Genomic DNA, 72,089 nt, shown 5'->3' on the forward strand with positions numbered 1-72,089 from the left:
AATTTACTTTCATAAATTCATTCAGGAATTAACTGATTATTTAAAGGAATCTGGAGATAGTTTTTGCAAATACTTAACAACGTAACCTTAGTCCAAAATTAAGTGAACCAAAAAAAGATGCTGTGGAAGTCATAGTAAAATCTCCAGAGTTGGATTGGATTTATATATATACAATTCATATATTGAACGGTAGTCATCCTATTTTTCTAGAGGCCCTATAAATGATGGTGGGACTAATGTTTTAGATACCTCTTGCTTGGTCAGCTATGTCCATTATTTTGTTGATAATTAAACCAATTGAATCTTTCAGGAGCATCTCTCTGCATGCCTGGAATGCCCCTTTTCTTCCTAACCCAGATCAAAGCCCAGAATCCTGGCCTGGGTTGGACAGTGTGAGGCTCCACCTAAGAGGAAAAAGGTCTCTGTCTTGTGGATGGAGAAGAGGCCCTAATTCTGCACTCCATTCTTTAGGAAGATACAGAGATAATAAGATAACTATTCCATAGAATAAAATAACTTTCAGAGCTAGGTGCATAGAGAGTCACTCTGGATAGGTTGGATGAAGACATTGCTTTAGTACTAAATCTTGTGGATAAGACTATAATGACTCAGTGGTCAGCTCAGTGAGGAAGAATGTAGGCCTTGTTAACAAACTAGGAAATGTCCCTAGTGCGGATATAAGAATTTTTATCAGTCTAGATAAATAGCAGGATGGAACCCTGCCTCAATATTAATGGACCTCAATCCCCAGAATAGGGTATTATGCAGGAATCCAGGTGGCATAAACCCAGAGGGATGGCTGCCTGTCCTTGGAAGGGCAACACTGCTACTTGGCAGGTATTAGAAAGTGTTAAATGCACACAATGAAAGGCCTCCTTTCCAAGGTAAGCAGGGTTACATGGAGCTTATTTCATAATCCCTTCCTGATCCTTAACACCTCAAAACTGAGAAGGGCTCTGAAAAAGATGCTTCATGACCCAGAGATTGCACAAGGGGAATTCAGCCCTGAAGTGATCAATGTCAGTGATACATATTGAGCATTACTGATATTATTGTTTATGACATAGACATATAAGCCATAGAAAGGAATGAAGAAAAAAAAGGAGTGAAGGAAAGAAGAAAGGAAGGAAAAAGATATTTAATTATATCCTTGTTATATTTTGACAGTGTAATAAGCACTGCAGATAACAATAGGCACTTAGGAACTGACCTTTCATCTTCTCCATTCTCTTTTCACCCACTACTTAGTTTATTCATCCCTGAGACCTGTCAATTTTTTTCTGTAATATTTTATAGTTAATTGAAAGGTATTTTGGAGGCCAACTTCCTCATTTTACAGATGTGGTACTAAGGCCTTGACAAGTGACTTGTCAAGGGTCAAACAACTGCTAAGTGTCTGAGGCTGAATTTGAACCCAGCTCTTCTTGATTCCAAGTCCAGCATTCACTTCCCTTCACTATGATTTTACCTTTCCTTGTTTTTTGTTCTCATGCTCACATCCACAACCACAGGAATAGCCTCTATCCTGGGCTCTAAACTCCTTGTATCCACATGATAATACAATACTTTTTACTGGCCTCTGTGTCTATCCTGCAAAGAATAGTTAGATCTTCCTTAATTACTGGTAAGGGTGATTATGGGTAAGTCACTTAGCTCTCTAAGGCTTGCTTTCTTCATCTAGGAAAAAAACATGCAATGTGAGTATGTGTGTATATGCATGTGTGTATGCAGTGCATACTTTATAAATATGTGCAATGTGTATATGTATATGTGTATGCACACATACATAGATACAACATATACACACAAACACATACATATATGTTATACACACACATTCACAAACAATGGAGATAAATCGTATTTTCTCTACCTACCTCAGGAACTTACCCAGAGCAAACTACTTTGTCAGTCTCAGAGGGGTAGAGAAGATTTCTTGCTATTCCATCTCAATCTTCTTCAGAAACCTAGAGTGGCTGCCAATTTCCTCTCACAGTCCAATTGAATTGCATCAGGGGATTCAGCTGACCACAACTCTGTCTCCATTGACACACATTAGACTGTTCTCATTGGATTCACTTCAGATGATTATCCTTGAGAAATTTTTTCAGTCATGGCCTGACTTTTTTCTTTTTTGCTTTACCCTTCCTCTCAAAACTCAGCTGGAAACACATTTTTCTTTTCCCTGTACAATGTGACATACTTGAAGGCACAAGTTTGTGTCTTTGTAGCCCTAGAACAATGGACTTGCAGATAAAGACTCAGGCTCTTTGTCAGGAAGACCTGGGTTCAAGTCTATTTTTTAAAATTTTTATTATTATTTTTTTTGATTTATCAATAATCACTTCCATATGCTTTTGAGTTTGAATTTTTTCTCCCCCTTCCTCCCCACCACCCTGCCCAAGAAGGTGAACAATCTGATATAGGCTATACATTTACATTCATATTAAACATATTTTCACATTAGTAATGTTGTAGGTAGAAATTAAAATAAATAGGAGGAACCATCAGAAAGAAGAAACAAAACTCAACAGAAGAGAAAAAAAAATAACAATTTGGCTTCCATAGTTCTTTCTTTGGGTGTGGATAGCATTTTCCATCACTAGGCCTCTGGAGATGTCTTAGATCCTTGTATTGCCAGGAAAGGTTAAGTTTATCAATATTAGTCATCACACAACGTGGCTGTTATTGTGTACAATGTTCTCTTGGTTCTTCTCACTTTACTCAGCATCAGACCATACAAGTCTTTCCAGGTTTTTCTGAAGTCAGCCTGTTCATCATTTCTTATAGCACAACAGTATTCCATCACATTCATATACCACAACTTGCTCAGCCATTCCCCAATCGATGGGCATGCTCTCAGTTTCCAATTCTTTGCCACCACAAAAAGAGCTCCTATGAATATTTTTGTATATGTAGGTCATTTTCCCATTTGTGTGATCTCTTTGGGATATAGCCCTAGAAGTGCTGTTGCTGGGTCAAAGAGTATGCACATTTTGATAGCCCTTTGGGCATAGTTCCAAATTGCTCTCCAAAATGGTTGGATCATTTCACAACTCCAACAACAATGCATTAGTGTTCCAATTTTCCCACATCTTCTCCAACAATTATCATTTTCCTGTTTTGTCATGTTGGCCATTCTGATAGGTGTGATGTGGTACCTCAGAGTTGTTTTGATTTGCATTTCTCTAATCAACAGTGATTTAGAGCATTTTTTCATATGCCTATAGATGGCTTTAATTTCTTCATCTGAGAACTGTCTGTTCATATCCTTTGACCACTTATCAATTGGGGAATGGCTTGTATTCTTATAAATTTGACTTAATTCTCTATATATTTTAGAAATGAGGCCCTTATCACAGAGACTGGTTGTAAAAATTCTTTTCCAATTTTCTACCTTCCTTCTAATCTTAGTTGCATTGGCTTTGTTTGTGCAAAAACTTTTCAATTTAATGTAATCAAAATTATCTATTTTGCTTTTTGTAATGTTCTCTATCTCCTGTTTGGTCATGAATTCTTCTATTCTCCATAGATCTGACAGGTAAACTATTCCTTGCTCTCTCAGTTTGCTTATAGTATCAGCCTTTATATCTAAATCATGTACCCATTTTGACTTAATTTGGTATGTGGTGTGAGATTTTGGTCTATGCCTAGTTTCTGCCATACTCTTTTCCAGTTTTCCCAGCAGTGTTTTTCAAAGAGTGGGTTCTTATCCCAGAAGCTGGGGTCTTTGGGTTTATCGAATAATAGATTACTATAGTCATTGATTACTGTGTCTTGCATACTTAACCTATTCCACTGATCCACCACTCTATTTCTTAGCCAGTACCAAGCAGTTTTGGTGATTGCTGCTTTATAATACAATTTAAGATGTGGATTGGTTAGGCCACCTTCCCCTGCATTTCTCTTCATTAGTTCTCTTGATATTCTGGACCTTTTGTTCTTCCAAATGAATCTTGTTATTATTTTTTCTAACTCTATAAAATAATTTTTGGTAGTTTGATTGGTATGGCACTGAATAAGTAAAATAGCTTAGGTAGAATTGTCATTTTTATTATATTGGCTCAGCCTACCCATGAGCAAATGATGTTTTTCTAATTATTTAGATCTGATTTTATTTGTGTGAAAAGTGTTTTGTAATTGTGTTCATAGAGTTCCTGGGTTTGTTTCGGGAGGTAGACTCCTAAATATTTTATAATGTCTGCAGTAAGTTTAAATGGAATTTCTCTTTCTATCTCTTGCTGTTGGGCTTTGTTGGTAATATATAGAAATGTCAATGATTTATGTGGGTTTATTTTATAGCCTGCAACTTTGCAAAAGTTGTTTATTATTTGAAGTAGTTTTTTACTTGATTCTCTGGGATTCTCTAAGGATAACATCATATCATCTGTGAAGAGTGATAGCTTTGTTTCTTCTTTGCCTATTCTAATGCCTTCAATATCTTTTTCTTCTCTTATTGCTAAAGCTAATGTTTCCAGTACAATGTTGAATAACAGTGGTGATAATGGACAGCCTTGTTTCACCCCCGATCTTATTGGAAATGCTTCTAGTTTGTCCTTATTACATATTATGCTTGCTGAAGGTTTTAGATAGATGCTATTCATTATTTTAAGGAAGACTCCATTTATACCTATGCTCTCTAGTGTTTTTAATAGGAATGGGTGTTGTATTTTGTCAAAAGCTTTTTCTGCATCTATTGAGATGATCATGTGGTTTCTGTTAGTTTTGGTGTTGATATGATGGATTATGCTGATAGTTTTCCTTATATTGAACCAGCCCTGCATTCCTGGTATAAATCCTACCTGGTCATAGTGTATTATTCATGTGATAAGTTGCTGTAATCTATTTGCCAATATTTTGTTTAAAATTTTTGCATCTATATTCATTAGCGAAATTGGTCTATAATTTTCTTTCTCTGTTTTGACTCTTCCTGGTTTAGGTATCAGCACCATATTTGTATCATAAAAAGAATTTGGTAAGATTCCTTCTTTACCTATTTTACTAAATAGTTTATATAGTATTGGAATTAATTGTTCTTTAAATGTTTGATAGAATTCACATGTAAATCCATCTGGCCCTGGAGATTTTTTCCTAGGGAGCTCATCAATGACTTGTTCAATTTCTTTTTCTGAGGTGGGGTTATTTAAGTATTTTACTTCCTCTGCTGTTAATCTGGGCAATTTATATTTTTGTAAATATATATCCATTTCACTAAGATTGTCAAATTTGTTGGCATATAGTTGGGCAAAATAATTCCTAATGGTTGTTTAAATTTCCTCTTCCTTGTTGGTAGTTTCACCCTTTTCATTCTTGATACTAGTGATTTGGTTTTCTTCTTTCTTTTTTAAAATTAGATTAACCAAAGATTTATCTATTTTATTGTTTTTTTCATAAAACCAGCTCTTAGTTTCATTTATTAGTTCAATAGTTTTCATAATTTCAATTTTATTAATTTTTCCTTTGGTTGTCAATATTTCTAATTTGGTGTTTAATTGAGGACTTTTAATTTGTTATTTTTCTAGTTTTTTTAGTTGTATGTTCAATTCATTGATCTCCTCTTTTTCTATTTTATTTATGTAAGCATTTAGAGATATAAAACTTCCCCTGAGAACTGCTTTTGCTGCATCCCATAAGTTTTGGTATGTTGTCTCATTATTGTCATTCTCTTGAATGAAATTATTGATTGTTTTTATGATATGTTGTTTGACCTAATCATTTTTTAGGATTAGATTATTTAGTTTCCAATTATTTTTTAGTCTATCTTTCCATGGCCCTTTATCATGTATAATTTTTATTGCATCACGATCTGAAAAGGATGCATTAACTATTTCTGCCTTTCTGCATTGGATTGTGAGGTTTTTATTCCCTAGTACATGGCCAATTTTTGTGTATGTGCCATGTACCACCCAGAAAAAAAGTATATTCCTTTCTATCCCCATTCAGTTTTCTCCACAGGTCTATCATACCTAACTTTTCTAATGTTCTATTCACCTCCTTAACTTCTTTCTTATTTATTTTGTGGTTAGATTTATCTAGTTCAGAGAGGGGGAGGTTGAGGTCCCCTACTAGTATAGTTTTGCTGTCTATTTCTTCCTGTAACTCCCTGAACTTTTCCTCCAAGAATCTGGATGTTATACCATTTGGTGCATATATGTTTAGTAATGATATTACTTCACTGTCTATGGTGCCTTTTAGCAGAATGTAGTTTCCTTCCTTATCTCTTTTGATAAGATCTATTTTTGCTTTTGCTTTGTCTGAGATCAGGATTGCTACCTTTGCTTTTTTTACTTCACCTGAAGCATGATATATTTTGCTCCAGCCTTTTACCTTTACCCTGTACGTGTCATTCTTTTTCAAATGTGTTTCCTGTAAACAACATATTGTAGGATTATGGTTTTTAATCCAATCCACTGTATGCTTCAGTTTTATTGGAGAGTTCATTCCATTCACATTTACAGTTATGATTACTATCTGTGTCTTTTTCTCCATCCTTTTTTCTCCCCATTTATGCTTTTCTTTCTCCTTTCTCCTCCTCCCCACTAGTGTTTTGTTTTTGACCAGCACCTTCCTTCTGTTATCCCTTTCCCTTTTTCTTCTCCTTTACCCTTATTGCTTCTTCCCTCCCTTCTATCCCCCCTCCCTTTTCTTTCCCCTTTTGCCTCCTACTGCCTATAGTGCAAGGTAGATTTCTATACCTAACTGATTATGTTATTCACTTCTTGAGCCAAATCTGATGAGAGTAATGTTCAAACAATGCTCATTCCCCTCCCTTTTTTACCTCTGCTTTAATAGGTTTTTGTGTCTTTTCCTGTAATGTAATTTACCCTTGTCTGCCTCCTCTTTTCTCAATACATTTTCTTAGCTCAAACTAATCCACTTACTTGGATCCATGTAACCCACTTGATTAAATTTTTTTTTATCATTACATCAAAGTCAACTAATATCCACCCCCTTTATGTATAGTCCTTTCACATGGTATAATAACAATACAGTTCTCAAGAGTTGCAAGTGTCATCTTCCCTTCTAGGGATGTAAACATTTTGCCCTTATTAACAACATATTGTATCTTTCTGTACCATTTACCTTTTTATGTCTCTCTTGAATCTTGTACTTGAAGATCAACTTTTTGTTGAGCTGTGGTCTTTTTATCGGGAACATTTGGAAATACCCTATTTCATTGAATATCCATCTCCTTCCCTGAAAAATCACACTCATTTTTGCTGGGTAGCTAATCCTTGGCTGTATTCCAAGCTCCTTTGCCTTATGGAATATCATCTTCCATGCCCTATGGTCTTTTAATGTAGATGCTGCAAGGTCCTGTGTAATCCTGACTGTGGTTCCCTGATATTTAAATTGTTTCTTTCTGGCTGCTTGCAGTAATTTCTTTTTTATCTGGTAATTTTGGAATTTAGCTATTATATTTCTTGGCATTTTCAATTTGGGATCTCTTTCAGGAGGGGAGCGATGGATTCTTTCTACAGTTATTTTACCTTCAGGTTCTAGGACTTTAGGATAGTTTTCCTTTATGATTTCCTGAAGGATATTGTCCAGGCTCTTTTTTTCATCATGACTTTTAGGTAGGCCTATTATTTTTAAATTGTCTCTCCTGGATCAATTTTCCAGGTCAGCTGTTTTACCCATGAGATATTTTACGTTTTCATCTATTTTTTCATTTTTTTGTTTCTGTTTGACTGATTCTTGCTCTCTCATAGAGTCATTAGTTTCCATTTATTCAATTCTAATTTTTAACATATTGTTTTTTTCTGTTAGATTTTGTACTTTCTTCTCCAATTGGTCAATTGTATTTTTAAGGGATTTATTTTCTTCATTGTACTTTTTTTCCAATTGGCCAATTGTGTGTTTTAGGGACTTGTTTTCTTCAGTGTACTTTTTTTCCAATTGGCCAATTGTACTTTTAAAGGACTCCTCTACCTCTCTTATTTGACTTTTAAAATCCTTCTTGATTTTTTCTAAGAAGGTTTTTTGGGTTTCAGAACAGTTCATATTTCCTTTTGATATGGCAGATGTGGGTTTGATGACAGTGTTGTCCTCTTCAGAATTTCTGTCTTGATCTTCACTCTTCTCATAATAGGAGTCTATCATACATCTCTTTTTACTCATGGTGTTTCTTTATTTCTGGGCTTTTAAAGAGATTGAGCTCTCCTGCTGGGGAGCAGAGGGCACTGACCCAAGCTTCTTGTGTTTGGAGCCTAGGTCTTGGTCACTGGCTTTGGGAGCTGGGGCCTTTCATGTTGGCAATTGGAGGCTTGTAGGTTTCTGGCAGCTTACCTGGTGTTGGGCTGGAATCAACAAGGCTGGAACTTTTTGGCACCTCTAGGTTGCTTTCTTCAGCTCCTTTCAGACGAATGCTGCCAGGTGCTTATCCACCTGGGGCCCTTTGTGGTGCTGCTTCCCTTATTTTTGCTGAGGCACTGGGAGATCTGTTTGCTGTAGAATGCCAAGGCACAAGAATCTCCTCCTGGTGTGCTAAAGTGGGTCTTTCCACTATTTGCTGGGCAACGCCCATTCCGTACTGCTCCCTTCCCCCAGGGTAAGAGGTGCCTTTCCCATTAATCCCTCTAGCTACCTGGGCTACTGCACTGCTGCACCCTGTCTTTCTTCTGGTTCAGCTGTTCCAGGGTTTTTTCTGGGGTGATATTTTCTGGGTTTTCAGAGGTTGATAGGGGAGGGTGAGAGCAATTACCTTTTTACTCCGCCATCTTGGCTCCCAGAAGTGGAAGTCAAGATTCTTTAATAGTCTCCTGGGTTCAAGTCTTATCCAAGACATGTGATGGCTGGGTGACTCAAAGAATTGACTTAAGCTCTCAGGACCTAAGACTGTTCTTTAAAAGCATAGGTTGCTCATTGTGCCATGACCAACTTTGATAGACTTAGCTCTTCTCAGCGATGCAATGATGTAAGATAATTCCAAGGGACTCAGAATGGAAAATGCTTTTCATATCCAGAGAAAAAATTATACAGTCTCAATGAAGATCAAAAAATGCTATTTTCTCTTTCTTTTGTTTTTGTTTTTTCTTTCTCATGGTTTTTCCCTTTTGTTTTGATTCTTCTTTCACAACATGACCAGTGTGCAAATATGTTTAATATGATTGTACATCTGTAACCCATATCAGATTGCATGCCATCTTGGGAAAGGGGGAGGGAAGGGTGGGGGAAAAAATTTGGAACTCAAAATCTTATACAAGTGAATGTCAAAAACTATCTTTGCATGTAGTTGGAAAAATGAAACAATATTAAGTGGGGAAAAAAAGAAATAGTAAAAAAAGAGATTATAGGTTGCTGATCAGGTACTGATTTTCACTAAGATTTCCCTATATTAATGAAATCATAGATCTATTCTACTTACTCCACCCCTCCCCACCAATAAAAAAAAACAAAACTCTATCACCTAAAACAATGTCTTCAATCACCAAACATTTATTAGGCCTCTATTATGTGCCAAGAATTGGTAGCATTTATAGAGCACCTTAAAGTTTGCAAAGTGCTTTACAAAGATCATCTTATTGTATCTTCACAATAACCCTGGGAGTTAGGTTATATTATTATCATCCCTATTTTACAAAGGAAGAAACAGAGGTAGGCAGAGGTGAAATGACTTGTTCAGGGTCACATACATAATAGATATGTGAGGCTGGATTTGAACTCAGTTCTTCTGATTTCAAGACTAAAACTTTATCCACTGAACCACTGAGCTGTTGGAGAGACAGGAAGAAATGAATCAATCCTTGTTCTCATGATACATTCAATTGGGGGGGGGGCTGACATATAGTAGGTGCTTAATAAATGCTTGCTGAATTAATGACTTAATAAATAAGACTTGTTAAATTTAAGCATAATAACATTGTTCTAGACTTTCTGACCACTTACCCCAATCACTCTGACAATGTCCTACCCTGGTTCTATTCTTCTTTACTGTCCTCTCTGACAGGAAAATTCTTCAGGGAAGAGGATGGCGGAAGGACCTCATCCATTGCTGTGGCATGACAGAGCAAACAAGTCTTGAGAATATGAAGAGAGAGAAAAGAAGCATGGGACCCTGCTAACAGAGATGGCATCTTCTTTCTAAAGCTGTCTGGGCAGGACTTTGATGCCCAGTTCATGGTAGGAAATTCCTCTTCTTATTTATTTGGTTTGAGAGGATCAGAGAGATAAATAAATTTAGTTCAATGGAACCAATAACTGGGACATGGAACAGTGGCTCTCTGGAGCTGAGACCTGAGGTGGATATAATTTGTTTGTGCACAATCCCTCCCTCTTACCCCATTTATTGAAAGAGGAGAAGGTTTCAGTGGCCTGAACACTGAACTACATAAGAGGTGTTACTGTGAGTGAAAACATAAGACAAATGTCTTTCTTAGCTCCTGATGGAGAGTGGCTCAATTGAACTGAACTTCTGACACTGAATATGATGAAGATAAAGAGACCAGTGATGATAAGAAAGAATGAAATGTATTTGAAGGGAAAGATGCTTATGCAAAGTTATTTTCCATATACACACAACAGTTAGATGTATACATAGGTTTATACACACATATATGCACATATTTATACATATCTTGCAAAGTGATCCCATTTTAGGGATGGTGTCTATATTCTAGGTAATTCTCATTATTTGTAATGAAGTAGTCATGATGCACTCAAGAAGGCTAGTCTAAATTTGTATGGGGCTAACTATAGGCAGGGGACCGAAAGAGGAGCTGTGTTTTCTTTTTTTTTTCTTGTTTGATTTTTTTTTTTTTGCATTGCACATCATAGAAATTTTGTCTTCCCATTGGATTGCAAGCAACTATTAAATAGAGGCTATCTTTTGTCTGTACTGCATCTTGTGCATGTAGCAAATACTTTGTTGAGATTGCTGATGATAGTGATGATTGTCACCCTTAACATAAAGACCCCCAGTATATTTTGGATATTTTTCAAACTCTCCTAGCTCAGAGTTCCTATCCAGGATAGCTGCAGAAATGTACACATTATAACCCCAATTACCTAGATACTAAATATTTACTTGCAAGCATCCAATTCATGGTATTACATTGTTATTATTATTATTATTTTTAGTAAGGAGGAAAACAATAGAAATCTTAGAATGAATCACGTTTCAAAGACAACTCCCTTTCTCTCTCTTTCTTCCTCTGTGTACCTCCCTCCCTCCCTCTCTTTCTCTCTCCTTCCTGCTACTCTTATACTATATCTATACCTCTATATCTAAACCTATTTCTGTACCAATACCAATATCAGTATCTACACCTATACCTGTACCCATATCTGTATCTATATTTATATACATACCCATCTCATCTCCATCTCCACGTCAACGTTTATCTCTCTATATACCTACAAGCAAAAGGTATGCACATTATTCCTCCTTACTCATTTTTCCCATGGTTCTATAGCATAGATCATTGTCCTCATTGTTGGGCAAGGTTAAAATATGTTCCCATAGAATTCTCTGGTCTTTCTATGCCATTTCCTTAGTAGAAGAAGAGGGCAAAAAGAAAAATCTTCTTGAGTCCTTTTCTTCTCTCCCCGAAGGTTTCCTTTTCCTTTCCAAGTTATCAAATTCCCTAATCACCATGGATACCACTAGGGCAGGCATACTTTATTTCCTCCAGTTACTCAAAAGCAAAAAGGAGGAGAAAGATATGCACAAGGAGTCCAGCAATTGCTACATAACAATATACATTGTGAATTACCCATAGTCTACACTATAACTCTTATGCCTACCAGGCACACTACAAAACTTGATAATGAGTTCTTGTTTTCTTAGTATCTTCTTTACAATCTGTGAGTCTGAAAGCTTCAAAAACTTAATAGCTTCTAGTGCCATAGCAAGATGTTCCCTTGAAACCACAACCTTCTGTGGGCAAAAAACAGTCATAGGGAAGGGGTAGGAGGTTGTGCAGAGGACAGTTTAGTCATGAAAGTAATTGTTAAAGTTGGGGTGGGGGAAGCCTGTTTTCCAAGAGTTTGGCATAGCCTAGCAGAAGTTGGAAGGGAAAGGGGGCATGGGGAAAGGTGAGCCATGGTAATAGGACAATGGTAGTGGTGGCCTGGGTATGGCCCCATCATCATGGAACAGCAGAGGACTTCAAGGTGATTTGTGGAATGGGGAGGGGGAAGAGGAAGAATTCTGTTCTCAGGAGGTAGAATGCCTCACTGGATGTTGGCATACTGGGATTAAACCCTCTTCATTCCATGCCAGTTAACCTCTGATGGCTTTCCATTTCCTATAGGATAAAATCTGAACTTCTTAGCTTAGCATTCAAGGCCCTACACAATTTGGTATCTCCCAAGCTCTTTAACCTTACCTCTCTCTCCACAAATTGTTTCCTACAATAGTGATCAAAATGTCCGAGTCTTTCTTCCTTGAACATGGTGGCCTGCTTCCAGTTGTTCCCTCTGCTTGCCATGCCCTTCTCTCTTCTTTCAACTTGTCTAAGTCCTACATTTCCTTCGAAGACAAACTTTAAGTCCCATCTTCTCTATGGAAAACTTTCCTAACTTCCCTAGTTTCCAGGGATTGCTCCCTCCTGGGAACTCCTGTAGGACTTATTGCCTATACCATTTACTTGCCATTTATAATGTTCTATCTTGTATTATTAATTGTTTTTGTAACTATATGTTCATGTCTCAGATGAGATTGTAGGCTCCTTGAGGGAAGAGGACATAAAGGAAGCCTCTTTTGAGTCCTTTGGACCTGGTGTAATGCCCTCTCAAAAGTGGATACTTAGAAAAATACTTGATGATAGTGATTGACAAGAAGAATCTATGTTGAATCTATTTTTGTATCCTCAGTAACTATCATTCAACTTTGCCCAAATTAAATGCCTAATGAATGCTTGTTGAATAATGCTGAATGGTGATAATGATGGATGATAGCAACCATATTAGAGTTCAGAATATGAGGAACATCAGAGCTGTGACTAAATCTAGAGTAGAATTGGGGGAAAGAGGAACAGCCACATCCCTTTCAACCCAGGCAAAAATGGAGGTCAAGAGGCTGACTATTATCTTATCCTTTTAAGTCTCCTTACCACTATACTAATTATACTATAAACTGTTGCCCAGAGGCCCCTGATGCTAGGTCAAACAGAATGAGACTCATCTTGAACTCCAAAGTTATTATTTCATTAGCTAATATTTCCACATTGGATTTGCTACCAGAAATTTCCAAGTATAGTTTGTGTATAGCTTATGTCTAGGTTTCTCTAAATGTGGATAAAACTAGCTCTTGTGTAAGTACTCAAGGTAACGTGGTTTTGAGAACAAGACTGCCTACATTTTATCCTACTAAAAATGCAGAAGCTCCAGGAGACTGGAAGAAATTCAAATGTAGAAATCACAAAGGTATTCTCATGACTCATCAACAATAAACACAATTCTCTTCATTCTCCAGGAGGTTCCACTTTTCCACAGGGTGCTGTAGACTGAGTCAACATTACCCTGTGGTTTGGATTTCCCTACAAGGTAAAGTGAACTTGGGGTTGCCATCAGGGCAACACCATGACATTCTAGTGACTCCTCTCTCTGAGAGTCCTATACAGACTTCTGCAAAGTTGTATTACTATGCCTTGATTTTCATTTCCCTGGAAGTAAAACATGGTACAGACAGATAATCCCTTTCTTACTACACCTACTTAGATTGTACAAGTCATGCCAACATTTGTTGTTCACCCCATGTCTTGGCTTTAGCCTCTTATGGCTCCTCCATCTGGGAGCAGGGGACACATGGATAATACTGTTCTCTCTTCAAGAGGCACACTGCTCAGGAAGTTTCTCTTCTCAGGATATGTCATAGTCCTCAGAAGCAACCTTCAAGGCTGGCACTGCTCAAGAAATCTCCATTTTCACCCAATAGGTTAAACTCTGGAATTATACTACCCAGGAAATACCCCTTTTCTAATGAGGAGGCAGGCATTGAGAGGTTTTGGTGTCCATCAACTCTGCTCTCAGGCCATGTGAACAACCACATAGTAGTAGATTCATAGTATTTTTTATGTTCTGTTGCTCCACATTCTGGAGATCCACTTCTCATAGCTCCATTAAGGATTACGCAAATGCTAGCTAGGTGAATAAGGATTGGAGAAGGCAGCTATAGGATCTCTGTCTAAGAGGAATTTGCATCTCCAAATGAAGGGATAGTTAAATGACTCACCTCTTTACATCTACTCTTCTTTACTTAGATATGCATATAATGAACACAGTTTTCCTTATGTACATATATGGAGACATCTGAAAAGGGAGTAATCTTATTAACTATTCTGTTGTGGGGTCACATGGAAAATAATGATGCTATGTATTCTCTTCATCATCTTTGCACTATCTATGGAGTTAGTAAGTTATTTTTCATCATGATATTATCATGGAACCAAGATACTAGTTTCTTCCCTCATTTTTTCATTTAATCAACCCACATTAATTATGTACCTTCTTCGTGCAAAATATTGTTCTAGGCACTGGTACTTTGATGTCTTAGCAATATATTTTTTATTGTCTCTAGCCTACACTCCTGACTCTCCAGGACTTTACTAAAATACCGCAGAAACACCTTCATCCTAGAATCCACACATTGGAGACACCTTCTGCCATTGTGGACTCTACCTCTGATTAGTGTTCCCTCCAATACCTCTATTTTAAGGAGGAGGCCCAAGCCAGTCATATCTTCATTCCTTTCCAGAATGCACCTCTGACTCTCTTGGAGTTTGTCTAGAATCCCACCCCACCTTCAGATCCCTTTTATATATCTTCCCCTATTAGAATATAAGTAAGAGCAGGGGTGGGGAACCTGTGGCCTTGAGGCCACATGTGGTCTTATAGATCCTTAAGTGTGGCCTTTTGACTGAATCCAAATTTTATAGAACAAATCCTGAAGGCCATAGGATTTGTTCTGTGAAATTTAGATTCAAGGATCTAGAAGGCCACATGTGGCCTCAAGGCCACAGGTTCCCCACCCCTGAGCTAGAGTATGAACTCCTTGAGAGGACAGTTGGTCTTTCTTTCTGCTTCTATTTGTATTCTCAATGCTGAGCATAGTGCTTGAGATTTTGTAAGCATTCAATAAAAGTTTGTTGATTTGACTTAATATGGATTGTCCCTCCACCAATGTATACTTAAATCTCTCAAGCTTTCTTGTGCTCTTCAAATTTTACCCCTGTTTTCCCATACATAGTCCTTAGAATATGCACCAGATCACACACAGATAGCACATGGCAGGGTCAGAATTTGAACCCAGGTCCATTAGCATTTCAATTGCACCATATTGCTTCCTGTTTGATTTATAAAAGAGTTCTTCCCCACCCTGTGATAATGGAGTGCAACTCCAGAGGGCTGGCCATGTTATTTGCATGGCAAATGTAAGTTTGCTTAAAAGACTACTTTAGAGAGAACTCACACAAGGCAAGTACTCAAATGGTGGTCAGGAGAAGCAATGCAAGGGCACTCTCAAGGTCTCACTGAAGAACTTTTGAATTGACTGTGTGATATGAGAGATGTGGATAAAATACCGCTCCTCATTGTATGCCTGCATCAAAGAATGTGTTGTGCTCTGTGAGCAAAACAGAATTGCAGTAGCTCAAAAGAAACACGAGATGCACAAATTTAGAGAAATCTCAACTCCCAATGTTCCTGTGGGCTATTTGTGCCAGACATATAGTAGAACTTTCCGGAGCTCATGTTTGTGGTCTTATAGGCCACAATCAGACACACTGTATTTTGATTCCAACATAGTGTTATCATTTTGTTCCTTTTCAAGAACAAAGGAGAAAACCAACCAACAAATAATGGAGGATGGTTGTTGATATACACAAATTTGTAGAGGACCCTCTCCTCTTCTTGGCTTCTTTCTGGGTTCTTCTTTGGTGATTCAGAACTGTAGTATAACTGGATAGGAAGATACATGATTGCAAGCCAAGGACAACTCATCTTGAAAGAAATTGATGCAAATCTCCCACAGGCTCAATTACAGTTGTTCCCTTTGCATCACTTTGATTTACATTGCATTTGACTAATTTTTAAGTTAGAACACTGAATGTCAGAAAGTTAGAATGAGTTGAAATGCTCTTCTGAATCTATCCACCCCTCCACTTCTGTAGATGTCCTGCTTTTTTCTTATTTCTCTCATTTAAGTCTCCTTTACATTGTTCTCCATATGCCTCATATTTCTATTGTTCAGTTATTTAAAAACCTTCCTTACTTTCAATTATGGCCCTAGAATTGATTTCCATGAATTCTTTCTGGGGTTAACTGACTTCTTAAAGGAATCGGGAGATAGCTATTTCAAACACTTAACCACCCAACCTTATTTCCTCAGTAAAGTAGACCTGAAAGGATGCTTTGGAAGTCATAGTAAAATCTCAGGAGTTTGATTGGATTTACAGCTGAATGGTAGTCATTCATTTTTCTAGAGGCCTTGTAAGTGGTGGTGGGACTAATGTTTCTAGATGCCTCTTTCTTGGACAACTATGTCCATTATTTTGCTGATCATTAAACCAACTGAATCTTTCAGGAGCATCTGTCTGCCTACCTGGAAGACCTTGCTTCTTCCTTTCTACTTATTCTTACCTAGATCAAGGTCCAGAATCCCGGCCTGGGCTGAAGAGTATGAGGTCCCCAAAGAGGACAGAGGCCTCTGTCTTGTGGTGAGAGAACTGGCCCTAATTCTGTACTCCATTCTTTAGTTAGACACAGAGATAATAAGATAAGTATTCCATAAAACAAAGTAACTTTCAGAGCTAGGTGAATGGAGAGTCACTCTGGATAGATTGAATCAAGACATTGCTTTAGGACTAAATCTTGTGGGTGAGAATATAGTGACTCAGTGGTGAGTACAGTGAGGAAGAATGTAGGCCTTGTTAACAAACTAGGAAATGTCCCTAGTATGGATATAAGATTTTCGGTCACTCTAGATAAACAACAGGATGGAACCCCACCTCGAAATCAATGGACTTCAATCCTTAGAATGGGGGACTATGCAAGAATCTAGGTGACATAAACTCAAAGGAATGGCTACCTGTCCTTGGAAGGGCAACACTGCTACTTGGCCAGTATTAGAAAGTGTTAACAGCACACAATGAAAGGCCTCCTTTCCAGGTTAGGCAGGCTTACATGAAGCTTCTTTCACAATCCCTGCTTCTTTTTAGTACAATTAAACTTTCAGCCTGCTTTCTACCTGCCACTCCACTTCTTCCTATTGTCAATGAGTGTGTATTTTGGGAATGCAATTTCATTCTAATAAGAACCATTTCTCTCCTTTTACCAGCATTTAGCTATTATGTTTCTTGTTTCTGTCAGCACTTTTCAATTAATTCTTGAAATTTAGAGAGATCCTCCCTTTCTTTCTCCAACTGCCTTTCTATATTCTATGAAAGGGAGAGGCAATGGAAAGAACACTAGTTCTGGAGTCAGATGACCTGGGTTCAAATCCTTCCCCTGATGTCTATTGTCTATGTGGCCTTGGATGAATTACTTAACTTTTCCAGGCCTCATTTTTTCTTTAATGTGAATGGGTTTGACTAGATCAGGGGTTCTTAACTTGAAGTCTATAAACTTAAAAAAATATGTATATATTTTTATAAGTATTTCAATATATCATTTCCTTTGTAATTCTATGTATTTTGTATTATTCATTTAAAACATTATTCTAAGGAGAAGTCCATAAATTTCACAAGACCTCAAAGGCAACCAGGACCCAAAGAAGGCTAAAAAAGATCATTTCTGAACTCCTTTCTAGTTATATACTCCTGTGACCCCTCTGTGGTAGCCAGCCTGGAACATGAAAATTACCTGAGGTCATTTCTTACAATCCTCCATCAAGAAGCAGTTACATTTAACTGCTAAATCAGATTCTTAAACTTTTTTTAGATCACAGACCCCATTGACTGTCCAAGTAAGTCTATATTCTGTGTTGCAGAATAGAGTTTTTAAATGCACAAAATGCTATACACCCAAATACAAAGGAAGCCTCTTATGTTGAAATACAATTATTTTTTTTAAAAAAAAACACACCATATACTTTTAAGAGACCTCAAGTTAAGAACTCACATGACAGGAAAGGAAAGACCCAACTTCACACACTGGGGCCTGTGCCAAGGGAGAAAGACCTGAACTGAGGGTAAGTGTGCTTTTAAACAATTTCTGCTACCCTTCTTTCTTAGTCTAAGTCTGCTTCTCCCAGTGAGATCCAGATGTCTGTAGTTGATGACTTTTTGGGGCTTCCTTTGGGGCCATGATTGAAACAACCTTTTTTTTTTCACACAGGGCCAATTCTAAAGGTCTGGAACCATTGAGGCCTCTAATGTAAGCAAGAAGAATGTCTCTATCATCCTTTCAGGACAGCTTGATTCAAAGAAAAAGATGTGATAAGTATCCAGATTTTGAAGCTCACAAGGTCAATTACCTTAAGATCGGGAAAGAAGAAATATAAAGAGACAAAAAAGAAAAAAAAAGACAACAAAAAACAAAAAATAGAGGCATGATGATAGCCACATGGTGACCAGGTAGAGATATAAGACAGCTAGGGACAATATTCAGGGCTATCTCTCTTCCCATCACCTGGCAGCCATGAATTTCTTCTTCCTCATGTAAAAATTGAGAGAGAAGAGAAAGAGATTTTGTCAATTCAAACTTTTTGTATGCATATGCAGTTTTGGCTTGCTAGCCAATCAAAAGGCCTTTTTGTCAGCACCAAACAAGTCCATGAAGGCCCTGAAGTGTTTATGGGTAAGGAAAGGGAACCTATTTCCAGAAGCAACCTCACCAAAGCTTTCACATGGATTGCCAAGAGGCAGAATATATTGCATGTTCTCTAAGGACACAGGGAATCAACCAGTCCTCTCATTATATTAGTAATATGGAAGTGTTACAAATTACTTAGGTCTTTATAATTTAGTGTTAGTTTTCCATATAAAATTAGAGAAAGATAGGCTTCCATATTGCTTAGCTGTCTTCTCTACTTCCCTCTCCTTCTCCCAGTACTCTCTCTATATATATACCCTTTGTCCAAGTTTTATTTCTGGAGTCAGTTGGGCCAACCTCTTTGGTTTCTAGATAAGTTTCATATATGAGTAGTGGGTGAGTTTCATTTTTCTTTCTGGTTACCTTATGGAAAATTGAGCATCCTCCGCCTGCTTCTGACTATGTATGACTCATGACTGGTTTGAGTTCCCTACCTGGTTGAGGAGCTAGAACTTTGGGGATATACTAAAGGGATGATCTTGCCCCCCAGTGTTATTCTTTCTTTTCAAGTTTGAAGGGAAGACTTTTTGGAGCCTTATTCCCCTCTTGGCCCTACATATTCATTCACACATGTGCTAGATAACAAATTTGTACTTGGGGTAAGGTTGCCTTGATTGTCTTGTTCTTCCTTTTCCCGACTAGGTGACTAAGTAGTAACCTTGAGATGAATAAGTCTAGGCAACCTAGCGAGTTTCAGAAGGTCCTGATGTCTTGAGAGACCAATGAGTTCAGTATCCACTGTAGTGGATGATTGTGGTCATTGCTTGTGGTACTAATAACAGTAGCTGGAGTGATCTGGTGCCAAGGGAAGAACCAGCATCAGAGAGAGAGAGAGAGAGAAAGAGAGAGAGAGAGAGAGATGTCACCAGAAGAGAGGAACATTCTTGGATCACACTTGGCATTTGATTTAGCTGTGCTCAGTAGAAGTAAAATGTGAAAATCTAATTAGCAGATTTGTCAGACTGCATTTTGCCTTGATGAAGCTTGCTACCAGGCTCCGAGCATATTGTAATGTCTTTAAAATTGAATTTCAGGATCCTTTTTAAAACATTCTGTCAATGAACACTGTGAGACTCTTTATCCTTGCTTTATGTATGGGAATAAAATGCCCTGTCATATTGTGTTCACATGATGCATTGAGTATCACTTTTAACTCCCCCCCCCCACTCTTTTTGGGAAATCCTAGACTAGAGCCAAAAACAGATTTGTAGGTGTGATGAACCAAATGAAGAAGAGAAATGGGGAGCCTACTTCTGTCATTGAGAAGTCAGAGTTTCTCCAGAACTAAACCCAGGGCAAAACATGACATTAGGTAAAGGAGAGGAAAGGAGGAAATAAGCATATAACACCTACTACAGCCAGGTACTATGCTAAGCACTTTTACAAATATAATCTCATTTCATCCTCACCACAACTCTGCAAAGCAGGTGCTATTATTATCCCTGTTTTGACAGTTTAGGAAACTAAGGTAAACAGAGGTTAAGTGATTTGCCCAGGGCCACACAGCTAGTAAGTGTCTTAAGTTGAATTTGAATTTGGTTTTCCTGACTGCAGACTCAGTACTCTTTTGTGCTACCAGTTGCCTCTTAAGGACAGAGATTGGAACAGATTTGCAGTTCCTTTGGTCTCAGAGGAGCAGAGCAAAGCCTAGCTTGTCATTGTACTAGCCAGGCTTCAAGGGTTATTAGCTTTTCTATCCCTTATTTCCTAGCCTTAGTTCCAACTGTTGGCATCCAAGCTTGAGACAAGTGTTTCCCATTCTTATTCCAAAGGTTCATAGAATCATAGCTGTTTGGAGTTTGAAGGGATCTCAGGGACTGCCCACTACAACTTATACCTAAGTAAGAACACCCACTAAAATATACCTGACAAGTGATCTCCAGTCCGCATTTTAAGACCTTCAATTAATTAGGACTCATGACCTCCTAAGGTAGTCCGTTTCATTTTGAGGTACCTTTAGTTTTTAAGAATGTTTTCTTTACATCAAACCAAAATCTGTCCCTTTTCAGTTTCTGTCATTTGCTCATAATTCTGCCCTTTCAGGACAAGTGAAAAACAAAACAAAATAAATACATCTTCAAATATTTAAGAACTGCTATTATCCCCTTGTGGGGGGTGTTTGTGACCCCCAAAATAATCAAATAAGAGACTTTTTCTTAAGAAAGGCAAAAAGGAGTTTTATTGCTTTCTCATGAGAAAGGACACACCCAGCATTCGCTCAAGATGGCTCCAGCCAGGGTGTGTGTGGGATTGCAGCTCAAAGCCAGTTTATGTAGACCCTAAGGCGGAACTCCCTCCCCCCCTACTAGCTCCTCTTCCCATTGGCTGGGCTTCAGAGCTCACAGTCTAAGAGCGGAAACTTATCCCCAGCAACAAGGTTGCAAAAAGGCACAAAACAAGGAACTGTTGGTTCAGCAGGAAAGTAAGATAAAAGGAAGGGAGAGCCGGAAAGCCTGGACAAACAAGATACTTTGGGGGATATCACCTGATGTACTCTCTTATCTTGTTTACATGTTTGTGTAATCAATAACCTAATCTCCCCCTGTCCTGTTTTCTTATCAATTCTGTGGGAACCAAACTGTTAGCATTCCTCACACCCTTTTCTTTTTTTCCAGGCTAAACAAACCCACTTCCTTGAGCCCACTCCCAAATGGAATTTTCTCTTGCCTCTTCACCATTCTGATGGCCTTTCTCTTCTCAGCACTCTTCCTAATATATAGCTACTAAAACTGATCATGATGAAACATGCTCTGACCAGGGCAGGGAACAATATAACTATAAATCTCCCTGATGCTGGACACCATGTTTCTATTAATGCACCTTAAGGTCATACTAGTTCTTTTGGCTGCCACAACCCCTATGGACCCAAGTTGAGTTTGCTTCCACTAACACCGCACATGCCCTGCATTTTTTATATAAATTTTTCTCTGGTCACTCCTCCTCTGGGCTTCAGGCCACCTCTAATTAATAAATTATTACTTCATCCTCCTGGATGTTTGGTGGCTCTGACACCTGGAATATTTAAAATACTTTTCACACATTTATCTCTATTTTGGTTTTTCTGAAGTCAATTTACTAGCTATTCATTATGGCTGGTTCTGTTCTTGGCTTCAATCCTCCAGGGCCCCAGCGAAGAGATTCCTGGTTTCTCCATGTTATTCTCTGTAAGGGTCTCTGGCAGACTCTAATCACCTTCCTGTTAGAAGCTTGCCCTCCCTTCCAAGGCGCCCTCTTTCCATACTTTTTCTTTCTGCCTCAACTTGGATTTCTAGTTCATTTTCAAAACTGAGATGATTGACCAATTAACCAGTTAACTCTTTCCCCTGTTTGTTCATTATTGGGTAAAGGCCACTTCTGGAGGAGTGCTCATCTTTGAAAAAGAACACTTTGCGCAAAAAGATAATTCTTCTGTCCTTTACCTTTACCTGCCACAAGCCCTATACTCAAAATGTTGGCAGGTCGTCTGGAGGAATAGTTGTGTGTTCAGGGAGGAGAGTTGGGAGGCAGCATATAGTGAAAGGAGCACTAGCTCTCAAATTAAAGGACATGGGTTCAAATCCCAACTTTGATGCTTAATACCTGTGTCACCTTGGGCAAGTCACAATGTCACTGGCCCTCAATTTTTTCATTCACAAAATTTGGGGATGGGACTAGATGGCCTGTTAAGACTCTTCTAGATTTTGATCTATGATATTATGACAAAAATGCCCAGAGAAATTATTTTTACCAATCCAGGCAAGGAATGCAAATCACATGCATTTGACAAGAGCAGTTGTAACTGAGGCTGGTGGAAATTTGCATCCACCAAGAGCTGCATGGACCTTTTTTCCCCAACTTCCCAAGATTCTATAATTGTACTGTGACTTGGGGAGAAAGCATAGAACATTCTCCCTGCACATCTCATCAAACAAAGCAGGAGCTCCATGAATCAGAAGTCAGTAGAGACCTAAACAAGAGCTGTCATTGTAGGAGTGACTGAAATGTTGGGATCATTCATGATCTTCTCCATGGTTCTCTATGTCCTGTTGTGCTTCCTAGGGATCATGGCTAATGGCTTCATTGTCATGGTACTAGGAAGGGAGTGGGTTTGATGCCACCAGCTGTCTCCTCATGACATGATCCCGATCAGTTTGGGTGCCTCCTGCTTCTGACTGCAGTGGGTTGGAATGATACCCAACTTTTACTATTTTCTTCACCACCTACAATATTACAAGTGACCTGCCCACCAGTACTTTGGCATTTACTGGGATTTTCTGAATTCGGCCACATTCTGGTTTGCCACTTGTCTTAGTGTCCTCTTCTGTGTGAAGATTGCAAACTTCACTTACCCCATTTTCCTTTGGCTGAAGTGGAGAATCAATGGACTGGTACCCTGGTCCCTACTAGTCTCTCTGCTAATCTCTTTCATTGTCTCCATGCTGTTTTTTGCAGGGAACAATGTTTTGTACCAAGCATTCTTGCAGGAGACATTCTTGGGCAACACAACCTTATATAGCTTCACTAGAAAACTAGAAATCCACTATTTTCTCCCTTTGAAGCTCATTACTTTGTCTATCCCCTGCTCTATGTTTGTAGTCTCAACAGTTCTGCTGATTACCTTTCTGTGGAGACACTCCTGGAGAATGCAACATGGTGCCCACAGTGCCCAGGATGCCAGTGCTCAGGCTCACACCAGAGCTCTGAAGCCTCTGGTCTCCTTCCTAGTCCTTTATGCTCTTTCTTTTATGTCTTTTATCGCCGATGCTGCCTTTTCTGGCTTTGGGAGCACCTGGTACTGGCATGGCAAATTGCTCTTTACCTGTCCACATCTGTTCATTCCTTCATCCTTATCCCTGGCAACTTCCACCTAAGAGGGGCATTCATGAAGCTTCTTCTTCTGCCTAAAACCTTCTGGAATGACAAAAGGATGTCATCTCCTATCTTAGAAATGAACCTCTCTCTCCCATACTTGAGAAAAGATTTTACTGAGGCCTGGAGCACAGCATATCCTTTGACCTCAAAGTTTTCATCCTATTGAAGCCTGGATAGAAATTAACGTTTCCTCATTCATTATTCCTATACTCAGATATTCAAATGAATCTTTGATCTCATGTATTTCATAGTGTCTGACTTTCAGTGAGGCCTTATTGATGGCTGTCTATGCCTGCCCATCCTGCTTCACTCTTGTTTTCCCTTGAGTTTACCACAGAATACTCTGGTTGTCCTTCTGTCATCTTTCACCCTTGTCACTGTGTATATTCTTCTAAGAAAAGGAAAAAAGTCATGCAGCTTTCAAAGGACATTATTTTTTTTTCAAATAACCATAGTGACGTTCTTCTAATGACCCTCAAGAAAGGTCATTTCTGGATTATTATTCCAAAAACCAAATGTGCAAGACTGTCGCAGATACTTTTTCTATCACAATATCCATGTGATGAAACAATTTTATTTTTCCTATTTAAAAAAACAAACAAACCTTAAAATTTCTGTTTAAGTGTTATTTTAAAACCTTTTGTTCTGGCTATGAAAGAAGCTATTTTGAAAATCAATGTGAAGAAATCTTGGTTAGAGTCTTTACTTGTAGAAGGCAAGCTCCAAGAAGCTCAGGTTGCTAGAGGCACTGCCAGATATCAGAAGAAGCCATTGAAAGTAAATTTCAAGGAACACTTTTTTACTGGGAGGCAGGAAGTTTATACAATCTTCTTTGATTTAGAGCTGAAGGAACCCTAGAAGCCATTAAGACAGGAGGAAAATGAAACTTCGAGAAATTAATTTACCCCAAAGTCACACATGTAACTTGAATTTGGGTCTTCTGAGTCCAAATCAATGCTCTTTTCCCTAGACCAGTGCTTCCAACTTTTTTTTGTTTTTTAACCTTCTTTCAACAACAACAAATATATTATAAGTCCCCAATGTAATTTAATATTATTACTACTTATAATGACTAAAATGATAATCTTTTCTTGAAAAGCTCAAAATTAAAATTTACATTATATAATTTTAAAATATGCAATTGAGCACTAAATGCAACAGTATAAAACTGTGAATGTTGTGCATACAAGTGGTACCCTAAGGGTTAAAAAGAATGTCAAGCGTTGCTTTTCTAGTACTTTGTGAAGCCCCAAAGCTTGTTCTGTAATGTGTAGACATCTTTTTCCCCTTATCTTGAACCTGTACCAAAAGAATTGCTTTTTTGTTCCTTATCCCATGTTTCCCCCATCCTTTAATTTTTAACCTGTGTCCTTAAACCTTTAAACGATAAAGAAATTCCCTTTGTATCCTTCATCCTATGTTGTAAAATCCTTTTTTGTCCTTTCTTTAACCTTTAACCCTCACAAAAACTTCTAAAACTATATCATCATTCTGAAACCTCCATGTAGGTATAATTCTCCAAATATTGGGATTTCATTTAAACTTCTTTCGAAAGAGACCCGTGATGCTTCATGTAATAAAGCTCCGCATGGCTACAGAGAAAGTGTAAGTGAATTCTTTCACACCTGAACTGCTCTCCCAAAATCTGACCTCAACATGAATACAAAACAATTAAAATATTTTATGTTGGGTATTCTCTAAGAATTAAAAGAAGTAATTCAGTAAGACTTCACATGCTTCCTATGATCTGCAAGATTTTAGGTTATTTTTTATATTTTTGTTGAATAAAAATAACATTTTAAATGAAATAAGCAACAACTTGGAAAATATAATGTAACAATCAGATATAAACTTGATTTGGATTTTGGATTTTCTTTATTTGAATAAAGGTTTGTAATATTTGGCTCAATATCAGATGACCAGAATTTTAAGTCTGCTTCTGTTTTGGTTTTATTTCTTTATTTTGAATTCTAACAAGAATAAAGTGAAAATGTTTACTCACATAAATCTGTGGTAGAAAATAGTAGGATAATTTTACAAGCTCTGTTGCTGAGTGATGACAGTTTATTTTATTTTTAGTCAAACATTTATAAGACAATCGATTTTGATTGACTGTCTTCTAAAAGCCATTGTTATGTCAATACAATTTTCTTTTTCATCCATTATCAATTTATTAGCCAGAGACATAAAAAACAAGTCATATGGTGGCAAATCCAATTGGATTTATTGGAATACTCAGGAATGTTTTTATTGAAAGTTTTTTTTTTTAATTTTCAGATGATCACTTGATGTCTTTTTTGATAGGCAGATGCAAAAGCAGTTCATTTTCTAATAAGAAATGATGTAATGTCACAAAGCAGTCAGCATTGGTCTTAATTTTGTGGCTCCAAAATTTTAGTTTCTCAATAATATTTTTTACTTTATCTTTAATATTGAACATATATGTATTCTTGCTCTGTAATGACATATTGAGTTCATTAGTTTTTGAAGCAGTGTCTGTTAAATATTGCAACTAATTCTTTTCTCAATTCAATTAGATGAGTAAAAACTTTCCCACAGGAAAGCCATCTAGCATCTGTGTGTATTTCAAGTGCATCATGCTTGATGCACATCTCTCTGCATAAGATGGTAAACAATTGAGGGTTAGTCTTGATTTTATAAAATTAATTATATTGAAAGTATTATCTAACACACTTTTAGGTTGTGGCATTCTCTTTGATGTTGAAATGTGGTTCTGTGTGTTGCAATGTGTCAATGGTATATTCATGTTAATTTTTTTTAGCATGTCAAACAACACCCTTAAATTTTCCAGTCATTGATTTTGCACCATCTGTGTAAATTCCACAAGGAGATCTTTTGATATTTTTCTTTCAAAATTATTGTATGAATTAATTAGATTAAAAATATCTTCCCCAGTTTCATGTCCTGTTAACTGATGATAAAATAGCGTATTCTCTTATATTTTACCTTCTTGCAACTATCTTACAAATGCACCATATCTAGTCCTTTGTAGCCACCAATAGTTTCTCTTTCTTGACACAGTTGCTAAAGACTTACTTGACAAACCATAAATGAACACAAAAGTTTAAAAAAAAGAAATTGTTTCTAAAAAAAATAAACATTGAGAAATTTAGTTGATAAACATTTATTAAGTGTTCACTATTTGTCAGGCACTATGCTAAATAGTCAAACTACAAAGAAAGGTAAAAGACAACCCTTGCTGTCAACGAACTCACAGTCTAATGAGGGAGACAATACGAAAACAATTATGTACAAACAAGCTATATACGAGAAAAACTGGAAATAATCAATATAGGAAGGACCCTAGAATTGAGGGAGATCTGGAAAGCTTTTCTGTAGAAAGTGGGATTTTATTTTAACTTAAAGGAAGCCAAGAGGTAGAATGAGAAGAGAGAGAATTCCAGGCAAGTGGAGCAGCCAGTGGAAGTATCTGCAGTCTGGATATGGACTGTCTTATTCAAGGAACACTAGGAAGAAGGCTGGTGTCTTTGTATTACACCGCATGTGGTGAAGTGTGAGGTATAAGAAATTTGGTAAATTGTGTGTAGGTGGGGGACAGGTTATAAAGAGCTTTGAATGGCAAGCAGAGAATTGTATTTTATCCTGTAGGTGATAGAGCCACTGGAGTTTATTGAGGGGTGTGTGTGTGTGTGTGTGTGTGTGTGTGTGTGTGTGTGTGTGTTTGAGACTTGGTCATACCTGAGCTTCAGGAAGATAACTTTGACAGATGAGTGCATGATGGACTGGTATGGGAGGAGAGTTGTAGCAAGGAGCCCAACCAGCAGGATGTTGCTATAGTCTAATCAGAAGGTGATGAGGGCCAGCCCCAGGGTTATGACAATGTCAAAGCAGAGAATAAGGCATTTAAGAAAGATGTGATAATGGTAACATCAAAAGCCCTTAGCTGGATTATTATATTATTATATAATATTATTATTATAGTTAGGATTAGATTGTTTATGGGAGAGTAAAAGAAAGATTGAGGAGTTTCGGATGACAACTAAATTACATGCCTGGGGACTGGAAAATGGTGGTAGCCCCCAAAATAATAGAAAAGTTATAAAAAGGGGAAGAATTAGTGGGAAAAATAAGTTCAGTTTTGAACATGTTGAATTAAAGATGTCTATAGGACATCCAGTTTGACATATCCGGTGGGTAATTGGAGATAAGATTCTGGACTTCAGAAAAGAAGTTAAGTTGGATAAGAAGATATGATTATCACCATCATAGGGATCTGAAAACATGAAAACTAATGAGATCATCTAATGAAATAGTATAGAGAAATAAGAGAAGAAGGTGCTCGGGACAGAGTCCTGCAGTCAATATATATGATTTAGATGAAGATCCAGTAAAAGAGACCAAGAAGGAATGGTCATATAGGTGGGAGAACCAGGAGAGAGTAGTGTCAGAAAAACCTAGAAAGAAGAGAATATCAAGAAGAGACTGATTAAATCTCATAGGCTGCAGAGAGGTCAAAAAGGATGAAGATTATGAAAAGGCCTTACTTGCCAGATGTATGGAGAAAGGAAGAATTTATGACCACACAAAAGATAGAGAACATTATGAAATGCAAAACGGACAATTTTGATTACATTAAATTAAAAAAAGTTTTTGTACAAAGAAAACCAATGCATCCAATATTAGAAGGGAAGCAGAAAGCTGGGAAACAATTTTTACAGTCAATGTCTCTGATAAAGGCCTCATTTCTACAATATATAGAGAACTGAGTCAAATTTAAAAGAATACAAATCATTCCCCAATTGGTAAATGGTCAAAGCATATGAACAGACAGTTTTCAGATGAAGAAATTAAAACTATCTATAGTCATATGAAAAAGTACTCTAAATTACTATTGGTTAGAGAAATGCAAATTAAAACAACTCTGAGGTACTGTACCACACCTATCAGATTGGCTGTGATGAAACAGGAGAAGATATGAGAAAATTGAAATACTAATGCATTATTGGTGGAGTTGTGAAATGATCCAACCATTCTGGAGAGCAATTTGAAACTATGCCCAAAAGACTATAAAATTGTGCATACCTTTTGATCCAGCAATACCACTATTAGGTCTGAATCCCAAATAGATCATAAAAATTGTAAAATGACCCACATGTATGAAAATATTTATAGCAGATCTTTTTGTGGTAGCAAAGAATTGGAAATTGACAGGATGCCCATCAGCTGAACAAATTGTGGTATATGAAAGTAATGGAATACCATTGTTCCATAAGAAATGATGAGCAAGTGGATTTCAGAAAATTTTTGAGGAGAACCAAGAGAATATTGTACACAATGACAGCAACATTGTTCAATGACCAACTTTGATAGATTTAGCTCTTCTCAGCAATGCAATAATCTAAGGCAATTCCAAAAGACTAAGGATGGAAAATGCTATCCACATCAAGAGAAAGAACTGTGGAGTCTGAATGCAGATTGAAGAATACTATTCTCTCCTCTCTCTCTCTCTCTCTCTCTCTCTCTCTCTCTCTCACTCTCTCTCTTTTCTTGTGGTTTTACCCTTTGGTTTGGATTCTTCTTTACAACATGTGTAGCGTGGAAATATGTTTAGTATGATTGTACAAATAGCCTATATCAGGTTGCGTATTATCTTAGGGAGGGTGAAGTGAGAGAAGGGGGGCAGAAATTTAGAACTCAAAAATCTTATAAAAGTGAATGCTGAAAACTATAAGTAAATAAATAAATAAGTTTTATAAAAGAAAAGGGCATTGTATTTAGCAATTAAGATATCATTAGTAACTTTGGAGAGAATGGTTTTGTTTGAATAATAAGTCTGCAAGCCAGACTGTAGAGAGTTAAGAAGAGAGTGAGAAGGAAATGGAGGTACCTATTGTAGATGGTCTTCTCAAGCAGTTCAGCCACAAAAAGAGAGGAGAGAAATGAGATGACAGACAGAGAGAATGGCTGCTTTAATTGAGAGTTTTTTGAGGATATACGTACAGTTCTTGTATTTATATAGTTATTGTCATGTTAGAATTATTAGAATGTGAGCTCCTTGGTGGCAGGATCTATGTTTTTTTATTTATTTGTATCCACAGATCTTAATGGGTCCACCTGTGGGGAGCTTCACTGTGACTGCTATCACCACTGCTGAATTGGCCAAGTGAATAAATAGGAGGCTATGCCTAGGTCCACATACATACGTTCCAATGAACATGACCATGGTATATTGAAAGGCTTCATACACTGTCACATAGCAGTGATAATCCATTGCTGCCAACAGTAGAAACTTGATTCTGTCCAATGCCAAAGAGAAGATGTGCTGGGGTGCACACTGAGGTTAGGAGATGGCTCTTTCCTTCATGAGATGCTATCTATGCTATCATCTTTGGGACCCCTCTTATTGTGTAGCAGATGTCAGTGACTGAGAGGTTGCAGAGGAAGAAGTACATGGGTGAGTGCAGTTGAGCATCCAGCCAGATCATAAGGATGATCAGCTCATTGCCCAGTATTCAGCAAATAATTGGTTGCAAACAACAGAAAGAGACCAACTTAAGTCAGCTGGTCAGTGGAGAGTTCCAAAAAGATGAACTCTTTGACCCAGGTCATATTGTCATCTCCCATGGAGTAGGGAATGCCAGGGAAAATGCCATTCAGGATAGCATCTGGGACTTCTGTTTGGTTCTAACAAATTGAATAGGACTCTGTTCTGGGCATTCTGTAGTAAAAGAAAGGGTTAGAATGGAATAATTTTCTATCCCAAGGTAACTCAGAGGGACTTCAGGAAAGGTCTGTCTCACTTGGGAAGAGGGGAGTGCAGCCTAGCACAGGTGGTATCTGGGAAAGCCAGGTGATGCTCTTAGCCCCATCACAGATCAGAAACCTAGGCCTCACATCCTGGTTCAATAGGTCTGAGGCATAGTGGGTCATCCATGAGGCCTCTAGATGCAGCAGGCTAGTGGTCAGGCCTGGCAGGCCCAGATGCCACAGCATAGTTGGCTAGACTAGGCTAATTGACACCAGCACAGCAGGTGAGCTGCTAGCCCCGGAGGCCCTGGCACAGAAAGCCAATGACCAGCACTCTGGCCACTAGCTCAAGGAACTTGAGACAGTGCCCCCTGTACTCCAGAAGCAAAGCTCAACTTTAAAAATCATGAAATAGGCTAGAAAAAGAAGCAAAAATCACAACAAAACAAAATCCTGACCACAGAAAACTACTATGGTGACAGGAAGATCAAAACCCAAACTCAGAAGAGGATAATGACATCAAAATGCCTACATGTGAAGCATCAAAGAGGAATATCAATTGGTTTCAAGCCCCAAAAGTCCTCATGGAAGAGCTCATAAAGGATTTTAAAAATCAAATAATAGAAGTAGAAGAAAAATTGGAAAAAAAAGAAATGAGAGTTGTGCAAGAGAATCACGAAAAAAGAGTCAACAGCTGGGAAAAAGAGAACAATTCCTTAAAAAGTAGAACTTGCCAATGGAAAAGTAATTACAAAAGGTAACTGAAGAAATGAACTCCTTAAAAACTAGAATTGGACAAGTGGAGGCTCATCACTCTATGACACATCAAGAGTTAATCAAACTAAAAGAAAAGAATGAAAAATAGAAGAAAAAGTAAACTGATCTGAAAAATAGATCCAAGAGAGATAATTTAAGAATTATTGGACTACCTGAAAACCATGATGAAAAAAATAACCTGGACAACATCTTTCAAGAAAATATCAACGAAAACTGCCCTGATATCCTAAAATCAGAGGATAGAATAGTTATACAAGGAAAAAACCAATCACCTCCTGAAAGAGATGCCAAATGAAAATTTCCAGGAATATTATAGCCAAATTCCAGAATTTTTAGGTCAAGGAGAAAATACTATAAGCAGCCAGAAAGAAACAATTCAAATATCGAGGAGTCATAGTTAGGATTACACAAGATTTAGCAGCTTCTACATTAAAGGATTGAAAGGCCTATAATATAATATTCTGGAAAGCAAAGGAGCTTAGATTATAACCAAGAATCAACTACCCAGCAAAACTGAACATAATCTTGCAGGGAAAAAAGTATTAATTTAATGAAATATGAGACTTTCAAACATTTGTGATGAAAAGACCAGAGCTAAACAGAAAATTTTATTTTCAAATAAAAGATTCAAGAAAAGCATAAAAAGGTAAATAGGAAAGAAAAAAAAAGTTATTCAACAAGTTTAAACTTTTTACATCCCTATAATGGAATATGAGACTTGTAACTCTTAAGAACTGTATCTCTACTAGAGCAATTAGAAGGGTTATACCTACAAGAAGGTAGAGTGTATTTTTTGACTTTGATGGGATGATATTAAAAAAAAATCAGGGGTGAGAAAGAGGAATGCATTGGGAGAAAAGAGGAGGGAGAAGCAGAAACTGACTAGGGCAGGCCTGCACAACATATGACCTGCTGGCTCATTTGTCAGGCCGCAAGTGACCCACAAGTGCTATGTTGTGCAGGCCTGCTACATATCCTGAATAAGCCCTTTTGTTCAAGTTTTGTTTCTGGAGTCAGTTGGGCTAACCTCTTTGGTTTCTAGACAAGTTTCATTCATGAGTTGTGGGTATTCTTCCTTTTTCTTCCTGGTGACTTGAGCGACCCCTGCCTGCTTGTGGCTATGTAAACATCATTGGTTTAAGTTCCCTAGCTGGTTGAAGAGCTAGAACTTTGGGGATATACGAAAGAGATGACCTTGGCCCCCAGTATTATTCTTTCTTTCCAAGTTTGAAGGGAAGACTTTTTGGAACTGTGCCTGGGAGAGTGGAGTTGGGATGGGGGGAATTTTGAAAGGCTTGTTTACCTCTTGTCTTCATATATTCATTCATACATGTACTGCCTAGCAAATTTGTACTTGGGATGGGCTGTCTCAGTTTTCTTGTTCTTCCTTTTGTTAACTAGGTGACTAAATAATAAACTTGATATGGAGATGTGTAGGCAACCTAGTAAGTTTCGGAGGGTCCTGAGGTCCTGAGAGACTACTGAGGCTGTGAGTTCAGTATCCACTGTGGTGGATGATTGTAGTGGTTGATTGTAGTCATAATAACAGTAGCTGGAGTGATCTGGTGCCAAGGGAAGAATCAGCATCGGAGAGAGAGAGACAGAGAGACAGAGAGACAGAGAGACAGAGAGAGACAGAGAGAGACAGAGACAGAGAGAGAGAGAGAGAGAGAGAGAGAGAGAGAGAGAGAGAGAGAGAGAGAGAGAGAGAGAGGCCACCAGAAAAGAAGGATATCCTTGGATGACACTTGACATTTTATTGTACTGTGCTCAGCAAAAGTAAAATGTGAAAGTCTAATTAGCAGAATTGTCAGACTGCATTTTGTCTTGAGGCTTGCTATCAGACTCCCAGCATATTGTAATATCCTTAAAAATTGAATTTCTCAATCCTATTTAAATCTTTATGTCAATAAACACTGTAAGTCTCTTTGTCCTTGCTTTCTGTATGGGGATAACATGCCCTGCCTTATACCTAGTTCACATGATGCATTGGGTACCACTTTTTCTCCCCCCTTTTTGGGAAATCCCAGACTATAGCCAAAAATAAATTAGGGGGGGTGTGATGAACTAAACGAATCTGAAAGATGGTTAACCTACTTCCCCTAGTGAAAGTCAGGATTTCTCTAGAGCTAAACCCTAGGGAAACCATGGCATTAGGTAAAGGGGAGGAAAAGAAGAAATAAAGCATTTAAAAAATTTTTCAATGTAACTTTATTTGCATAATCTGAAACATAAACAGAGTGCAGTTATTAACTATAAACTAGCACAAGACTGCTTGCTAGGAATCTGAAACTATCAACCTGATTCCATATTACAATTCAAGATATTTTTTCTTTAAGGAGTGCCATTACCTGTGAAGGGATATTCAGTGGGGGTAAAGTGGTCCTTCACTCCAACCATAAGGAATACTATCCTCTAAGAAACAAAACAATTCTTCTATACTTCCCTGGGCTTGGGTCAGCCTAAACTGGCTCTCGGTCAGATGATGCTTGTCTAGATATTCAAACCCATTACTTAGGGAAAAGGTGGTATGAAGCTTCTGCATGTCATAACAGGCCTGTTGGAGCTTGTCTTGTAGGCTTCTTGAGAGACCTTGGGCTTTGGGCATGAGATCCGTGAAGGCCGACTGTAATTTCAGGGCAATGATGTGGGACATGTCCGGAGTCTGGATTTCCAGAAGCTGTGTATCACCATCCACATTTTCAGACTGGCTCCTATTCCACTTGATCCGCAGCTCAAATAGGGCCTTATGGTATTTCTCCAATCCTCAGAACCTTGCTTACTTGGTAGGTCAATTCAGTTGCTTCATAGAGCTGGTACAAGAGTTTTCTAATGCTGTTCTTAGAACCTCTGATATTTTCTAATGCCTTCCTATATGTCTGGGGCTGGAGGTTGCTTGGCAGAGAACCTGGTGACGTGAAATAGCCTTCTTCTCTGGAAGATTTGTTTCTAAGATAATCTCTGTCTTCCTCTGAAGATTCTTGAATATTAGCCGTGTCCTGTGAGATTGGGAGGTATTTGTCCATAGTCACTTTTAATTCTTCTAATGTTCGTTTCTCCTCTTGGATTTCAGACAAGATTTTCTCTTCATCAGACTCAGATCTTGTGGTAACATCACTGATGCTTGTGGCATCTTCCTTGCTGGAGTCACCACTACTGGCATTCATTAATGAATCAGTTTCTTTTGATGGTTGAGCTTTTGTCAAGTATGATCTCTTTAGATAAAGGTGGTTTCTTCTGTGGTAACTGTGATCTGCTCATTCTCTCTTGGCTGATAGGCTCACTTGAAGCTGTTTAGGTGATTTAGAACAATGATTCCATGTTGAGGATCTCAACTCAATACTATTTTTTGTCAGCCAAAAACAAGATTTATTAAAGATCTACCACATTGGACGGATTCTTAAGGAATCTGAACATTTATGAGCTATTGACTAGATTACAAAAATCCCTTATAAAAAAACCCTTATCTAGACTCTTAAAGAATCTGAGCCAAAATAAAGCATTTATATAGCACCTATTATATGCCAGGCACTATGCTAAATACTTTAGAAATATAATCTCACCTTATCCTTACAACAACTCTGCAAGGCAGGTGCTATTATTATCCCCATTTTTACAGTTGAGGAAACTGAGGCAAACAGAGGTTTAAGTTACTTGGCCAGGGTCCCATAGCTAGTAAGTGTCTAAAGCTGTATTTGAATTCAGGTCTTCTTGACTGCAGACCTAGCACTCTATTGTGGTACCGGTTGCATCTTAATGACACAGATTGGCACAGGTTGCCAATTTGTGGCCTCAGAGGAGCAGAGCAAAGCCTAGTTATTTATTTTTTTGTTTTGTTTTGTTTTGCAAAGCCTAGTTAGTCATTATACAAGACAGGCTTCAAGGTTTCTTAGCTTTTCTGTCCTTCATTTCTTAGACTTTGTTCCAAGTGTGGGCACCCACACTTGAGAATGGTGTTCTCCATTTTGGTGTATGAATCATAGAATCAGAGATGTTTGGAGTTTGAAGGGATCTCAATGACTGCCCATGACAGTTTATACCTGAGTAGGAACCCCCACTAAAATATACCTGACAAGCAATCTTCCAGCCTGCATTTTAAGACTTTCAGTTTTTTTTTGTTTGTTTTTTTTTTTTTTTTTTTAGAATTCATGACCTGTTAAGGTAGTCCATTTAATTTTGAAGTACCTTCATTTTTTAGGAAATATTTCTTTCCATCAAAACAAAATCTGTCCCTTTGTGGTTTCTATTTCTTTCTCCTAATTCTGCACTTTCAGGACAAGTAAAAAGAGAAAACCAAACTAAATTCCTATTCAAGTATTTAAGAACAGCTATTATTCCTTTTTCTTTTTTTCCATGCTAAACAAACCCAGACCTTGAGCCAACTCCCAAATTGAATAGTTTCCTGTCTCTTTTGATGGCCTTTCTCTTTTCAGCATTCTTCCTAAGATGCAGCAACTAAAACTGATCATGATACTTAAAATGTGCTCTGACGAGGGCAGAAAACAATGGAACCATAAATCTCCCTGATTCTGGACACCATATTTATATTAATAGACCTTAAGGTTAAACTTTTGGCTGCCACATCATCTATTGACTCTTATTGAGTTTGCATTCACTGACATTTCACTAACTCTGCCATTTTCATACAAATTGTTCTTTGGCTATTCCTCTTCTGGGCTTCAGGCCACCTCTAATTAATATATTATTTCCTTCATCCTCCTGGATGTTTGGTGGCTCTGACACCTGGAATATTTAAAATACCTTTCACACATTCATCTTTATTCTGGTTTTCCTGAAGAAAAGTTGCTAGCTGGTTGTTATGGCTGGTTCTATTCTTGGCTTCAATCCTCCAGGGCCCTAGTGAAGGGATGCCTGGCTTCTCCATATTATTCTCTGTAAGGGTCTCTGGCAGATTCCAATTGATTTCCTATTAGAAGCTTGCCCTCCTTTCCAGGGAACCCTCTTTCCATGCTTCTTCTTTTTGGATCATCTTGGACTCCTAGTTCATTTTCAAAACTGAGATTATTGACTGGTTTACCCTTTGTACTCTCTTCCTTGTTCATTTAACATTAAGTAAAGCCTGCTCCAGGAGGAGTATTCATCTTTGAAAAAGAACACTTTGTACATATAGTAACAAAAAAGTAGTTCTTCTGTCTCTTACCCTTACTTATCAGAAGCCTTATATGCCAAGTGTTGGCAGGTTATCTGGAAGAATAGTTTTGTTTTCAGGGAGTAGGGTTGGGAGGCAACTTGATACTGTGAAAGGAGTAGTAACTCTCAAATAAAAGGACATGGGTTCAAATCAAAATTCAAATAATACCTATGTGACCTTGGGTAAGTCCATGACATGGACCTCAATTTTTTTACTCACAAAATTTGGGGACTAGACTAGATGGTCTCTAAAGACCCTTCTAGCTATTGATTTGTGATAGGCATGCTCAGTTTCCATGACAGGAGGCCAGAAAAATTATTTTCACTGATCCAGGCAAGGTATGCAAATCACATGCATTTGAAAAGAGCAGTTGTAACTGAGGCTGGTGGAGATTTGCATCCACACAGAGCTGTGTGGACCTTTCCTCTCCAACCCCACAGAATTCTTTAATTATACGATAGCTTAGAAAGAAAGGGTAGAATATTCTCCCTGCACATCTTATCAAACAAAGCAGGAGCTCCATCAATCAGAGGCCAGCAGAAACCTAAGCAAGAGCAGTAATTGTAGGAGGGACTGAAATGTTGGGTCCATTCACAATCTTTGCCATGGTTCTCTATGTCCTGTTGTGCTTCCTGGGGATCATGGGTAATGGCTTCATTGTTGTGGTACTGGGAAGGGAGTGGGTTCGATGCCACCGGCTGTCTCCCCGTGACGTGATCCTGATCAGTTTGGGTGCCTCCCGTTTCTGCCTGCTGTGGCTTGGAATGACACGTGACTTTTGCTCTTTTCTTCACCTACAATATTCCATGGAGCCTACCTACCAGTACCTTGGAATTTACTTGGATTTTCTGAGTTCGGTCACAGTCTGGTGTGCCGCTTGTCTTAGTGTCCTCTTCTGTGTGAAGATTGCGAACTTCACTCACCCCATTTTCCTTTGGCTGAAGTGGAGAGTCAATGGACTGGTACCCTGGTTCCTACTAGTCTCTTTGCTAATCTCTTTCATTGTCTCCATGCTGTTTTTTGTGAGTAACAATGCTTTGTACCAGGCATTCTTGCAGGGGGCATTCTCTGGGAACATAACCTTATATGACTTCACTAGGAATCTAGAAATCCACTATTTTCTCCCTTTGAAACTCATTACTTCATCTATCCCCTTTTCTATGTTTGTAGTCTCAACAGTTCTGCTGATTACCTCTCTGTGGAGACACTCCTGGAGAATGCAACAGAGTGCTCACTGTACCCAGGATGCCAGTACTCAGGCTCATACCAGAGCTCTGAAGTCTCTGGTCTCCTTCCTAGTTCTTCATTCTCTTTCTTTTATGTTTTTTATCATCAATGCTGCCTTTTATGACTTTGAAGGTACCTGGTACTGGCCATGGCAAATTGCTCTTTACCTGTCCACAACTCTTCATCCCTCCATCCTTATCCTTGGCAACTCCCACCTAGGAGGGGCACTCATGAAGCTTCTTCTTCTGCCTAAAACCTTCTGGAATGACAAGAAGATGTCAGCTCCTGTCTAAGATACATACCTCTCTTTCCCATACCAAAGAAAAGACTTTACTGAGGACTGGAGCTGAGCATATCTTTGGACCTCAAAGTTTTTATCCTATTGAAATCCAGAAAGAAATTAAACATTTTCCTCATTCATTAATCTCATACTCATATATTCAAATGAATTTGTGATCTCATGGATTTCATAGTGTCTGACTTCCAGTGAGGCCTTATTGATGTCTGTCTATGCCTGCCCAGCCTGCTTCACTCTTGTCTTCCCTTAAGTTCACTATAAGGAGTCTCCAGCCTGCACATTGGAGGCCTTCCTTCCTCCTGACATTTGGAGAGTACCAGAGAAACACACGGTTGTCCTCTTGTCATCTTTCACCCTTGTCACTGTGTCCTGTTCTTCCAGGAAAAGAAATAAAAAAAACATCACGCAGCTTTCAAAGGACATTTTCTTTCTTTTTGAAATAACCACAGTGACTTTCTTCAAACAACCCTCAGGAAAGGTCACCTCTGAGTAGTCATTCCAAAACCTAAATGTTCAAGAATGTTACTGATGTTTTTCTATCATAATATCTGTATGATGAAACCACTTTATTTTTTTTATTTAAACAATTGTTAAATGTTATTTTAAAGCCTTTTGTTCTAGCTAAGATGGAAAATATTTCAACAATCCATGTGAGGAAATCTTGGTTACTGCGTTAATTACGAAAGGCAGGCTGTAAGAAGCTATAGTTGATAGAACTGATGACAGATATTAGGAGAGACCATTGCAAGTAAAATTTCAAAGAAGTATTTTTTTGGGGGGGAAGGGAGAAAGTTCCTAGAATCTTTGATTTAGAACAGAAGGTACCTAAGGAACCATTTGCTAGTTTGATCTCTTTATTTTACATAGGAGGAAAATGAAACCCAGAAAAGTGAAATTACTCCAAATTCACATAGTCAATGAGTTACAGAGCTGTGATTTGAATTCAGGTCTTTTGAGTTCAAATCTGTGCTGTTTTCATGAGAGCAGTTCCTAATTATTTTGTTTCTTGACCTTCTTGCAACAAAACCCCAAAAGATATATTATGAATCCCCAAGTTAATTTAATATAATTACTACTTATAATAATTAAAATGACAATTTTAATCCCCAAAAACTCAAAATTAAACTATGCATTCTATAATTTTAAAATATAAAGTTATTTTTACCTTTAATTATGAATACTAAATGTACAATTAGAAAACTTTAATTGTAGAATAGTTAAAATATTTTATATAGGATATTGTGTAAGAATTGAAAGAAGTAATTCAGTAATACTTCATATGCTTACTATCATCTGCAAGACTTAAATTAAATTTCTTTATTATTTTGTTGAATATAAATAACATTTTAAAATAAATAAGTGACAACTTTAAAGATGTTTTAAATAATGTAATAATCAGTTATAAACTTAATTTGGATATTGGTTTTTTTTTTAAAAATGAACAAATTTTTGCAATATTTGGGGCAGTGTGAGACAAATACAATTTTGAGTATGGTTCTTCATTGATTTCATTTTTTTTTGAATTAAAATAAGAATAAAGAATAAAACGCTTGCTCACACAAATAAATGGTAGAAAAATGGTAGGATAATTTTACAAGTTCTCTAGCTGAATGATGAAAATTTATTTTATTTTTAGCTAAAAGTTTATAAGACAATCAGTTTTGAATGATTGTGGTCTAAAATCCATTGTTATATTAATACATTTTTCCTTTTTGTCTATTATTAACACATTAGTCAGAGACATAAAAGATATATCAAATAGGTTGCAATCTAATTTAATTCATTGGAATATTCAGGAAAAATTTTTGAAAGTATTTTTTAAAAATATCTGATGATAACTGATTTTTTTAATGAATATCATTCATATTATTTTTGTCAGATTTACAATGTTCTGTGTTCATTAAGAATTACATATGGAGGTGGGAAAAAATCCTAACTCCTTAGGATTAATTTATATACACACACATAGTAAGAAACAAAACAAAGTAGCTATTAGTTTTCCATGAATTTCTTGCAAAAGAAATGCAAACTATTTAACCTAAGAAGCAAAAAACAAGCTTGAAAAGACCTATCAAAGCTTAAACATGACAATAGATGCTTAATTTCACAGCTTTAGAGTTTTCTTCAGTAGTATCTCTTTTCTCAAACCAGACAATCTCCCATCTCTATTTATTTTGGATTCATTTTTTCTTGGGGTGAGGATTTCGGGGGCAGGAGACTACGAAAAGCAGGGGAAGTAAAATTCAAGTTCCTTCAGAGGAGGAACTGGGGGTTTTGTTTTGTTTGTATCCCCAGCATCTAACACAATGCTTTGCACATGATAGACACTTAAAATGTTGATTGAATTTAATGGAACACAGTTGAAGGAGGAACACATAGGAAACTAAGTTTTTAGATTAATTAAACTGATGAGGTAAGAATGGCACTTTTTTTTGATAGGCTGATTCAAAGGCAATTCATTTTCTAATAAGAAATTATGGAATGTCACAAAGCACTCATTATTGTTCTCAATTTTTTAGTCCCAAAATTTTTGTTTCTCAATCACACTTTTTACTCTATCTTGAACATTGAACATATTTGTGTTCTTACCCTATAATGATGTGTTGAGTTATTGGTTTTTGAAGCAATGTCTGCTAAATATTGCAACTAACTCTTTTCTATATTCAATTAGATGAGTAAAACTTCCCCACAAGGAAGGCATCTAACATCTGTGTGTGTTTGAAGTGTATCATGCTTGGTGCACATCTCTCTGCATAAAATGGTAAACAATTAAGAGTTGATCTTAATTTTATAAAATGAATTATTTTGAAAGCATTATCTAATACATTTTAAGTTGTGGCATTCTCTTTGATGTGGAAGCATGGCTGTGTATGTTGCAGTGTGTCCATGGCATATTTGTGCTTTTTTTTTTAACATGCCAAACAACATCCTTAAGGTTCTCAGTTGTTGATTTTGCTCTGTCTTTGTAAATTCCACAATTTGATTTGTTTTCCTTCAAATTCATTAGTATGAATTAAGTAGGTTAAAATATTTTCCCTAGTTGTATGTCTTGTTAACTAATGATAAAATAGTATATTCTTTTATACTTTACCTCTTTCATCTATCTTACAAATGCACCCTGCAGCCACTAATAGTTTTTCTTTCTTGATACAGATGCAAAAACACTTACTTGACAAATGATAAATAAACATGAAACTTTAAAAGGGAAATAGTTTTTAAAACAAAAAATATTGAGGAATTTATTTGGTAAACATTTATTAAGTGCTCACTGCATGTCAGCCTCTGTGGTACGCACCCCAAAGAAAGGCAAAAGAATTCTTGCTCTCAAGGAACTCAGTCTAATGAGAGAGACAACATGAAAACAACTATATACAAACAAGCTATATATAGAAAAAATTGGAAATAATCAACAGAGGAAACACCCTAGAACTGAGGGAGATCTGTAAAGCTTTCCTGTAGAAAGTGGGATTTTAATTGGACTTAAAGGAAGCCAGGAGGTAGAGATGAGAAGTGAAAGAATTTGAGGCAAGGGGGTCAACCAGTGAAAATATCTGGAGTCTGGATATGGACTGCCTTATTCATGGAACACTAGTAAGAAGGTCAGTGTCCCTGTATTACAGAGCATGAAGTGAAGTGTGAGGTATAAGAAATTTGGCAAAGTGTGTATACCTGGGGACGGTTATAAAGGGCTTTGAATGCCAAATAGAGGATTATATTTGATCCTAGAGGAGATAGAGAGCCACTGGAGTTTATTGACTTGGAGTAGGGGAGCGATGAAATGGTTATGCCTGAGCTTCAGGAAGATAACTGACAGATGAGTGGATGATGAACTGGCATGGGGAGAAAGTTGTAGCAAGGCACCCAACCAGCAGGCTATTGCTATAGTCCAAGAATCAGGTGATGAGACATGGCACCAGGGTGGTAGCAATGTCAAGGCAGAAAAGGAGGCATATGAGAAAGATGTAACAACAGTAAAATTAATAGCTCTTAGCAACAAACTGATTATGGCAGAGTAAAAGAAAGATCAAGGAGTTGAGGATGACATTTGAGTTGCAGGCCTGAGTGACTGGAAGGATGGTGGTAGCCCCAACAATAATAGAGAAGTTAGGAAGACAGGTTAAATTAGCAGGAAAAAAATATTAAGTACATTTTTGAAAATGTTTAGTTGATGACGTTTATAGGATGTTTCAGGAGCCAAGATGACAGAGTAAGCAGCAGATTGCTGTAACTCTTCCATATTCACCTCAACAAGCATAAAATATCATTCCAAAACAAATTATGGAACAGCAGAACCAGAAAAAAGATGGGGTGAAACAGTATTTTAATCCAAAAAACCTTGGAAGATCAGCAAGAAAGGTCTGTCTCATTTGGATAAAGGGGTAGCGCATTGCAAGACAGGAAGCTTCCCAGTAAGCCAGCAGCAAGGTCCACTTCAGTAAATCAGTGGGAGATCCTGAGCCCCACTGTGGTAGAGCGGGCAAACACTAAAACCAGGACCCCCTCTCCCCACATGCCTTGGCATAGACAGGGGAACTGGCAGACTCCAGCTCTGAGAGCTACCATGTGCTTCAGTATAGCCCCAGGGAAATGCAGAAACACCCCACCAGGCCTCAACATATACCAGACATCACCTGTAAGACCCCAGCTCTGCACCAGACCTCCAGCAGTGCCAGTTGCCTCCCACCCCTCCCTCAGGACAACACCAGAAATGAGGGTCCCCGGGGGCCTCAGGGCAATATCAGTGCAGCACTAGGTAAACAACCAGATCCTGCAGCCAGTGGCACAAGAAACTTGAGATAGTGCCCCTTCCACCCCAACTGCAGAGCTCAAATTTAAAAGAAAGGAAAAAGGCAAAAAAATGAGCGAAAACCAAGAAAAAAAAAAGTATCTGACCATAGAAAGTTATTATGGTGACATGGAAGACCAAGACAAAAACTCAGAAGACATCAAAAATGTAAAAACACCTATGGACAAAACACCAAACAAAATTGGGAAGTGGTCTCAAGTCCAGAAAGAACTCATGGAAAAGCTCAAAAAAGAGTTAAAAAATCATATAAGAGAGGTAGAAGAAAAAGTTGAAAAGAAATGAGAATGTGGCAAGAGAAGGATGAAAAATAGTTAATGGCTTAGAAAACTGCTTAAAAAATAGAATTGGCCAAATGGAAAAAGGAGATACAAAATTCCACTGAAGAAAACAACTCCTTAAAGAGTACAATTGGCCAAATAGAAAAGAAAGTTCAAAAGCTAATTGAGGAAAACAACACCTTAAAAGTTAGAATTGGGTGAATGGAAGCTAATCACACTATGAGACACCAAGAATCAATTGAAAAAATTCAAAAGAATGAAAAAGAATGGAATAAAATGTAAAATATCTCACGGGAAAAACAACAGATGTGGAAAATAGATCCAGAAGAGCCAAAATCAGAATCATTGGACTACCTGAAAGCCATAAACAAAAGGAGAACGTAGACAGCATCTTTTAAGAAATTATCAAGGAAAACTGCCCTGATGTCCTGGAACCAGAGGGCAAAATAGTCATTGAAAGAATTCACCAATCACCTCAGGAAAGAGATTCCAAAATAAAAACTCCAAGGAACATTATAGCCAAATTTCAGAACTATCAGGACAAGAGAAAAATACTACAAGTGGGCAGAAAGAAGCAATTCATATATCAAGGAGTCACCATCAGGATTACACAGGACTTGGTAGCTGCAACCTTAAAGGATCAGAGGCTGTGGAACATGGTATTCCAGAAGGCAAAGGGGTTAGGACTACAACCAAGAATCAACCACCCAGAAAAATTAAGCAGAATACATCAAAGGAAACAATGGTTATTCAATGAAATAGAAGGATTTCAAGCTTTCAGAAGAAGACCAGAACTAAACCAAAAATTTGACTCCCAATATCCAGACCCAAGAGAAGCATATACAGGTAAAAAGGGAAAGAAAACAAGGGATTCAATAGAACTAAACTATTTACATCCCTACATGGGAAGATGCTACTTGTAATTCTTAAAAATTGTATCACTAATAGTACAGCTAGAAGTAATACACATAAACAGAGGGTATAGATATAAGGTGAATTTAAGGGAATGACATGTAAAAATTAAATGATGAGAAAGAGGAGTACAATGGGTGCAGAAGGAAGGGAGAGGTAGAATGGGGTAAATTATTTCATAGAAAGAAGTATGAAAGACTTATTACAGTGGAGGGGAAGATGGGAGGTTGGCCTATGAGCATTGCTTTGAACCTTATTCTCATCAGCATTGGCTCAATAAGAGAATCATATACACAATCAGTTGAATATAGAAATCTACCTTTCCCAACAGGGAAGTAGGAGGGGAGGAGATCAAGTAAAGGGTGGGTGGGGTCTGATGGAAGGGAGGGCAGATCAGGGGGGGTGGTAGACAGAAGTAAAGTGCTGGTAAGGAGGAAAAGGGTAAAAGGAGAGAGAGGACGAAAAAGGAGGAAGAACAGGATAGAGGGAAATACACAGGTAGTAATCATAACTGTGAATGTGAATGGGATAATCTCTCCCATAAAATGGAAGCAGATAGCAGATAGGATACCAGAGAGGATATAAGATAGGATACCAGAATCCTACAACATGTTGTTTACAAGAAACGCACTTGAAGCAGAGAGACACACCGAGTAAAGGTAAGGGGTTAGGTCAGGATCTATTATGCTTCAGTTGAAGTAAAAAAAAAAAAAAACAGGGGTAAGCAATCCTGATCTCAAAGTAAAAACAAAAATAGACCTAATTAAAAGAGATAAGAAAGGAAACTACATCTTGCTAAAAAATACTACAGACAATGAAGCAATATCAAAACTAAGCATACATGCCCCAAGTGGTATAACATCCAAATTCTTTTTTTTTTACTTTATTGTTTTTATTAATTTATTTTGATTTAACAACAATCACTTCCATAAGCTTTTAAGTTTAAAATTTTTCTCCCCTTCCTTCTTCACCTCCCTCACCAAGATGACATGCAATATGATATAGACTACACATATACATTCCTATTAAATATATTTTCACATCACTCATGTTGTAAGGAAGAATTAGAAATTGTTGCCAGCAATTAAGTCACACTTGACGGGAGAGCGTGAACTGAAGAAACATGGGCCAGGCGGGTCAGCCAAGACTGAACCATTTATTCATCTGAGGGTCACAGCATATATAGGAAAAAGTTTGGAGCTTCAAAGAATACCTTCTGTGGGAAAACTATGCATATTCTGTAACCATTACTGATAACTTTCAAGGTTCAGAGCTCGGTAAAAAAATGCTTTCACGACATATATCAAAGGAGCACACAAAAAAAGTGTCAAGAGAAAAAGATTACATTATTTTAAACAAATGGTTACAAGATAGAGATTAACAGTTAATTAACAGGCCTTGACAATCATTCTCAGGGCTTTCTCAGGTTCTTATCTCAAAGTATGAGACTAGTCCTCCTTAGTTTGCCACATGTTATCCCTCATGACAGACTGTTATTGTGTCAGGTTGGGCAGTTCTAGGAGCCCCTTAATGAATAGGAGAGTGGTGAGCCAACATCCTGACAAAGTGAGCCCTTGAAGGCAAGAACAGGCAGGAGTTAAATTCCAACCTGAATTCTTTAACCCTTTTCTGGACTGATCAGAGCTGGCCCTCTATAAGAACTAACAGAGGGAACCACAAGAAAGAGGAAACAAAACAAAACAGAAGAAAAAAAGAGGAAATAGTATGCTTCAATACTCATTCAAATTCCATAGTTCTTTCTTTGGATGTGGATAGCATTTTCCATCATGAGACTTTTGGAGATGTCTTGCATTGCTGAGAATGGCTAAGTTTATTAAATTAATCATCGCACAATGTGGCTGTTAGTGTGTGCAACATTATCCTGGTTCTCCTTACTTCACTTAGCATCAGTCCATACAAGTCTTTCCAGGTTTTTTCTGAAGTCTACCTGCCTGTTCATCATTTGTTATAGCACAAGAGTATTCCATTACATTCATATACCACAACTTGTTCAGCCATTCCCCAATTGATGGGCATATCCTAAATTTCTAATTCTTTGTCACCACAAAAGAGCTGCTATAAATATTTTTCTATATGTGGGTCCTTTTCCCATTTGTATGATCTCTTTGGGGTACAGCCCTAGAAGTGGTATTGTGGGTCAAAGGGTATACACATTTTTATAGCCCTTTGGGCATAGTTCCAAGTTGCTCTTCAAAATGGTCGGATCATTTCACAACTTCACCATCAATGCATTAGAGTTCCAATTTTCCCACATCTTCTCCAACATTTATCATTTTCTTGATTTATCATTTTGGCCAATCTGATAGGTGTGATGTGGTACCTCAGAGTTGTTTTGATTTGCATTTCTCTAATCAATAGTGATTTAGAGCATTTTTTCATATGACTATAAATGGCTTTAATTTCTTCATCTGAGAACTGCCTGTTCATATTTTTTGATCATTTATCAATTGGGGAATAACTTGTATTCTTATAAATTTGACAGTTTTCTATGTATTTTAGAAATGAGGCCCCTATCAGAGACACTGGTTGTACAAATTCTTTTCTAGTTTTCTGCTTCCCTCCTAATCTTGGTTGCATTGGCTTTATTTTTGCAAAAACTTTTCAATTTAATGTAATCAAAATTATCCATTTTGCATTTCATAATGTTCTCTATCTTCTGTTTGGTCATGGATTCTTCTGTTCTCCATATATCTGATGGGGACACTGTTCCCTGTTCTCCCAGTTTACTTATAGTATCAGCCTTGGTATCTAAATCATGAACCCATTTTTACTTTTTTTGGTATATGGTGTGAGACTTTGGTCTATGCTTAGTTTATGCCATACTCTTTTCCAGTTTTCCCAGAAGTTTTTGTCAAATAGTGAATTCTTATCCCAGAAGCTGGGGTCTTTGGGTTTTTCAAATAGTAGATTACAATAGTCACTGACTACTGTGTCTTGCAAGCATCCAAATAATTAAAGGAGATGTTAAATGACTTACAGGAAGAAATAGACAGCAAAACTATACTAGTGGGGGACCTCAACTGCCCCCTCTCAGAACTGGATAAATCCAACCAAAAAATAAACAAAAAAGAAACTAAAGAGATAAATAGAATATTAGAAAAATTATATATGACAGACCTTTAAAATGATTTAGACATACAGGGTGACACCATATACAAAGTAAAAGAGCAAGAAATAATACACCCATCAGATTTATGGGGAGGGGAAGAATTCATGACCAAATGAGAGATAGAGAGCATTACAAAATGTAAAATAGATAATTTTTATTATATTAAATTTAAAAGCTTTTGTAGAAACAAAACAAATACATCCTAGAGTAAAAGGAAAGCAGAAAGTGGGAAACAATCTTTACAGCAAGCGTTTCTGATAAAGGAAGGCCTCATTTTTCAAATATGTAGAGAACTGAGTCAAATTTACAAGAATACAAGTCATTCCTCAATTGATAAGTGGTCAAAGATATGAACAGGCAGTTTCAGATGAAGAAATCAAAGCTATCTATAGGCATATGAAGAAGTGCTCTAAATCACTTTTGATTAGAGAAATGCAAATTAAAATAACTCTGAGGTACCACCTCACACCTATCAAAAATGAAAATGATAAATGTTGGAGAGGATGTGGGAAAATTATGACATTAATGCATTGTTGGTAGAGTTGTGAACTAATCCAACCATTCTTGAGAGCAACTTGGAACTATGCTCAAAAGGAAACCAAACTGTGCATACCCTATGATCCAGCAATGTCCTTACTAGGTCTGTATCCCAAAGAGATCATAAAAAGGAAAAAGGACCTACATGTGCAAAAGTATTTATAGCAGCCCTTTTCATGGTGTTAAAATATTGGAAATTGAGGGGATGCCCATTAATTGGAGAATGGCTGAACAAGCTGTGGTATATGAATGTAATGGAATATTATTGAGCAATAAGAAATGATGAACAGGCAGGTTTCAGAAAAACCTGGAAGGACTTGTACAAACTGATGCAAAGTGAAATTAGCAGAACCAGTAAAACATTGTACACAGTATCAGCAACATTGTGTGATGATCAATTATGAATAACTCAGCTCTTTCGCAACACAATGATCAAAGACAAGTACAAAGAACTCAAGAATGAAAATACTATCCATATCCAAATAAAGAACTGATGGACTTTGAATGCAGATCAAAGCCCACTTTTTTTCCCTTACTTTATTCTTTCCCATTTTTTTCCTTTTGGTCTGTTTCTTCTTTCCCAACTGTGGTTAATATTAAAATATTTTTACATGATAACACATGTATAAACTATATTAAACTGCCTACCATTTTCAGAAGAGGGGAGGAGATAGAATAAGAAAAATTTAGAACTCAAAAAAATCTTATAAAAATGAATGCTAAAAATTTTCTTGACATGTAACTGGGGAAGATAATATATTATTAAAAAAAGAAAAGATATGTATAGCACATCCAGTTTGAGATGTCCAATAGATAATTGGAGATGGGATTTTGGTGGTCAGGAAAGAATCTAAGGTTGGATAAGGGGGTATAATTGTCACCAGCACTGGTATGATAGTGAAATAGTATAGAGAGATAATAGAAAACAGTGCCCAGGACAGAGTCCTATGGGACACTCAGAGTTAGTGGACATGACCTGGATAAAGATCCTACAAAAGAGACTAAGGAAGGGTCAGATAGAAGAACCAGGAGGGGAATCAGGAAAAACTAGAAAGAAGAGTATATCAAGGAGAAGAGGCTAATTGATAGTGTCATAGGCTTCAGAGAAGTAAAAAACGATGAAGACAGAAAAAGCCATTAAATTTGGCAATTATCATTAGTAAATTTGGAGAGAATAGTTTTGTCTGAATGATGAAACTGCAAGCCAGACTATAGACAGTTAAGAAAAGAGTGAGAAGGCAAATGAAAGCACCTATTGCAGATGATCTTCTCAAGCAGTTTCACCACAAAAGGAAGGAGAAAAATGTGGTGATATCTACAGGGAATGGTCAGATTCATTGAGGATATATGTATAGATCTTGTATTTATGTGGTTATTGTCATGTTAGAATTATTAGAATGTGAGCTTCTTGGGAGCAGAATTCATATTTTTTTATGTTATTTGTATCCCCAGAGCTTAATGGGTGCCTGACACATAATAAGTGTTTAATAAAAGTTCATTTAATGACTGTCTTGCTAATGAATTCCCTTATCCATCCTGTTAGTTATCTCTCCCAACATTGTATTATCTGCAGATTTTCTTAGCACGCCATCACTAATAAAAATGTTAGACAAATAGGCCAAGCATGGGCCCATGGGGTGCTCTACTGGACAACTCTGGTTACATTGACATTGAACCATCATGAGACTACCAACCATTTCTGAATCCATCTAACTGTACTATTTTCTAGTTCAAATTTCTCCATGCTCTCCATTAACACAGTAAAGATACTGCATTCTTTTCTAGAATCTAGGTAGATATTTATAGTATTACTATCATCTACCAGTTTGAAAATCTGTTGAAAAAAGAAATAGCTTAGTTTAGAAACATTTACTCTTGGAGTTTTGTTGGCTCTTGGTTAGATTAGATCAGTGGTGTCAAACTCAAATTGAAATAGGGATCTTTGCAAGAATCACATATTAATATTATCTATATTTTATTGTGTTTTTATTTGTTTTGTTAAACATTTACCAATTATATTTTACTCTATTTGGGTGGCACTAAGGAGTGTCATAGGCTGCATGGGGTTGCATATTTGACAGCTCTGAACCAGATGATCATTGAAATTCCTTTTAGTTCTAAATTCTATGATCGTATGGCAACTGCCATTTTCCTTTCTAGGTGTTCATTAACCATCTCTTTAATCATCTGTTTAAGAATCATATATAACTATATATAAACAGAACCAGAATTCCTTTTCCTCCAGTGTATGGCTTTGAGAAAGTATGATATTGATAAGCCTGGTTTTAGACTGTTACCCTCTCTTAGGAGAGTTGTGTAGACACATTCTCTCTTGTAAGCTTGTCTCTCCTAGGAAACTGTATAGACATGACCTCTCTCATAGGTTCCTCTCCCTTAGGACATTTGTGTAGACATGTCTGCATGTATGTTTGCTTAGTGTTTATGTTCACTCTTGTTTTTGCAAAATTCCAATAAATGTTTCAGAGCATAAAACAAGTATTTTCTGAGGAATCCAGGTCAAGTTCATTGGCCTATGGTTTTGCAGAGTCTATTCTTTTCTCTTTTTTGAAAATAAGGGTCCAATCTTGTGGTTCTTTGCTCATTTTCCATGATCTTTAATATTAGTGCCAGTAGCTCAGAAATCACATCGGGTGGGGCAACTAGGTGGTGCAGTGGATAGAGCACCAGCCCTGAAGTCAGGAGGACCTGAGTTCAAATCCGACCTCAGACCAAACACTTGACACATACTAGCTCTGTGACTTTGGGCAAGTCACAACCCCAATTGCCTCACTAAAAATTAAAAAAAAATTAAAAAAAAAATCACATCTAGATCGAAATGACTGACCGGAATAAAAAATCAGCTCCCCTCCCCTCTCTCGCTCAGCCTCATCAGGTTCTCAAAGTAATCAGATGCTTTACATGGGACTAGGGGTTTGTTTTTCTCTGCATTCAGTTTTTTTAAACTTTTATTTTTTTTTATTCTGAATTTAATGAATACCAAAGGGAAAATTTTTGTGTACAAAGTAGAACATAAAAATAATTACATGTGAAACTGTAAGTCCGTATTACACAGGACTTACATATATGAAGATACAAATATGTTCTTGCATATGTCAGGATCCTAAAAAGGCACACAAGTTCAGAGAAAAACATAAACATTGCACATATACATATGTATATATTTCTGTATGTAGAATGAATTTAACATGATGCTTTAAAAGATGTCCTGTTTTTTTCTGAACTTCCTTCTTTATATTTTTAAGGTCATATTTTGTTTCCTTTCTTTTTTGGGGTGGGGGACACTATTGCTAGGTCCCCAAATCCTCCTTCTCCAAATTAAAAAAAAACCCACCTTGTGCTAGATAGATGTGTTCAATCAAAATAAAGCCACACAATTGCCATTTCATTGTGTACTTTGCGTCTATAACCTCTGTTCAGATGTGGTATGCTTTATCATCAGTACTCTGGAATTGTGGTTAGTTATCACACTGTTTGGAGTTCTTAAGTTGGTCAAAGTTTTTTTTTTTCTTTTTCTTTACTGCACTGTCGATATTATGTATATATGTGTGTGTATGAGGTACAACAGTTGATAGAAGTCTTCCTATGTGTCTCTAAAGCTGTTACTTTCATCATTCCTTACAGTGAAATAATATTTTCTATTCAAATAATATATGTTTGAGCATCTTCAGTTGATGGATACTCCTTTTGATTCCAGTTCTTTGCTACAACAAAAAGATCTGTGTCTTTATGTACTTAGGCATATATATGCATGTATATATGTATGTTTATATATGTGTATACACACATAAACATATGTGTGTATATAAATATCTATCTAATTATATACTTATATATGTATATATAAATGAGGTTTTTTTTTTTGGTCTCTTTGGGGTATAGGTATAGTAGAATGTATAGATGTGTAAAACATATGCATAGTTTATTGACCTTTTGAGCATATTTCTAAATTGCCTTCCAGCGTAGTTTGACCAATTCCTAGCTCCTCTAAAAATCCACCATTTTGTTTATTTCACAGCTCCTCCAAAAATTATCATTTTCCTCTTATATTATCTTTGCCATTTTAATGGGTGTGAGGTGGAACCTCAGAAGTGTTTTAATTTGTTTTCTCTAATAACAATTTAGAACATTTTTTTTCATGTAGATATTTGATTGCTTGGTTAATTGACATTTTCTAAGTTGCCATTTGCCATATTGTCTCTAGGGAAGTGTTACGGGACTGGATTGGTCATGGATACAATTTCCAATTCGACAAAATGGACTTAGTGCCATCCTTCCTGCACATTTCTTTTATCCCCAATGCTCTTTTCAAACCTCTTTTGTCCTCCAGCCATTCAGAGCCCAGATTAAATCATCTCCAACATTCACACTATGGTGCCAATAGATCCCAAACCCATTCTTTTCCTGATGTGCCAACTCGCCAAAATTTCCTCTCCTTTTTAATCTTTCTCATGTTGTTCTTCTCTCTGCCCAGTTACCAGAACACCTGATTCTTCAGATGTTAGGGGTTATTTGAGAAGTATCAAGGAAGGAAGCCATCCAATGAAACAAATTTATATTGAGGTATAAATTAATGAAAGCTAAAAACACCCCCACCCAAAAAACCCAACGACCTCCTAGGGGTTATCAGGTTTTTAAAGAAAAGCTCATTAACCAAGTGGAATATTTCAGTGGTAAAATTTCAGAGAGTATGGAGGAAGATATCTTTGAGGTGAAATAATCTTTTAATGATCCTTCTAGAAGCATAGGAACAATACTACTTGGGTCCTGAGGATTATAAAAAATGTTCAAAGGAACCTCAAGGTATTGATATGCTCCTACTCTTCTCCCATCTCTCTTGAAGATGATCTAATAAATATTTTCTAGATCTCTTATTCTTTCTGATTACATTTTCTTTAGCTTCTGCTTTTTACATACCTGTAAGATACATAGCATATGTTGTCAGCCAGGGGTCCTAATGAACAGAGTTAGGAAAATGGAATTTAAATCACGATTCACATATCTACTAACACTGTGGGTTACTTAACTTTTCTCAGCCTCAGTTTCCTCATCTGTCAAATGGGAATAATAATAGCACTTATCTCACGGGATTGTTCTAAGTATCAAATGAGGTGCCGTATGTAAAGCAGTTTTCAAACCTTAAAAAGCTAGGTTTTATTATTGGACTTGTAAATAGCAGAGTTGAAGTATTGCTTCTAACACATAATAGCTATGTGACCTTGAACAATTCAAATTATTTCTCTAAATCTCAGTTTTCTTAGTTGGCTCTAGGTGCTATGTGGATCAAATAACATAATATGTGTGAAAGCACATAGTGCGTTGTAAAATTCAATACACAGATAAAACATTAAAAAAAAAACCTCACACAAGACAAGGACCTAGGAAAACTGGAGAACTGGACCTTAGAGAACAATCATAGTTTTAGGAAATGAACATGGAATCCTTTCAGAATGAACTTGTCTATTCTATAGGTTGTCCTGGATAGTGAAGGTCTTGTTGGATAAAGACAAAGGCACTAAAGACTAGACTTGAAATCACCTCCAGCCTCAGACAGAGACATCAGGTCATTGTAACGATGGTACAAGACCACAGGGACAGAGTCACACACTGGCCTGAGTGTCTCACATTGACACCAGCAACAAGAACTCTATTGTCCTTTCTTCCCAGGAAGAGCTCACCATCAGATGGAAACATCATCATTGAAAATTGTCTTAGATGGATGGCAGCTTCCTTGTCCTGGATGCTTTGGGATCAGGTAAACAACGTGCAGTCGAGATTTGTGTGTCCATTTGTTTCACCCATACATATGTGTGTTTCACCATCCAATTTGGCATATCCTAAGAGCTAGTATATTCTATTTTATTGAAATTTTCTCTCTGCTTCTTAAACCTTGATATTTCTTCATCATTGGGTTCTAATTCTTGGCAGTGGGGTGTAGTAGATAATAAATATGACTGCTGATTTATTGGAGAGAAAGTGTGGTATCATGGAAAGAATACAGGACTTGGATTCATGGCCTGTCTTGGTCCCTTACTAGTTGTGTGATCTTAGAAAAGTCACCTGACCTTTTTGAGCTCATTTTCTTATCTAAAAACTGGGGATAATAATTGCTCCTTTATCTACTTCAAAGGATTGTTGTAAAGATAAAAAGATTTTTTATACATATACATCTATGTATATATTTCTACACACATATAAACATTATATATATATATATGTGTGTGTGTATGTATATACACAAACATACATTATAATTATATACCACTGGCATAAGGCTGCCTATAGGACATGGAGACCATAGTGAGGTGGGAGGTAGGAGTCTCAAGGCATTGCATCATCATCATCTGGGTGAAATGGTCGTGAAGGATAGCTATTATGATGTGGTCACGGAAAAAGGATAATGGAGGTAAATAAATGTGTTATTGCTGACCTGAAAATAGCTTGAGATCATATGACATAGGAGAATAGATGTAGAGCCAGGAAGGACCTCAGACATCATTTGGTCCAACTCCCTCATTTTAAAGCTGAGGGGTCTGAAGCATAGGGAGATTAAGCAGTTTGTTCAAGGTCACACAGGTAAACCGTTTCTCCAAGGCAAGGAAGGCTCTGTGCCTTGATGCCAGGCCACTTAGCAAAGTGTCTAAAGTCATTATTGCCATCCTCCCTCTAAGGACTTACTGTGCAGATGCCCAGTACTTTCCCATTCCTCCATAGGTCACCTTGAGTCCATGCCCTATTATTGTTCTTGGGAAATTCCTCCATCCTTTATACAGCAATAATCTTTCTCTTTTCCTCAGGCTGAGCTCTTTCCTATCACTTTTTCCAGTGCAGCTTTCATATCCTTGTTTCTGAGGCTGTAAATTAGGGGGTTGAGCATGGGGGTTACCACAGCATAGAATAGCACTACCATTTTGTCCTGCTCAGCTGAGACACTGACATGGGGCTGCATATAGGTGAACAGGGCCATCCCATAAGACATGGAAACCACAGTGAGGTGGGAGGTGCATGTCCCAAAGGCTTTGCGACGTCCCTGGGTGGAACGGATACGTAGGATAGCTGCTACAATGTGGGCATAGGACAGGGAAACCAGGCAGCAGGGCACCAGTACAACTATGATACTAGATACTAAAATAATAATCTGATTAAAGGTAATATCTACACAAGCCAGCCTCACCATGGCCAGGGTCTCACAGGCTACATGGTTCAAAACATTCTGTCCACATGTGGGGAGTCTCATTGTGATTGCTGTCTCCACTGCTGAATTGGCCAGGCCAATGAACCAGGAGATTATAACTAGACCCACATACGTTCCTCGATGCATGACCATAACATATTGCAAAGGGTCACAGACTGCTACATAACGATCATAAGCCATTGCTGCCAACAGTAGAAACTCAATTCCACCCAATGCCAAAGAGAAGAAGAGCTGAGCTGCACATCGGGTGTAGGAGATGGTCTTTTTCTCCATGAGAAAGTGTGCTAGCATCTGTGGGACTCCACTAGTTGTGTAGCAGATGTCAACAACTGAGAGATTACAGAGGAAGAAGTACATGGGGGAGTACAGTCAAGTATCCAGCCAGATCAGAAGGATGATCAGCCCATTGCCCAGCAAGGTCAGCAAATAGGTGGCCCCAAATAGCACAAAGAGCCCAACTTGAGTCTGCTGGTCAGTGGAAAGTCCCAACAAGATGAACTCATTGACCCAGCTCACGTTATCACCCCCCCCATGGAGTAGGGAAGGCCAGGCTGCCAGAAAAAGAGAAGTAATAGAAAATACCAGTGAGGATAGCATTTGAGGACTTCTGCTTAAGTCTACCAAATTGAATAGGACTCTATTCTGGGCACTAACTTGAAATTCTTGATCTGGGTTTTGAAGGGGAAGCTTTTGGTTGACCCCACCAATGCTAATCCGTGAGTAAAGAAAGTGACCCTACTTTTAGCCTGCCTCTCTGGTTTAACCTCTCTGGTTCTTCAAACTATGCTATTTTATTGGGAAAATCTTGACATTCTTTGACTATTTAAAGAAGAAATTAATAAAAGATCAATGCACCAATATTTCATTTGTACTGAAAACATTTGGAATGCTTAGTCACAGATGAAATCAGTAATATGAGAAAACCTAAACTCTTAGGAGTTATAACAGCCCAGTCTTTCTAGACTTTCAATCTGAGGGTCATTCCTCTCACTGCTAATCCCTGGGGGCCACTAGACAGAGTACCTCTCTTTGTTTTTTTTCCTTGCTGAGCAATCCCCCTAAAAATACATATTTTAATATGACACCACCATTTCTTTTTAGTCTTATAATTGTACTGATCCATTCCAACACAACATTTTAGGATTCTATAAAAGTCACTCCATTAGAGAATTATTATGACATAATGAAAAGAACCTTGGTGTTGGAGTCAGAAACCATGGGTTTTAATCCTGACTCTGACAATAATAAGTTATATATTATTTACCTCTTGGCATCTCATTTCCTTCATTGGTAAAGTGAGAATGTTAGACTCAGGGATTATTAACTTTTTTTTGGTGTCATGGACCTTTTTGGCCCTCTGGTGAAGCCTATGGACCCCTTTTCAGCTTAATGGTTTAAGATGTATAAACATAAATACATATGAATACAAGGTAAATAAATTATATTGTAATACAAGTATCAAAATTAAAAGAAATAAATTTATAGTTTAAGAAACCCTAGTAATGTTATTTCCCACTCTAATGTTCTTCAATTCTAATGTACTAGTACGTAGCCCTGAACTCCTCCACTATTTCTTACCTTCCTGTCTTTGTCCAGCCCAGAAAGAACAAACATTGTTATTGGTTGTTATTTGGCTGGAGACTGGAAAGAGTAAAGTCAAATTGATGACAGTAGCAGCAAGATTTGGGGCACCAGAAAAATGTTCTAAGGGACCAGAGATTATCTACACAGGCCAGCCCATGACTGAATAGTAATTCTTTCTAAAACATACTTGACAAATGACCATTCCTTCTTTACCTAAAGACCTCAAATGAGGTCTTCCCAAATGAGAGGGCACCCAATGCCTCTTAAGATAGATCATTCCTCTTTTGGATAGCTTTCATTGTTAGGAAAATTTCTCTTACAACCAACAACTTCTACCCATTACTTCTAGTGCTGCCCTCTGGGATTAAGAAGAACAAGTTTAAGCTCTTTGCCTTTCAACAGCTCTTAAAATGCCTGAAAATAACTATCTCTGCTATGTTTTCCTCATTAAGTCTTCTGGAGACTAAACACTCTCACCTCTTTTAGGCATGATCTTGAGGCCTTCCCACTTCTGACACTAACTTGTTAGTGTTATTTGTGTGACCTTGAGTAAGATCCTTTAACCTTCCTCTGAAGTTTCCTCATTTGCATGTGAAATGAGGGGACTGGACTAGAAGTCTCTGAGATCTCTCCTACTTCTAAATCTGTGACCCTGTGATCCTTTGCCATTCTGCTTCTCCTTCATTGAATGTTTTCTCACTCATTAATATCTTTCCTAAACCATGGCACCCAGAACTGAATACAATCCTTGAGATGTGATCTGATCATTATAGTTGGACTCTTGTCCCTAGGCCTGGACACTGTGTTTCTCCACCTAGATTTAACATTTCATGAACTTTTTGGCTACCATATCACACTGGTGACTTGTATTAAGCTTGAAGACCACTAAGACCTGAAGTTTGTTTTTTTCCCCTAGGCTAACCATTGTCTAGCCTTTTCCCCCCATCTTATACTTGGGAAAATGACATTTTGAACTCAAGAACAATTTATCCTTATTAAATTCCATCTTGATTGTTTCCAGTGTTCTAGCCTTATCTTTTTGAATTCTGGTAGTCACCCAGTGTTTTAAGTATTGTCTTCCTCCATTCTATCATCTGCCAATTTGACAAGCATGCCTTGTATTCCTATCTCCAAGTTACTGATAAAAATTTAAGTAGCAAAATGTTAAGCATGGACTACCTTTGAAGCTGCCATTGAACCATGAAAAACTACTCATTGGATCCATCCACTTAATCAGCTCTAGATCACCTAACTGGATATTTTCTACCTCACATCTCTGTCCTTTCCTCAGGAATAGCATGAGACATTTTGTCAAATGTTTTGCTAACATTTAAGCAAACTATCTATAAAGAAATTCCTTCATGGATCAATAGAATAACCACGTCAAAAAAGGAAAAGAAGACAGCCTAGAACAGAGGTTCCGAAATTTATTTGGCCACCACCCCCTTTTAAAAAATACTTAGTTTCCCCTGGAAATCTCCTTTCTTTAACCCTTTATCAGTTTTTTATTTTTGCTATTTCAAAATATATATATATATTTTAAAAAATGATGCATCTTAAACTTAATAATTTATTCTAAATTTATGTTTTTTTCCTGCACTGAAATTTTGATGACATAATATTGCAGTATGTAACTGTTTGATATCATAATTGTAAACAAGTCATTACATGCATATATTCCTGCTGATTCGTGCTGGACTTCTGGACAATGCTCGACAGGCTTACCTGCCAACTCAGTTATAACTTGCATCTTGTGTGTTTACTTGGAAAATAATGTAATCACTATGACTTTAACTCTGTTACACAACAGATGAAACATGTACAAATAGTTTTTCAAAAATTTCTTCTCTTCTTTCCTTATGCTTCTTTATGCTGCCCCCTTATTTTTATTCAACACCCCTCAATTGCACCTGATGGTACTACTGCCCCTCCTGCATCATTACAGTGCCCCTAGGGGATGATATCACCCCCTTTGGGAATCTGTGGTCTCAAAAGACCTAGACAGGATTTGGTTGTAGCTAGTGGTAAAGTGGAAAGGGGGCAACCGTTAGAAAATGGTCTCTATTCTTAGAGGATGGATGGGAAATGAAGGGTGGAACTTTTATGAGATCATGAGCTGTAAGTGACATCAGAAAACATTTAGTCTTGCACTCTCATTTAGGAGGGGACATTTGGGGATAATCTACTAATTTTTAGGTGTGTGTATGTGTGTGTGTGTGTGTGTGTGTGTGTGTGTATGTGTGAAATACAGAGAGAAAATTCATCTCTTGACTTAAATGAAACAAATTGCAGAGCTTACTTGACCACTTATTCTTGACCACTACAGAAGGTTAGTCCTTCCCCCAAATGTATTTTAGTGTGAACAGCTGGTGAAAATTGAGTTATTAGAATAAATGACTTTTTCATCTAGATGAAACCTTAGTGATCAATTAGTCCAAATCTCCTTATTTTATAAAGAAACTGAGACATAGAGAGAGAAGCCTCTCTTGACATCTTGTTTTGTCTTCAGATGAAAGGAATTAATAATTTCTCATAATTTTTATAACTCTTTGCACAGATACTTCTTGAATACTTTTCTCACATTATCCTTGGAGTTGTGATTTGTGATTTGTGTACTTATCCTTCCATTCCAATCCTCACTTCCATCAGATTGTCCTTGAAAGCAAGGTCTGTGTTGTGTTTTGTCTTTATTTCCCAATCTTTGACCCCTTTTAGCTGTATGACTATGGGTACTTTTTCTATATCTCATTTCCCTCACCTATCCACTATGCCTACCTCACCAGTTTGTTGAGGCTATCAAATGAGATCATTCATGGAAAGTCCTCTATAAAATTTAAAGCACTATTGTAATGCCAACTATTATTTCTTGTATGTTTGAGAGGCACTGAGGTATAATGGACAAAGGGACAGTCCTTTAGTCAGTAAAACTTGGATTCAAATCCTTCTGATGTACACTAGATATATGCCTATGGATAAGTCATGTATGATTTCATTGCTCTACGTAATTAGTTTTCTAAGATTGCAAGTTTTAGGTCAATTGCCTATTTGCATCCTTGAAGGAATTTTCTGCAATCATGTAATCACAGGCCTAGGTTTTATTAAAAAAAAAGTATGCCTAGCATTTTAAGGCCTAGTACAATGACTTGTACTTAGTAATTGCTTAGTCAATGATTATTGAATTGCAGAGATAATCAGAGTCACAAAGTGATCTTGTCCAGTTTGATACACTGAATGAAAATTGCTCTGAGGCATTTAATTCTCATATTTTGGCTTTTTGTATTCTCCTAGCTTTCTTAAGTTTGAATCAGAGATATTTTTGGACATATTTTGAAACTAGATAAAATAAAATAGACAAAATGGTTGATTTATTGGAGTCACAGAATCAAAGCAAACTGAAATAAAAAAAAATTCAACATAAATCAATTTGCATAATGGTGTATGTATGTATGTATGCATGGTGTGTGTACGTGTGTGTGTATGTGTGTGTGTGTGTGTGAGAGAGAGAGACCGACAGAGACAGAGAGATAAAGAGAGAAAGACATAGAGAGAGACAGAGACAGAGAAAGAGGGAGGTAGTGGTGGAGAGGAGACATACAGAAGCTGAGCAACTTACTCATAGACTCAGGCTGCTAAAAGAGCCCTGAGAGTAGCCAGGCTCATTCATTCATGATTTATTCTTTCAATGGTTCAATGGCTAGTTCATTTATTTCTTCATTCAACAAATATTTGGTTTTTTTACTTAATTTATTTTTAGTTTTCAACATTTACTTCCATAAGCTTTTGAGTTTTAAATTTTCTCTCATTCCCTCCCTGCCTCCCTCCCCAAGAAGGTACACAATCTGATATAGGCTCTACATATATGTTACTATTAAAGTCAATTAGTACCTATTAATTGCCTACTATGACCCCAAGATGTTAATAGGCATTGGATTATAGAAAATAAAAAAATACAGTCCTTGCTCTCAAGGAGTCTATAGTCTAGTGGGGGGAAACAATATGTACCCAGAAACATAAATACAAGGCAATATCATAGAGAAGGGAAGACCCTAAAAACTGTAGTGAAAAGGCATGTGAGAGGTAGAGTTTAAGCTATATCTTAAAGGAACCTAGGGATTCTGAGACAGAAAGGAGGGAATTCTATGAAGGAATGAATTTCTGACTTTTTGAGAAAAAAAATTTACATGTCCCATCCTCCTTTTTCTTGCCTTTTTCTGCTTCTCTTATTTCATTTAATTAAATAAAAAAAGTATACTAAGATTCTACTAGGAAGAAAAAGGAGAGAACCTGGCAGTCAACAAACAGTCCTAAAGAGAAGAGTAGTTGTTATAGATATTACAAAGAATAGAGTGTTAGCAATAGAAAGGATCTGAGAAATGACCTAATCTAAGACCACCATTTTATTGATGAGCAAGAATTAGCATCATAATATCAACAGTCTTCCAATTATGTAAAAGATAAAAATTATGACCCCTTAGCTTTGCATTTACTTTTCACAATATCCTTGAGGCATATCCACATTTCTAACCTTATTCTACATTACTCCCCTTTATGTACACCATATTTCAGTTAAATTGCCTTACTAATGCTTCCTCTAACTTGTCTTGTATTTTTATACCTCTCTGCATTCACATGTGACTATTCCTAATGGCTAAAATGAAATTCCTCATTCTAAAAGTCTTTGGTTTTTTTCAAGGCTTAGGCGAGGTATCACCTCTGCCATGATAGCTTCCCTAATTCCTTCATTTGAAATGGCCTCTTCCTCCTCAAATTTTCCTTTCTCCTTTACCCTTATCACATTGTACCTTGTGTTATACATATCTTTGAGCATGTCTGTCCCCTTCTTATAGATTGCAACACTTTAAGCACATGAACTTTGTGGTTTTCCCAACATATAGCAAATTATCTTGCATATATAGTAGTACACACTAAACACATTTTCTTCCTAGTGTAAATTCAAAAGTTGAAAAAGATTTGTAAGATTGCCTAGTCATATGGCATAGGATCACATATTTAGAACTGAAAGGTAACTTGGGGGTAATTTAGTCCAATCCTGTCATTTTTTTTCCAGTGAGGAAACTGAGGGTCGGAGAGGTGAATTGGTACTCAGAGCAAAACTCATTATGGAGTTAATATTTGAACCTAAATCTTCTGCTTTCCTTACTGTACAACACTACCTATTCCCTGGAACTGCAGACCCAGCTTTGACCTATGAAACTCTCTGAAAGGGAACAAAAATGACCTGAAGACTATATTACTCATCAGGATGGAGAAGTGGTTCAGACTGCATTTTTGTATTCCTCTTCCAATGTTATTGTCCCTTTAATTTGACTGATTGCTTTTGTCTTCCTAGAGCTATTGAATCATAGAATCTTAGAGTTGGATGTCTTACCAGACACATTAGTTCCACATAGTTATTCATAACCTGGCTCTATTCTACTTTTCTAGCTTTTCAATGGCTTATTCCCTTCCATGTACTCTATGTTCCAGTTACAAAGGCCTCCTTGCAGCTACTCAAACATAGCACTCCATGTCCCATCTACATGCCTTTGTACTGGCTATTTCCCATTCCTCAAATGCTCTGCCTCCTTATCTTTGCCTCTTAGCTTTTCTTGTTTCCTTCAAGAGTCAATTCACATCTTATCTTCTGTAGGAAGAATTTTCTGGTTCTCACAACTGTTAATGCTTTCTCCTCTCAGACTGCCTTCCATTTACACTATGTAAATCTTGTATATACTTAGATATTTACATGTCTCACTCATTAGAATATGAACTTTTTAAGAGTAGAAATTGTGTATTTACCTTTCTTCCCCCCTCCCCAATGCTTAGTAGATAGTATTTGGTACATAGTAAGCTCTTAATAAATGCCTGTTGACCAAATGACCACAATATATCCAAGTGGTTATCCAGCCTCTTGATTTAGCACCTCAACTGACAGGGAACTCACTGCCTTCTAGTTCATTCAATTTTTGAATAATTCTAATTGTGAGGAAGCTCTTCCTTATAGTGAACTACATCTGTCTCCCTGCTTGAAATGTGAAGACTGCTCTCATGCCCTTCTATGTATTCTTAAGGCTTCCTATCTCAAGTTACTTCAAAAACATATTCATTCATGTGTAATGGTTCAAGTTCACTCAATACCTTGACTGTCATCTTTTGAATGTGTTACATCTGGCCAATGTTCTTTTTAGAATGTGGCTTCTAGAACTGAACAAGATGCTATAGTTGTGCTACAAGCAGGAGGAATTCAGAGAATGATCACCATCGCCACTGCGAATGCTATATTTTCTCTAGGCTGCATAGTATAGAGATATAAGTGAGACTTGAAAATGGAAAACTTGAAATCAAATTACAGCTTTCCCACTCACTGAAATGAAAGCTCACTTTCCTGTGTCTAAATTTTCTTATCTAGAATATAAAAGAGTTGGACCAGATGGTCTATCTTTTAAGCATATTCTAGTTCTCATGATACTATTAATATAGCCCAAGGTAACATTTATGTCCCATCCTTGAAGTGTCCAGGATTTGTGAAAATTTCTGAGAATAGAAATTTGCTTTTAGTGACTGGGAAAGAGCCACTGTTTGTAACAGTCAAAGTTAAGTCCCTGGTGGTTGGGATTTTAACATCTCATTCCTTGTTAGAAGAGTCTATATTATCCATCAGCAGAGTAGTTAGTCATCTATGAGGTATGATTTTGGGGTTACCAAAGTCTGCCTTGTCCCCAAACACCTTATTTATCACTTGAGAATTCAGCCATAGTAAGTGAAGTTTGTATCACTGGATTAATCCTTTCCTATTGAATCTATTCAGGAGCCCACATATAAATGCAAACATCTTATGCATCAAGACCAATCATCATGCTTACAAAATTTTGCTAGCATCACCTAATAGAAAAAAAAAAGTCCTGGGTGGAGCCAAGATGGTGGAGTAAAAACAGTGACTTGCCTGAGCTCTCCCCCAAATCCCTCCAAATACCTGTTAAAAAATGGTTGTAAACAAATTCTAAAGCAGCAGAACCCACAAAAAGATAGAGGGAAACAAATTTCCAGCTCAAGACAACCTGGATGGTTGATCAGAAAGGTATATCATGCCAGGTGGGGAGAGGAGTGTATTGCAGCATGGGCACGCAGGCCGCAGCAAACCTGGAGCAGGCCTCAGAGGACTAAATCGCAGGCAGCTGTGGTGGTTTCCAGACTTCTCAACCCATGAACACCAAAAACAACCTAGAAGGTCAGTGGGAAAAGTCAGTGACTGCAGGGAGAGAAGGAGCTAGGTCTCAGTCTCAAGTCCCGAGTGCGGCCTCTGGGGCAGCAGCTACCTCCTGAGCTTCTGGCCCACAGACTGAGGGGGAATCGAGTGGCTGATCAGAGGGGGATTGCAGGGATCTTTTTGCCAGTGCTAAGGCAGGAATCTCTTGCTCTACCTGTGCTTGGATTTGGGTCACAGTTCTGAGGGGGGGTCCTGGGGCGAGGAAGAGTGCTGGCATGGTAGAACTAACTGTGGCTTTGGAGAGGAAACACCTTGCCCCCTATCATACCACCTTAGAGAAGTGAAAATTTACAGGTCCCTAGAACTATCTCTGAAAACAGCTGTACAACTCCCGAAGCTTGGGACAGTACATTCTCCACATTGGAAACAGACTCCCACCTTAACAAAGAGTTTAAAACGCAAGTAATTGGTTGGGATCATGAGTAAGCAGCACAAAAAATGTCAGACTATATTATCTTACTTTGGTGACTAAGAAGGTCAAAACTTACAACCAGAAGAAGACAACAAAGTCAAAACTCCTACATCCAAAGCCTCCAAGAAAAATATGAATCAGTCCCAAGCCTTGGAAGAGCTCAAAAGGGATTTTGAGAAGCAAGTAAGAGAAGTAGAGGAAAAACTGGGAAGAGAAATGAGAGTGATGCAAGAAAATCATGAAAAACAAGTCAACAGCTTACTAAAGGAGACCCAAAAAAATAATGAAGAAAATAACACCTTAAAAAATAGCCTAACCCAAATGGCAAAAGAGGTCCAAAAAGCCAATGCAGAGAAGAATGCACTGAAATGCAAAATTGGCCAAATGGAAAAGCAAGTCCAAAAGCTTCCTGAAGAAAATACTTCCTTAAAAATTAGAATAGAGCAATTGGATATTAGTGACTTTATGAGAAATCAAGACACTGTAAAACAAATCCAAAAGAATGAACAATTAGAAAACAATGTGAAATATCTCATTGGAAAAACATCTGACCTGGAAAATAGATCCAGAAGAGAGAATTTAAAAATTATTGGACTATCTGAAAGCCATGATCAAAAAAAGAGCCTAGACATCATCTTTCAAGAAATTATCCAGGAAAACTGCCCTGATATTTTAGACCCAGAGGGCAAAATGGAAATTGAAAGAGTCCCCCGATCTCCTCCTGAAAGAGATCCCCTAAGGAAAACTCCTAGGAATATTGTAGCCAAATTCCAGAGTTCCCAGGTCAAGGAGAAAATATTGCAAGCAGCTAGAAAGAAACAACTCAAATATTGTGGAAACACAATCAGGATAACACAAGATTTAGCAGCTTCTACGTTAAGGGACCGCAGGGTTTGGAATATAATATTCTGGAGGGCAAAGGAGATAGGATTACAACCAAGAATCACCTACCCAGAAAAACTTAGTATAATCCTTCATGGTAAAAAATGGTCATTCAGTGAAATAGAGGATTTTCAAGCATTCTTGATGAAAAGACCAGAGCTGAATAGAAAATTTGACTTTCCAATACAAGACTCAAGTGGAACATGAAGAGGTAAACAGGAAAGAGAAATCATAAGAGACTTATTAAGGTTGAACTGTTTACATTTCTGCATGGAAAGATGATATTTGTAACTCATGAGACCTTTGTCAGTATTAGGGTAGTTGGAAGGAAAAAATTATATGTGTATATATATATATATATATACATATATATATATACATATATAGATATATAGATAGATAGATAGAGGGCACAGGGTGAGTTGAAGATGAAGGGGTCATATCTAGAGAATAAAATTAAGGGGTGAGAGAGGATTATACTAGGAGAAGGAGAAAGGGAGAGGTAAGAACAGAGTAAATTATCTCACAAAAAACAGAAAAGAAAAGGCTCTTACAGTGGAGGGGAAATGGGGGAAGGTGAGAGGGAATGAGTGAATTTTATTCTCGTGGGATTTGACTTAAGGAGGGGATAACATACACACTCAATTGGGTATGGAAATCTGTCTTACCCTACAGGAAAATAGGGGGGAAAGGGGACAAGAGAATAGGGGGATGATAGAGAGGAGGGCAGATTGGGAAAGGGGATAATCAGAAGCAAATACTACTGAGGAGGGTCAGGGTCAAAAAAAAGAATAGAATAAATGGGGGAGGGCAGGATAGTATTAAGGGAAATAGAGTTAGTTTTTCATGGCATGTCTACTATGGAAATGTTTTGCATAACTGTACGTGTATAACCTATATTGAGTTGCTTGCCTTTTCAGTGAGGGTGCATGGGGAGGGAGGAAGGAAGAAAATTTGGAACCCAAAGGTTTAAAAACACCTGTTTAAAAAATGTTTTCACAAGCAACTGGGAAATAAGAAATACAGGAAATGGGGTACAGAAATCTATCCTGCCCTACAGGAAAATAGAAGGGGAAGGGGATAAGAGAAAGGGGGGAGAGATAGAAGGGAAGGCAGACTAAGGTAAGGGGTATTCAGAATGCATGCCATCTTGGGGTGGGGGGAGGGGTGAGATGGGGTGAAAATTTGGAACTCAAAATCTTGTGGAAGTAAATGTTGAAAACTAAAAATAAATAAATTTATTAATAAAAAAAGAAAAAAAAGTCTTGAATGAACAAGACAAAGAATGGATGAGTTTTGATGGGAAATGGAAGGAGGTCAGAGAAAGTTTGGAACCTGGGAGAGTAATAAGAACCAAGATGGAATCAAAGATGGCGAATGACTCCTCTTAATCTGGAATAGTCTTACCCTTTAAAAAATAAAAAAAATGGTGTAATGCTGGAGAATGAGCTTTTGCTTTGGAGTGAGGAGATCTGGGTTGTATTGCTATTTCTATAATTACTCTCTTAAATTCAACAAATATGAGTTAAAAGTTAGGAAGTTAGGTAATCCAGTAGATAGAGTGAGCGCTGGACCTGGATTCATGAAGACGAGTTCAAATCTAGCTTTAGATATTTACTAGCTGTTGGATCTTGGACAAGTCACTTAAGCTCGGTCTGCCTCATTTTCCTCATCGGTAAAATGGGAATAATAGTACTTACCTCCTAGGACCAAATGTGGTCATATTTATAAAAAACTTAGCACAGTACTTGGTACATAGTAGGTGCTATATAAATGCTAGCTATTATTATAAGTACATTATATGAAAATTATAGTAATCAATGGTATTATTTACAAAGAATCATATTATGTATTTGGATTTCAGTTTCTACATTTATAAAATGAAAGGTTTGGATTAGATGATATTTAAAATTCCTTCCAACCATTCTAGGTTTATAATTATAGTAATGTAATAGTCAGTGATAAGAAGCAACATTTTATAGTGGAAAGAACACTGAATTTGTGGGCAAAGGAAGTAACTTTTATTACTTACCTGTGTGGTCTTGGGCAAGGCACGTTGTCTTTCTATGCCTCATTTGAAAAATAAATGAGTTGGACTAAGTTATGTTTCAGCTATATGATCCTAGGAGATACCCACATATTTTGTATCCAGATATTTTATAGTTGTGAAAAAGATAGAAAAAGGGAAAAGTATTCCTTTGGTCTTTGCTCATTGAAGAGCTCATTCCTGAGACATGGAATGGTGGAGTTTGGTGCCAAGCAATGGATTCTTGCTACATGTGCCCATGTTTCAGAATTGAATTTAATAACATCAGCAATATGTTGGGTTAGAAGGCATCATATACATAGAAACGAAGCTCTTTGGGGTTCTCTGTTCAAAGTGCCTGGATCTGAGGTTCTTCTCATTAGCTCAAAGCTAGTGGAATTGACTTTGAGGTTTTGTTTTTATTGTTGTTTAGTCACTTTTCAGTCATGCCTGACTCTTCTTGAGCCCTTTTGGGATTTTCTTGGCAAAGACACTGGAGTGGTTTGCCATTTCCTTCTGGAGCTCATGTTACTGATGAGGAAACTGAGACAAATAGGGTTAAGTGACTTGCCCAGGGTCACATAATTAGTAAGTGTCTGAGTCTGGATTTGAACTCAGGAGGAGGAGTCTTCCTGACTCCAGGCCAAGTACTCTATCTACTGTGCCACCTAGATGCCCAAGGTTGAGGTTGAGGTACTGAAATGTCTAACGAATGCTTGTTGAATTGAATTGTGTTGAATTGAATTGTGGGGCCTTCTTAATTCTGCAGCTGAGAGGGAGAAGTAGTACATTTTAACCAGGCCCCATCCTTACTAGGTATCTTTGTTAGACTCTAAGTGTCTTTGGGACAGGGGTCTTATTTTCTGTAATGGTCTTTCCTGATATTTTCTAGAATACTCTGCACATCTTATGTACTGTGTCAATGGGGGTGTTGATTGATTGGTTGACTAACTGGTCTTGTCTGGTTCAGAGGAGAAACTTGAAGAGAAATTGTATTGAAGCAGTGATTTATGTCACATGTTTATATCCCATTATGGGCAGTGAGAAATGACAGGGCAGCTCCTGCTTCTCCTAGGTGGATCAGTATCCCATCTTCTCCTCACTTCCACCCACTTTTCCCTTTCCCTCAGTAACTCACCTGGTTTCAGTAACTCACCTTGTGCAGCAGACAGGCTCTCACAGGAGCGGCAGCACTTTATCCAAAGCAGATTTTACAGCAGATGTCTTCTCCTTCAATTCCTGAAGCTTGTGTGTGTGTGGGCGAGGGTATGTGTGTATGTGTGTTTTCATGGCAGGTAACTTTGCCAGGGTTAAGAATCCCTTGAGGGCAATTATTCTATTCTACTGCCTTCTTCTTCCTCTTTTCTTCCCCCCATTCTTCTCAAACAGTTACTTCTCTACACTCACAGCTTCCCCTCCTCTAAATTCCCTTTGGAATAAACAGTTTGAAAACATTTTATCTAAACTTTTAATTGTGCTCTAGATTCTTGGCCCAACAAACACTTCTCCATGTCTGCTTTCCCCCATCTCCTCTAGAAGCCCTTTGAGCATTAGAGAAAGAGAAACTTGTTATCCCTATTACTCCACCTGGGAGTGGGTGATGGAAGCTCTTGGTAGAGCAGAAATGAAGACCGTATCTCTACGGCTGGGTTGTCCTCTATAAGACAAAGGCCTTGAAGGAAATTCTTATGGTCATACTAATGTACAATGACCATAGAACTGGTGGTGGTTGTGGGAGAAGGGAGGGCACATATTTATAATACTTAACTCTTGGGCCTCTGAATACTATAATAACAACAATGATAGCATTTATAGAATCCTTTCAATTCGTAACACTTAACTCTAACCAATTGGTCTACAGGTATTTTACATGTAAGTATGGGTATAGGCTAGTGGAAACCCAGGAAAACAGCTGTTTCTATTGCTCATCTAGCCTGGAGTTCCTCTGGGAACCTGGCATAGAATCCCAGAATCTCACAGTTGGAAGAGCCCTCAGAAGCAATCTAGTTCAACCTATCCTTTCACAAGAAACCCTCCTACAACTCAACTGACAAATGGTCATCTAGATTTTGTTTGCATACTTCCAGTGAAGAGGATCTAACTACCCCCTCGGGTGGTCCATTCCACTTTTGGATAGCTCTAAATGTTAGGAGGAGGCATCTAGGTGGCTCAGTAGATAAAATGCTAGGCCTGGAGTCATAAAGACCTAAGTTCAAATCTGGCTTGAGACACTTACCGGCTGTGTGACTCTGGGCAAGTCATTTAACCTCTGTTTGCTTTAATCCCCTGGAGAAAGAAATGGCAAACTACTCCACTATCTTTGCCAAGAAAACTCCACTGACAGCACTGGCACGCTGTGGTCCATGGCGTCAGGAAGAGTTGGACATGACTGAAAACAAGAAAACCAAAATTGTTAGGAAGTTCATCTTTACTTTAACCTTAAATTTGTCTTTTTGCCAATTCCCTTCCCCCTCCTTCCCCTCCCACCCCCGCTATTCTTCTATCTGCATTGAGAGGGATAAATTTAATTCCTCCTCCGTATGCCAGTCATTCATTCACTTCAAGATAGTTATATTCAAGTGTGTGAATTTATCCTGTTTCTATGTTATTTGTACATAGTTGTTTGTATGTTGTCCCCCATCAGAATATGAGCTCTTTGAGGTCAGGAACTGTCCTTTGCCTTTCTTTGTGTCCTCAGCACTTAGCATAGCGACTGCTACATAGTGGGTGATTAATAAATGCTTTTTGTAGTGTCTCATGTCTCTCCCAAGTTTTCTCTTTTCTAAGCTAAACATCACCAGTTCATCAAATAGTCATGGCATCAACTTGAGGCCCTCACCATCCTTGTTGCTCCCCTTTGGGTACTTTCAGCTTACCAATGTCCTCCCTAAAATGGGTCATATAAAAGTGAAAGGATGAAACCATCCCTTCTTATTTTTCTATCACTAAAACCAACTGATTTTTGGTTGATGAGTCAATGAACACCGTGAATAAATTGTGAAAGTAGGACACAGTGTCAACGTTATGTTAAAAATTGAAAGGAGTTAGACAACCTGAATTTAAGTTTGGGCTTTACCATGTGGGCAAATTATTTAATCCCTCTGGGTCTCAGTTTCCTTATCTGCAAAATGAGACTATCATAATAAATGATTTCTAGAGTCACTTCTAACTCTGAATCTATGATTGTTGATTTGTGTAAACTTGGGAGAAATAATTTAATTTCTCTCAACCTCATTTTCATCATTTGTAAGATGAGGAATTTGGAGTAGATGGTCCCTTCTAGCTTTAAAATTGTGTAACTAAAGAGGAGAGATTATGGGGATCATTTCTTAACCCTAAAAGTACTATTCAGTGGGAGAAAGAGCATTACAAAAAACTTTTTTTTTAAAGAGCTAATGGTATTGATAGAGGTTTCTGAGAAGATGGTGGAATAAGTCTGGAAATTAGGAAATTCTCCCACAGAAAATTTAAAATAATGCCTTGAAGTGAACTTGAGGGGCAGAAATAATGAAACATCAGGATAAAACAATTGTTGATCTAAGACGACTTGGGAGGATATTAGGAAAGACCTGACCTCCTGAGGTGGTGGTCTGGCCTGATTGAAATGCACACATCTCAAGGCAGATACTACTGAACAGATAAACAACAACAAACAGGGGTGGGGGGCAACTGGGTTGGCAGCAGCCTCAGCTTCAATAACTTTCCCTGAGACAATGTGTGGAGAGGGGCAGATAGCTGAACTAAGGAAGATTGCAAGGCCTTCCATGGTGCTGGACACAGGTCCCAATTGTGCTTACCAACTGTGGTCCAGCCTGTGGCTATGGCTGAGAAGGAGTGAGCATACATCTGTAAGGTTACAGAGGTTAAGGCCTGCTGTCTGTGGTCCCCTGTAGGAGAGAAGAGTCCCTTGTTTTAGCTCCAGGGCAAAGGAGTGAGTTGAAGCTTGTAGCCCAGGGAAGGACTGCAAGGAGTAAGAGTGTTTGTGGTGATAACATTGCTGGGGGCCCTGGCCACAGCTCAGGGGCACAGTGGAGTACCTGATGTCAGGCCCCAAGATAGAGCTCAGAAAACAATCAGATGAAAAAGAAGCCTAAGACATTATCCCACACATTTTGGACTAGAGTTGACTCTAATACAAGGTTAATTGCCAAGAAATAAGCCTCTTAAAAAAAAACCTGAGTAAACAAAAGACAAAGAACCCAATCATAGCTAGTTACTACAGTGATAGAGAAGATCTGGGTTCAAACTCAGAAGAAGATAGTGAAATTAGAACAGCTACTTCTACTTCTAAAAAAATGTAAAATAGTCACAAGCTCAAAAAGAGTTCTTGGAAGAGCTTTAAAATTTCTTTAAAGATCAAATAAGAGAGGCTGAGGAAAAATTAGGAAAAAACCTAAGAGTAATGCAAGAATATTGTGAAAAGAAAGTCAACCAATTGGAAAAAGAGATACAAAAACTTGCAGCAGGATATAACTCCTTAAAAATCAGAAATGGGCAAGTGGAAGCTAATGACTTCACAAGACACCAAGAAATAATAAAACAAAATAAAAAGAATGAAAAAAAAGAAGATAATGTGAAACATCTCAATATAAAAACAACTGACCTGGAGAATAGATTGAAGAGAGATAATATGAGAATTGTTGGACTACCAGAAAGTCATGATCAAAATAAAAAAAAGAGTCTAGACACTATACTTCAAGAGATTGTTGAGCAAAATTCCCCTGGTTTAGAACTACAGTGTAAAATAGAAATGGAAAAAATCCACCAATCACCACCTGAAAGAGATCCCAAGATGAAAATTCATAGGAATAGTATAGCTAAGTTTTGAAGCTCCCAGGTCAAGGAAAAAATAAGCAATTAGAAAAAAATTTAAATGCTGCGGAGCTATTGTCAGGATAACACAAGATTTAACAGCTTCTACATTCAAAGACTGAAGGCATGGAACATTATATTCTGAAGAGCAAAGGATCTAAGTTTGGAACCCAAAACAATTTAAGCAGGAAAGCTAAGTGTCATCCTATATGGAAAAAGGACTTTCATGTATTCATGAGGAAAAAAAAAACTAGAAGTGAATAGAAAATTTGACTTATAAGAATCAGGAGAAACATAAGAAAATAAACAATAAAGACCAATTATAAGGGATTTAATAAGCCCAAATTGTTTATTTCTCATATGGAAAACTGTTATTGGTAACTCTTAAGGATGTCATCATTACTTGGGTCGTTTGAAAGAGCATACATAGATAGAAGGCTGA

The 72,089-nt window shown here is 37.5% G+C and overlaps 2 protein-coding genes and 3 pseudogenes across 2 annotated transcripts in view; 2 read left to right on the forward strand and 3 right to left on the reverse strand.

The window, feature by feature from the left end:
• The first annotated feature begins 22,733 nt into the window (after positions 1–22,733).
• Positions 22,734–23,770, forward strand: LOC114027306 (annotated as a pseudogene).
• Positions 23,771–33,475: 9,705 nt separating this feature from the next.
• Positions 33,476–35,074, reverse strand: LOC114027307 (annotated as a pseudogene).
• Positions 35,075–36,840: 1,766 nt separating this feature from the next.
• On the forward strand, positions 36,841–37,782 carry LOC114027309 (taste receptor type 2 member 41-like). The gene has a single exon (XM_027841291.1). The coding sequence runs from the start codon at positions 36,841–36,843 to the stop codon at positions 37,780–37,782; it is 942 nt and encodes a 313-aa protein (XP_027697092.1).
• Positions 37,783–54,262: 16,480 nt separating this feature from the next.
• Positions 54,263–57,998, reverse strand: LOC114027310 (annotated as a pseudogene).
• A 10,415-nt stretch (positions 57,999–68,413) lies between these two features.
• LOC114027311 (olfactory receptor-like protein OLF3) overlaps positions 68,414–72,089 on the reverse strand; it is a 12,827-nt gene continuing 9,151 nt past the window's right edge. The window contains exon 4 of the mRNA XM_027841292.1: positions 68,414–68,492. Coding sequence (XP_027697093.1) covers positions 68,414–68,492 — 79 coding nt within the window. The remainder of the gene's footprint in view (positions 68,493–72,089) is intronic.

This window comes from Vombatus ursinus, unplaced genomic scaffold (genome assembly GCF_900497805.2).
Source record: "Vombatus ursinus unplaced genomic scaffold, bare-nosed wombat genome assembly UNPS02014858.1, whole genome shotgun sequence".
Taxonomy (NCBI): domain Eukaryota; kingdom Metazoa; phylum Chordata; class Mammalia; order Diprotodontia; family Vombatidae; genus Vombatus; species Vombatus ursinus.

Bases quoted from the DNA above. Each gene is read 5' to 3' on its own strand.
- LOC114027309 (XM_027841291.1), top strand. From the start codon at position 36,841: ATGTTGGGTCCATTCACAATCTTTGCCATGGTTCTCTATGTCCTGTTG.